This window comes from Gossypium raimondii, chromosome 11, assembly GCF_025698545.1.
Source record: "Gossypium raimondii isolate GPD5lz chromosome 11, ASM2569854v1, whole genome shotgun sequence".
Lineage (NCBI taxonomy): Eukaryota > Viridiplantae > Streptophyta > Magnoliopsida > Malvales > Malvaceae > Gossypium > Gossypium raimondii.
Window position 1 is genome coordinate 7123094 of NC_068575.1, and position 70238 is coordinate 7193331.

The 70238-nt window shown below is 32.5% G+C and overlaps 7 protein-coding genes across 11 annotated transcripts; 4 read left to right on the forward strand and 3 right to left on the reverse strand.

The window, feature by feature from the left end:
- Positions 1 to 7257: 7257 nt before the first annotated feature.
- Positions 7258 to 9228, reverse strand: LOC105761114 (pentatricopeptide repeat-containing protein At1g09820). The gene is made up of 2 exons (XM_012578816.2): positions 8996 to 9228; positions 7258 to 8897 (listed from the first exon to the last, which is right to left on the reverse strand). The coding sequence occupies exons 1-2, from the start codon at positions 9226 to 9228 to the stop codon at positions 7334 to 7336; spliced, it is 1797 nt and encodes a 598-aa protein (XP_012434270.1). The 3' UTR covers positions 7258 to 7333.
- Positions 9229 to 9380: 152 nt separating this feature from the next.
- On the forward strand, positions 9381 to 17648 carry LOC105761113 (lon protease homolog 1, mitochondrial). The gene is made up of 20 exons (XM_012578815.2): positions 9381 to 9845; positions 10262 to 10327; positions 10687 to 10872; positions 11024 to 11089; positions 11218 to 11259; positions 11387 to 11509; positions 11878 to 11976; positions 12195 to 12260; positions 12365 to 12451; positions 12647 to 12686; positions 13040 to 13211; positions 13525 to 13649; positions 14522 to 14652; positions 14746 to 14850; positions 15005 to 15118; positions 15242 to 15409; positions 15909 to 16010; positions 16202 to 16387; positions 16663 to 17181; positions 17314 to 17648. The coding sequence occupies exons 1-20, from the start codon at positions 9381 to 9383 to the stop codon at positions 17500 to 17502; spliced, it is 3051 nt and encodes a 1016-aa protein (XP_012434269.1). The 3' UTR covers positions 17503 to 17648.
- A 6253-nt stretch (positions 17649 to 23901) lies between these two features.
- On the forward strand, positions 23902 to 26453 carry LOC105761115 (uncharacterized). 2 transcript variants are annotated; one of them, XM_012578817.2, is made up of 7 exons: positions 23902 to 23953; positions 24099 to 24154; positions 24336 to 24608; positions 24702 to 24875; positions 24980 to 25086; positions 25353 to 25633; positions 25721 to 26453. In XM_012578817.2, the coding sequence occupies exons 3-7, from the start codon at positions 24465 to 24467 to the stop codon at positions 26257 to 26259; spliced, it is 1245 nt and encodes a 414-aa protein (XP_012434271.1). In that variant the 5' UTR covers positions 23902 to 23953; positions 24099 to 24154; positions 24336 to 24464; the 3' UTR covers positions 26260 to 26453. The 2 variants fall into 2 exon arrangements, with proteins under 2 accessions (XP_012434271.1, XP_052480483.1); XM_052624523.1 differs by lacking the exon at positions 23902 to 23953 and having other exon boundaries at positions 23978 to 24154; positions 25721 to 26452.
- Positions 26454 to 29254: 2801 nt separating this feature from the next.
- Positions 29255 to 31914, reverse strand: LOC105761117 (uncharacterized). The gene is made up of 4 exons (XM_012578820.2): positions 31778 to 31914; positions 31477 to 31640; positions 30801 to 30916; positions 29255 to 30311 (listed from the first exon to the last, which is right to left on the reverse strand). The coding sequence occupies exons 2-4, from the start codon at positions 31582 to 31584 to the stop codon at positions 29969 to 29971; spliced, it is 567 nt and encodes a 188-aa protein (XP_012434274.1). The 5' UTR covers positions 31585 to 31640; positions 31778 to 31914; the 3' UTR covers positions 29255 to 29968.
- Positions 31915 to 34380: 2466 nt separating this feature from the next.
- LOC105761118 (transcription initiation factor IIB-2-like) lies at positions 34381 to 38514 on the forward strand. 2 transcript variants are annotated; one of them, XR_008190944.1, is made up of 5 exons: positions 34381 to 36107; positions 37007 to 37136; positions 37228 to 37357; positions 37524 to 37612; positions 38128 to 38514. XR_008190944.1 is itself a non-coding variant. In XM_052623857.1 (5 exons), exons 3-5 carry the CDS (start codon positions 37328 to 37330, stop codon positions 38321 to 38323), a joined length of 315 nt encoding a protein of 104 aa, XP_052479817.1. In that variant the 5' UTR covers positions 34436 to 35515; positions 37007 to 37136; positions 37228 to 37327; the 3' UTR covers positions 38324 to 38514. The 2 variants fall into 2 exon arrangements, 1 of the variants encoding a protein (XP_052479817.1); XM_052623857.1 differs by having other exon boundaries at positions 34436 to 35515.
- Positions 38515 to 40368: 1854 nt separating this feature from the next.
- On the reverse strand, positions 40369 to 42899 carry LOC105761116 (uncharacterized). 3 transcript variants are annotated; one of them, XR_001123621.2, is made up of 5 exons: positions 42790 to 42899; positions 42500 to 42647; positions 41789 to 41904; positions 40917 to 41321; positions 40369 to 40702 (listed from the first exon to the last, which is right to left on the reverse strand). XR_001123621.2 is itself a non-coding variant. In XM_012578819.2 (4 exons), exons 2-4 carry the CDS (start codon positions 42605 to 42607, stop codon positions 40979 to 40981), a joined length of 567 nt encoding a protein of 188 aa, XP_012434273.1. In that variant the 5' UTR covers positions 42608 to 42647; positions 42790 to 42899; the 3' UTR covers positions 40369 to 40978. The 3 variants fall into 3 exon arrangements, 1 of the variants encoding a protein (XP_012434273.1); XR_001123620.2 differs by having other exon boundaries at positions 40847 to 41321; XM_012578819.2 differs by having other exon boundaries at positions 40369 to 41321.
- Positions 42900 to 48027: 5128 nt separating this feature from the next.
- On the forward strand, positions 48028 to 51390 carry LOC105761112 (calreticulin). The gene is made up of 14 exons (XM_012578814.2): positions 48028 to 48188; positions 48876 to 48983; positions 49065 to 49257; positions 49352 to 49610; positions 49718 to 49774; positions 49867 to 49914; positions 50007 to 50093; positions 50177 to 50234; positions 50332 to 50399; positions 50492 to 50587; positions 50688 to 50735; positions 50814 to 50843; positions 50932 to 51021; positions 51139 to 51390. Exons 1-14 carry the CDS (start codon positions 48089 to 48091, stop codon positions 51148 to 51150), a joined length of 1254 nt encoding a protein of 417 aa, XP_012434268.1. The 5' UTR covers positions 48028 to 48088; the 3' UTR covers positions 51151 to 51390.
- Positions 51391 to 70238: the final 18848 nt, after the last annotated feature.

Genomic DNA, 70238 nt, shown 5'->3' on the forward strand with positions numbered 1-70238 from the left:
ATTTTATTTTATAAAGTAAAAATATTATTTTAAGATAAATTTTCTCTTTATATAAAATTTAGAAAATATTTGCACATGGTAAGATTTGAACCCTAAATATTATAATGTTTAATATATCGATTTATCATTTCAACAAAATCATATTTGGTTATCTCTTTAAATTTATTATATAAATTTCTACTCACATCAGAATCGTACGGGATTACATAATTATGTGAGTGAAAAGAGAGATTGCTTTTTCTAGGGTGACCGATTTTTAAAAGAGAGGCTTTTTATCCAAAATATGATATACCTTAAAAAAATTCAAATTATATGATTTAATTTATATAATACGAAGATTTTTATTTAATTTATTAATTAAGTTGGTGTCACTTGACTTGTGTCATTAAATTCGACTAGTCACTTGATAATATATTTGATAGAGGGTTGCGCGCGAACCAAGATCGAGTTGTCAAGTCACGAGAAAAGTCCTATACGAAAACTATAGACACTTGGATCTGAAACGAAAACAGAAAATTAACATTAGCAGCAAAAGATCTATAAAGAAACACCCCAAAACAAGAAAGAATCAGCCAAGAGTCAAAACACTTATTAATAGGGTTTCTTGGAAGCAAAGAAACCGAAATTTAACTCAGAAAGACTCCCAAAAACTAAATGTTTATTGACGCCAAAGAATGTTGCCAAAACAGATTCTTGAAGCTTGGAACGGCTGAAAACGCAACCAGAACAATCACGCCAAGTTAATCAACAATTCGGCACAAATAAAAATAATTAAAGAAGAATCCAACAACAAGAAAGATAATTAAGTCCTAAGAAGCCTTGAAATCGAGAAAGATTTCACAACTCCCTTCAAACGGCTCGAATCTACCCTCCAATGTAAAAACACGGCAAGAAGAAGGCTGAAGATGGCTCCCACTAGGGGTGAGCATTCGATCGAATCGAATAAAAAATTTTCGAGTTAATCGAGTTTTCGAATCTCATTTTATCATCCTAACTTTATTTGAAGTTTTCTCGAATCGAGTCGAGTGAGATGGAATTCGAATCGAAACGAATCAAATATATTTGTTCGAGTTAAATTTAAAAAAATAATTTTGGGTCCTTGTAACCATTGTCACCTATCGTAATAAAATTTGTCCACATTAATCAAATTTTTTATTAACTTTCATCACTTCATAATTTATTTATTAATTTTTATATATTGGTTAGCTTATTTGCTTGCTTAGTTGTTTCAATTATCTTGATTCTTGTCACTATGTATTTTAGAATTAAAAATATATTAAATGTAAACATATGATTTTTTAATAAAAGTTATTTTAAAAATAAAATGTGAAATTAATACCAATATAAAATTTTAACACGAATATTTTATGGCATAATTAATAATTCAATTTTAATATAAATATTCAATATGACTAAACAATTCAATAATATAAATAATATAAAATGTAAAATTTAATTTAATAATATAAATAGTAGATATAAATAAAATTATTACTATTTATGTTTAGTGATTTTTTTGGGATAATTTTAATTTTTTATTTGAGAGTAAAGGGTGAGAAGTAAAAGTTTAGGGGAAAAATAAAAAGTTTTGGGGAATAAAAGTTTGAGGAAAAGTAAATAGGGGGGTAAAATTTTGGAGGGAAAATATTAAAAAAAAATTGGAGGGGGGAGGGTTTGAGATAAATGGGAGGTGGGATGGGAAGGGAATAAAAGTTTTAGGGGAAAAGTGGGAGGGAGTAAAAATTTTGGGGGAAAATAAAAGGTTTTGAGGGTTTTTGGGAGTAAAATTTTGAGAAAAAATAAATGGGAGAATAAAATTTTGGTGGGAAATGGATTTTGGGTAGATTGGGGGGTTGGGAGGGGAGGAGAGTAAAAGTTTTGGGGGGAAAGTAGGAAGGAGTAAAAGTTTTGAGGGAAAAGTAAAAAGGTTTGGGAGTTTGGGGTAAAAATGTAAAATATTATAGTTTGATATTCGAATTATTCGAATTATTCGAGTTATTCGAATTCGAAAACTCAACTCGATTCGAACTCGAAATTTGAAAAAAAAATTTGAGTTGATTCGATAATTCGATTAACTCGAATAACTCGATTCGTTTAACTCAAAATTCGAATTTTTTTCGATTTTTTTGAGTCGAATCGAATTTTGCTCACTCCTAGCTCCCACAATCAGAAAGATTGTTAAAACTACTTCTAAATAAAACTCAAGAGAATTCTAGGAGAAACTCAAAGAGAATTTTCACTCCAAAAAAAATCTGAATTCAAAGTAATGTTCTTAAGGGTGGCCGGCCAAGCCATATATATAGGCCTTCTAACTATTTTCCTAGCCCTATTAGGAAAACTAAAAAAAAACCCTAATTGTTGACTTTCAAAGGAAATTTCGTCCAAGGCCTTTAAATGGGCCTTTTGGACTGAATTTTTACATAGGAATTTATAAAGTCTAAAAATTAAAACTAAGTATTTAAAGAATTAAAATTTTATAAATTGGGCCACTTTGACAATTTGACCTGATTTTCAACTAAGTCTAATTTAAGCTTTTTGGTTGGGCTTGGAACATCTTATTGGGTTGTATCTTCAAGAACTTGGGCTTGTAATCCGTTCTCTCTCGAAATTGGTTCGTTGATGCTCGTAATTGAGATCCAATGCGCCTTAGCTGCAAGATTCAGTTTCTTGGACCAAGATTTCCAAGATTTGAAATCTTGATTTTCTTGATTCTTGAAATCGCTCAAAACAGTAAAATTGGACCAATATTCGGTTTCTTGATTTTCTTGAAAACAAGAAAGTGAATCTTGATTTTCTTTTTCCTTTGTATACGCATCTAAGGTCTTGCTAATGAAGTCTTGAACAGTTTCATTTAGTTTCATACGCATTTACCTGGCCTTTGACCTCGTTATTGGGCCTTGTGGTAATTTGAGCCCATCACGTTCTTGAGCTTGAGTTGAGTCTTTGTGACTCGTATCAACATTAGATCATGGCACATTTACAATGTAGATGAAAAAAATTATGTAAAAAATACATCTATAAAAACTTTATAATAAAATAAAATAAGATTTTAATTGAAATGATGTCCTAAATTTTTTATAAAAAAAAATCTTTATATTTCTATTTATTAATTTGTAAAAGAAAATACGAAATTTTTTAATCATTTCTTAATTAAATTTCTCGTTTGTTGATTTATAACATTAAATCAAAGAAATTATGTGATGAAAATGATAGAGAAGAGAAAGAAAATCCAAAAGGATGAATGAAGTGAGGTTGGTTTTGGTGATGAACAATGCGATGGGATTGTTTATTATTTATATGATGGCCCAAATTGGGCACCTAAAACCCCAATTATAGGTCTACGAAGCGACCGCGATTACTCGACGTCGAAGTTGCCATTTACTTTTTCTTCATGCCCCATGTTAGCCGCCTAACTTTTCTAAAGGCACCTGCTTGCTAGTGCCTCACCCTCTGGCTCTGCATGTCATTTTCATTATTTCTTCTTGCTTTAATTATTATATACGTTTGAAGCAAAACCAAAGTAAAACACTTTATCTTCAATCATATTCGAATTGAAATTAAATTATATATTTTTATAATAATAAAAATATAATTTTATTATTTTAATAATTTATATTATTATAATTTTAAAGGATTAAATTATTTTTATTATTTTAGAGAGATCAAAGTATAATTTTATTATTACTAATTATTAATATTTTAAAAGAGTTGAATTACTATCTTTTAAAGGAAATATTGGTTAAAATGTTTAAATTTTAAACAAAGCATCTCACATGATAAACCATATGTAATTATCTCAATTGAATTTTTATAATTTTTTTATATATTTTATAATTTTAGTCGACTTACTATATAAAACATGTTGTTACGCTAATATCATTATGACTTGTCATGCGAGTTGTCACGCTAACATTATTGTTAAAATAATATTTTAATAATCATTTACATTAAAAATTGATTTACCACTTTTGAAAGGTCAATAGTCAAATTTCACTCGAAAATGAATAAATGCCAAATTGATAAAAAATATAAATGTTGAAGGCTAAATTTATTATTAAACTTTTCTAAAGCTTGAATTTTTATTCTTATTTTCTGAAAATAAGGAAGAAAACATTTGAATCATATATAGCTAGTATGCTTTCTACCCACCCACGCTTCGCGTTGAGTTAATTATTTATTTCTTGACTAAATTATCGTGTAAAAATTTAAAGGTTACAATTTACTTAAAGTTTTCATTTCAATTTATTCATACTTTTACTTTAAGAAATTTAGTTTATCTACTTTTTAGATTTAAAATTTACGTCTATTTGTTAACATTGTTAGAATTCTTTTATATTGGTGTGACATTTTGAAAAATAAACTTGGTATCCACGTAACAAAAAAAATCGTAACAAACCTGAATTTAATAAAGAATTTTAACGGTGCTAAAAATTCTTAAAATCTGCAATTATTTTAATTAGAATAAAGTATTTAGACTAAGTAATAGCATATAAAAGTTGAGGTATCAAATTATGTCAATTAAATCTCAAATCTAAGCGAAATATAGAGATTAAATTGAAATTTAACCAATTTTTATAATCTAAAAAACAGATAAATTTAGACTTTTTTTGAACAAGCTCATTATATGTTCTTATCATATCTGCTCCTTTTGACATAATGTCTACTCATAGGGGCAAAGCCATAACTTTTTTAGAGGGCTGAAATTAAATTTTAATAGCTTATATCTTTATAATTTTTAAAGAATTAAATCAAATTTTTATCATTTTTAGAGGGGCTAAAGTATAATTTTATTTTTACTAATTTAAATTTTTAAAATTTCTTAAGGGCATAAATAGATAATTTTCTATTTTAAAGGAGCCGAGACCCTTGCTGGCCCCTCTGAATACGCTATTGTCTACTCATAATCTCTTCTCAATATATAATTAAAAGAATAATACATTTTAAGTTACTCGAATTTACTTTCTTACATTTGTAATAAAATCTATACTAATAAAATTAAGACTCCGTCCTCAAAGTAAGATTGAAATTTACCCAAGAAAAAAGGGAAAGTGCCCACGTTCCTTCTGTATATATTTGTATAGATAATAGTAAAATTATTGGGGCAAGTGCTGCATTGCAAAAACTAGAATCTAAAAGGGAACAGAGAAATATAAGTGGAGCCAACCTTTGTAGGGTGTAGCTGTAGGATGGCCATCAAAGAAGTCAAATAAACTGTGACTTATGCTGTGTGTGATGTCATTTAAAATTGACATTTTCTTTTTGGTGATTAGACCTCCATTCCACTCTGCTCCAACCAAACATTACCCTTATTTCCACATAACTGCCATTTGGGTTGTTGCTGTGCCTTCAATATCTCTGTAATTTGGTCACCCTTCAGCCCCACCCCACATCAGATACGTCACTTTTTCTTAAGATTTTGCTTTATTTTATTGGCTTAATGCTTAATGCACTATTTCAAACCTAGTTTCATTTCATATTAAGGTCTAAATCTTGTTTCATCGTCAATCGGAGAATAATTATCAAATTTAAACCTTAAATAGTGCAATAACTCTTATTTTTTCAGCTTCATCTCCCTTACTCTTTTAATCATTTTGTGTAGTATACTATACTAAGAAACTTTCCACTCTTTGGCCCAAAATTTCCTCATCCCAATCCAATCAACCTTAGGCATTATTCCATGCAATGCTAACTGCTAAGCGGTTTATTTTTCTCATGTCCATATATCTATGACTAAACTTGATTATAAGTCGGGTCTGAAATAAAAAATTTTACTCGAAGTTTGGTCTGTTTTCTAAACAAGTCTTTTTTTATTTTATTTTATCTAAACTTATTTTTTTAACTTATGCTTTTGTCCAAACTGTCTCACTTTTTAGACGGATGGCTCAATCTATGATCAAGTCTATTTCTCGGTCAAATAAGATGATTTTGTAATGATATATATGCGTGCGTGAAGTTGCTAACTTTTGACTCATGTTGAATGTAATGTTAGGAATTTTTTAATTTAGTGGATTCGCATATTAATATAATTACACATAGGTTGCTACCAATTATAAGAGAGTCTAGTTATTTGATCTAATAAGGCACAAAATTGAAATGTATTTATAAAAATATTATTTGATTTGGTATGAATTTATATGCTTAAAACCCAAAAATACTATAGTTATGATTGATGAGCCCATAACTAAGTATTACTTAATTTAATAAAAGGTCATGATCCTTGAATGAAGTTTCTCTTCTCTTCCTAAGTGTATAAACTAAAGAGAAACATTGTAATTTGACTTAAAAGATCTTAATCACTCCAAGAGTTTCTTTAACAGATCAACATATATATATATATATATATATATATATTATCATTGTCTATTGATTTACAATGACTCTGGGTTGGGTTGATTTGTTTGTATGACTTATGTTGTTTGAATTTTGCTAATCAAGTTTTTACTTTTATCTCATTAAATAGTATCATGAGCGAATGCTTAATTAAATCTTTAGACGGGATTTGGGTTTATATAAATTTGAATGTTCCTTTCTTGATCAAATGAAATGCATTTGCCAATAATTCAAAGGACCAAGTTAAAGGGTCTTCATTGGCACCTCAAGGTTTAGAGTTCAAGCCTTAGCGGCATCAAGGATACAAGAGTTCGTGTTGACTCATCCTAAAACACCACCCCAACGCTCAGATCTTATGTTAAATTCGTTAAAGGATTCGCACATTTGTTACATTCTCAAAATATATGTCGAACTTCAACTCCAAGCAATTGAGAGCAAAACATGACTTATTTTGAAGGTATCCTTTAAAATATAGGCTCTTGGATCGGGTATTACGAGAAAAGTAGCAAAAAATTTCTCAATAAAGTGTACATAACAAACACGAAAGGGAAACAATCTAGCAATGCCAATTCCACACTGCAAACAATCTCAAATGGCGCTTTTTGATGATATATTATATCTGAGACAAAAAGTAGAGGCGGGCAGGGTGGCTAGACATGTTGGAATGTTGTAGAAGATTTTGAACGACAAGGACTTCTTGCTTTAGTGTAGCACTTCATGATTGGATTTTTCTAAATAAATTCAACGATTTTTACCAGCGCTGCCACGTTCATTACTACGGATCAATGGCTGTACTTTGTCGTTATGGCTTTAAAAACCAGAAGTTTGAAAGGTCCTACATCAGAAATAAATAGCATGGTTCAAGGACTTGAGGAGCATATTGCAGTATCTCTTGCTAGAAAAACATATAAATGGATGCTGTAGGGATGGAAACAAGATAAACAGGAACTATCTTTTTATAAACATGATAAAACACTGCAACAAAACAATTACTGAAAGGCTATTAGCTGCCTGAGATGTTATACATATGGCCTTCTATATCAGGAATAAAGCCTTTGTCCACCATTTCCACTTTAACTATCTCATAAGTTGTTCGATTTGGGATCAAACCTTTCTCTAACATCTCATTAAGAAGTCCATTTGCATCTTCTAGTTTTCCCTTCTTACATAAACCTTTTATTAGCACATTGTATGTTACAACATTAGCCAGCATCCCTTCTTTCTCCATTCGCGTTCTAACGTTCAATGCTGCCCTGAGGTTTCCTTCCCTACAATAGCCATCCATCAAAGTATTATACGTTATTTGATTCGGTCGCAAACCCATCTTAACCATTTCATCTAAGAGTCTTGCAGCTTTTCTTGACTCTCCATCATTGCACAACGCATCTACCAGTATATTATAAGTTACAACATTAACTTTCAAGCCTTTATTTAGCATTTCATTAATGAGCTTTCTAACAGCTGTAATGTTTCCTTCTCCACATAAACCAGAAATCAAGCAGTTATATGTTGTAACATCAGGGAAAGTACCTTTATCTACCATAGATTCACGCAGGGAAAACGCATCTTCCATTCTTCCATCCTTACAATAGGCATATATCAGGGTATTATATGTTACAACAGTAGGAGCGATTCCTTGTTTTACAACATCATCAAACAAGTCAGTAGCTTCCTTCATCCTACCCTTCTTACAGTACCCATTTATAAGTACATTGTAAGTAACAACATTCGGCTTCAAACCGGATCCTACCATTTCATCCAGCATGCCGGAAGCCTCATCAAGCTTCCCTTCCAACCCAAGTTTATTGATCAAAGAATTATATGTAACCACAGTAGGTTTCAAACCCTGGGTTTCCATTTCCCTAAACACCTTCATAGCAGCCATTAAATTCTCGTCCTTACAGAACCCATCAATCAATATATTGTAAGTAATCTCATCAGGTCTAACTTCATTTGCAATCATTTCCTTCAAAATAGCATCAGCTTTATACATTTTCCCAATCCTACCTTTCTTACAATAACCAGAGATAAGAGTATTATAGGTAATTACATCTGGCAAGACCCCCCATGCTTTCATGTCCTGAATAACATCACTAGCCTTATTCAATTTCCCAACTTTACAGAGTCCATTAATCACAGTATTAAAACTTATTGCATTAACTTCAATTCTCCTTCTAATCATCTCTTTATACATATACTCCACATCTTCAATCTTATCCTCCTTCACCAAAGCACTCAACAGAGGATTACAAGATACAGCTGTTAACTTAAAGCCATAGTCACCAGCTCTCTTAAAAGCTTCAAATGCTAAATGACTTTTCACATTGTTAACATAAGCCAATACCAACATATCAGCAATTATTGAACTAGCACAAAAACTATCACCAGATACTGAAATAGCATGAAAAATAGATGAAACTGAAATCGACTTCTCATTCTTCACAAAGCTATACAAGAAAGATCTCATTTTCGGATACCTTTTAGCATTTGCAAGTGAATGTATCAGCATACAACTGTGTTCTAATGAATGGGAAAGATTGAACTCTTTCTCTGACCAATTAAAGTACCTAAAAGGCATCAACAAACAATCAAATAAGCACCCAAAAGGAAAAGAAAGAAACAAAAAGGTTTTGGGGTACCCTTCAAGCTGGGTTCTTTATAGTACCTTAGTGTGAGGCACGGGTCAACCCTGGAATCAAGCAGTTGTTGCAGAAGTGTGATGGGGCTTGCTTTTTGGAGATGGGTTTTGAGGCTCTTCCAGTGTTGTTTCGATATCAGTTCGGTAACGATTGGTAATGAAGTGTTGTCTGAAGAGAATGGTCTAAGGGGATGTTTGTTTCCCGGGAAAATGTTCACAAGTATAAACTTCCCATGGAAAAGTTTGGGCTTTGGATGCATCTGATAGAGAAGAAATTAAATTGATTTGTACCTAAATTGAATTAAGGAAGGAATTGCAGAAAAATTGAGAATTTATACGGAAAGAAGATGGGCAGAGAGGGAGAAAATGTTGTAAGGGCAAAACGGTAACTCACTTCAAAATCCAAGGGTTTATGACAGGTTTTTACTTTTTAGTAAGTTCAACTTCGACCTCCGCTAAAACCCCAATTTCCCCCTTCAAACCTCTCAGCCAATGGTGCATTTCCTATTGCCATTTTAACCACTTGTGTCACATAGGATTCCTTTTCTACCCTTCAATGCTGAAACTCGTCTTTTCCTCCTCTTGTCGTGGACACTGCCTCAACACAGTAGCTCCTAGACTCCGAGTCAAATCCGACTCAAATTCGCTCTTCGATGTAGTGGGTCGACTTACCGGATTGACTCGGAGGAGCCCTACGAATTCTCTATCCAGGGCTTTCTTCTGTTCTGATTCCAATGATGGGTCCGGATCGGGTTCAGGGTCCCAACCTGTTGTTGAGGTCGAGGTGAAGGGAGTTGAGTCCGACTCCGATGGGTCTGACTCGAAAGCATCGTCGGCTATCGTGCCGACTTATCCCAGGCCGGAGGATTACTTGACGGTTAGTTTCGGAAATTATGAATCTTTTTGTGGTGGGGAGTTCGCTTAGTTGCTGAAAAATAAGCCGGGCCTGTTGGGAAATTTTCCTTTATGGACATAAACAAAACATGTATAATGAGATAAAAGTAAATTATTTAATTTGCAAATTGTTATTTTTTTACTAATCTATTTTCCCTTGTGAAGAATTTTACATTTTTGGGCATAAACAAAGCATGTATAATGAGGTGGCGTTGGTTGAAGTTTTATGAAATGAGAGTAAATTTGTGAATTGTCAAGTTTTTACTACTTTATTTTCCCTTAGACATTGCGTAACAAGTTGAATTTGTGGAAATTATGAACGGCATTTTAAAAAATAAGCTCTGTAATTTGTTCTCTGCTAGATTTGTTTAACAAATTCTTTATCTTATATGTTTGCAGGTTTTGGCATTACCTTTGCCACATAGACCTCTTTTCCCAGGATTCTACATGCCTATTTATGTCAAGGTATATCATGCCGTTCACTTACATGGAGTACTAAATTGGGGTAGTGACTAGTAATAGTTTATAAATTGTGGTATGGACTACATTGTTGAATTCCAGGGTGCCTTTACAAAGCTGATATTAATGAAATGTAAATTTAGAGCAATTTTTATCAATATGTTTGTAAATCTCATCTTGACCAACATGTGGCCTTCCCGAGTTAATATGACTTGAGCCTTGAAGTGGCACCATTTTATAGATTAGATTTTTAGAGCAAAATCTGTGGTTTTGTAACTCTAGAAAGTCCATACTCTGCTGGCTTTCACTATTATGTAGGCATGAGGTCAATGGATTCTCTTACCTGGAGATGCTATATCGTGCAGGATCCTAAGTTGTTAGCAGCTTTGCAAGAAAGCCGGAAAAGGCAAGCTCCTTATGCTGGTGCTTTCCTTCTTAAAGATGAACCGGGGACTGAGTCCAGCCCTAGTTCTGAAACAGAGAAAAGTGTATATGATATTAAAGGAAAGGAGTTATTTAATCGTCTTCATGAAGTTGGCACCCTTGCTCAGGTATCTATTTTTGTTGCTATTCTTTTAGCAGAAGGGTCCCCTCTATATCTTGATTAGTGTTAAATGCAATAATTTTCAGTGGCAGTTAGATACATATGCAACAATATAGCATTATTGCGTTCACTTTGTATTGTTAATATGATATTTTCAGATCTCAAGCATCCAAGGGGATCAGGTTGTCCTTATTGGTCACAGGCGGCTCCGAATAACAGAGATGGTGTGTGGAAATGATCCTGAAATCTATCCTTTCAGCCTATGAGAATTTGGTGTTTGTGTAAAATTATCTGTCATACATGAATGTTAATGCAAAACCTTCTGAACTTAAACAGCATGGTTTCTATACAGGTCAGTGAAGATCCCCTTACAGTCAAAGTTGATCATCTCAAGGTATGTTGTCTATATGTTGTCATTTCCAGAATTCTATGTTTAAATTTCAAACATAGAATTGATTTTTCAAGTATGCAGTGAATAGTTTATTAATCTATTGATTCACTAAGTTGTCTTTATCATGTAGGAAAAACCTTATGACAAGGATGATGATGTCATAAAGGCAACGTCCTTTGAGGTTATATCCACCCTAAGAGATGTTCTGAAAACTAGTTCCCTTTGGAGGGATCATGTTCAAACATATAGTCAGGTGTGCTCTTTCTTCCAAAATTTTATTTCTTTTTTTGTTTATGTTGATTTATATCTTCTCTTTATGTTTTCTATAGCTCCTAACTCCTCCATGTATTTCGACTTTGCCCTAAATATTCCCTCAAAGTAGTCTCCAATGAGTTTCACATTAGATAATCATCATAAATTTGTCAAAATGCTTCTGCAAATATTCAAATATTAAAATAATATTAGAATGGTTACTATCTTTTTTCATGTCAATTGCCTGCACTAGAGATTGTTATATGTACATCATATCACTATCAAAATCTATTTGTTGGGTTGTTCAATTAAATTTAGCGACTTAATTGTGAAATCTTTCTTCTTTTTTGCCTTCTCAATGTTTTGCAGCATATAGGTGATTTCAATTTTCCAAGGTTAGCAGATTTTGGAGCTGCAATATCTGGTGCAAACAAATTGCAATGCCAGCAAGTTCTTGAAGAGTTGGATGTAAGTGCACTGGATACAATGTACTATTGATTACTGATCTTTTTTGAGATCTATTTCTGGTTTAGTTGGTTTTATATTTGAGGATGTCACAAGTCTCAAACATCTATTATGTGAATTATCCTGGAATAGGCATTGACCTGTTTGTTTGATTTTATATATTTGGAGATTGGAGTAATTATCTTTTTTCTCGTTAAACTGTTCTGTACTGTTTTCATTAGGTGCATAAGCGATTGCAACTTACACTGGAATTAGTAAAAAAGGAAATGGAAATCAGCAAGATTCAGGTACTTGATACCATTGAATCTCCTTGCACCTCTACGTTATTTAAACCTTTTTTTTGTTGTTGTTTGATTTGAGTAGGTCTAAATCATTTGAAGCATATTTTTAGGAATCAATTGCGAAAGCAATCGAGGAAAAGATAAGTGGTGAACAACGCCGATACTTGTTGAATGAGCAGCTTAAGGCAATAAAGAAGGTATTTTTATTCCAATATATTTTTATTATTTATGTTCTTCTTAGGTGGTGCTAATGCTTTTACCAATTTATCTTTAAATATAGTCAAATATGCCCCCATGTAATCATTTTATTTTCTTTGAACTCTTGTCTCTATTCTTTATTCCAACCTTTCCTCTGTAGAAATTGGAATGAATTTCATTTTTTTCTGGTGCAGGAACTTGGGTTAGAAACAGACGACAAAACTGCACTTTCAGGTTAGTTTCTGTTTCTTGTCATATTTGGCAGAATCACAAGATAGTATTTACCCATTTGCATTTCCTCTATCTCTCTCTCACACACAAAAATGGTCATTTGCGTGCATGGATGCTCCTCTTGAACATTGTTGTTGAAGTAATTTTTCGTACGGATGGAGAACTAGACTAATTGTTTATTTTCAGACTTTTTTTTCCAATAAAAAGAAACTTTCTGAATTTCAGTTATATTATAATAATATAACAGCAATTTCTAGTCTATGTAAACCCCCAAGCATAAGTTGCTACACAATTGTAGTTATCTTTTTAAATAATTATTATGACCTTTAGTATACTTTTCTGTTACTTTCTTGCAGCAAAGTTTAGGGAAAGACTTGAACCAAATCGAGAGAAATGCCCACCTCATGTGTTGCAAGTTATAGAAGAGGAGCTAACTAAACTACAGCTGTTAGAGGCCAGTTCAAGTGAATTTAATGTAACTCGTAACTATCTGGATTGGTTAACAGTACTTCCTTGGGGAAATTACAGGTTCAGTTACTCCTGCAATACATGTTAAGACTTAAATTATGTTAAGTACATGTTAAGACTTAAATTATGTTAAGTTTGATTATGATTCGGCATTGATATCATATAAGTATTATTTCTTAAATGATTCCCGATTTCACGTACAAGTGATCGTGATGTTATGATCTGATATCAGGTCTTGTTCTCTGTGGCACAAGTAGTTTTCTGATGTATAACCTGTCATGCTTGATTGTAGGGCAGAATAACTAAGGAACAACTCAGAAATTTTTAATAGTTTGATCTGTATATACGTCTCTAATGTTCTTCGTTTTTGCAGTGATGAGAACTTTGATGTCATCCAGGCACAAACAATTCTTGATGAAGATCATTATGGATTAGCTGATGTTAAGGAAAGAATATTGGAATTTATAGCTGTTGGAAAACTCAGAGGAACTTCACAAGGTTGGTCAAGCTTATTTTCTTTTATAGATTTGTATTGAAAACATAGGTGGATTGATGCTTTATGTTTTTTCTGTCAAACTGGTTTTCTCTGGTGGACATCTGTGATACAATATTATCTGAACTGTTAATTTATTCACCTTTGATTAGATCATGATAGCTTAAAGGATGCTTCATGAATTGCAATCTTGTCATATGAAGTATAAAACTCAGATAGCTTGAATCCAAAAGTCGGTAAATAAAGAAAATTACTGGGTCTTTAGGATGAGCTACATTCATGAAAAAAGTTTGTGTTAGAAGAGAATTCGCAAAAGTTCACTTTTTCCACTTGTATTCCATGTTGGTGAAGTGGCATTGATCAACTCCACTTTGTACCTAAATATTCTGAACAACAGATTGCAGTCAGAGTAAATCTCAAACTAACTGCTGCAGTAAATATTTAGCTCTGATATATAAATTATTGCATGAGATAGTTAACCTATTCTTTGTGTATGGTTGCTAATGTTTCGAAACTTTCTTTAAATTCTATCTACTCTTTTCCCAGTAAGAACCCACATAGTTTTAGGCTTCTGTTCAATGAATAAAAATCTCTAGAAACCAATCCGTTTTATCTTCTGTTCTTGAGTTTAATAGCCTTGGCTATGTTCTTCTGAGGAATAGAGTTGATATAGTGGGCTCCTACTAGTTTGAGTTTGGTGACTTTTTACTCAGATATGTGGTTTCCTTGCATAGTTTTGTTAATTAATCTTGTTGAGTCCAACATCATTAGGCTTCAACATTAATGCATGCAGTTAAGCTGTATAAACTGACCATCTGTTTTTCAGGTCAAAATAACAGAAACGGCTCATTCATGATCATTTTGTGATGTGTTGCAGGTAAAATTATCTGTCTCTCAGGCCCACCTGGAGTGGGCAAAACTAGTATTGGCCGTTCCATTGCCCGTGCTTTGAACCGCAAATTCTTTCGGTTCTCTGTTGGAGGACTGTCTGATGTTGCCGAAATCAAGGTAGTTGCACACCTTTCTCTCTGATTATGGTCAGTAAACATCTTTTATGATAATTGCCTTGATCCCTTGTGTTATATCCTAATTTACATCCAGGGCCATCGACGGACCTATATCGGTGCTATGCCAGGAAAGATGGTGCAGTGCCTGAAAAATGTGGGGACAGAAAATCCTCTTGTTCTAATTGATGAGATAGACAAGGTATTTTAAATTTAATGTTTAAAAACTTTGCATGGATAGTGAGCTTCAGGTTACTAAGATGATTTACTCTTCACGTCCTTGAATATGGGCTCTCTATCATTTAGTCTTGTTGAATTTGATAATGGTTGACCAGTTGATTCTCACATAATGGCAGCTGGGGAGGGGACATGCTGGTGATCCAGCTAGTGCTTTGCTAGAGCTCCTTGATCCTGAGCAAAATGCCAACTTTTTGGACCACTATCTCGATGTACCTATTGACTTATCGAAGGTATATTGGTTTATGATTTAGAGTATCCATGTTAGCTGACTTGCCTTCAATCATTTTCTAGCATTTGTATAATATTTAACAGGAAAACTTCATGCCTTACATATCTTAAGCATTTGGTTGCAGGTTCTATTTGTTTGCACAGCAAATGTTGTGGACAACATACCAAATCCTCTCTTGGACAGAATGGAGGTCATTGCTATTGCTGGTTACATTACTGATGAGAAAATGCACATTGCTAGAGATTATCTGGAGAAAACTGCACGAGAAGCATGTGGCGTCAAACCTGAACAGGTTTTTCTTTCACTGGTCTTATCCTTTTTTTCTCTCTTTCCCCCAACATCCATGTCTGCACGTTACAGTCCTGTAACATGCAAGCATAAGGATTCAAAATAGAGAATAACTATTTGGAAGTTGTGGTTCCAGTCCCTAAGGTGGAACAAACTTGGAATCCAACTTGAGCTGTATGTTAAAGTCTCTCTTCTCTCATCCATGTACTAAAAGTATGATTGGTAGTTTTGAATTCCCTGTATGTTCTAGTAATGCTGATATCAGCTAAAATGGCAAAGCCAATTACCTCTACACTTGTTATAAGGTGGTTTTCCCCTATTCCATATCTTTCCAGACCTTGTCAGTAACAAAGTACATTGATTCATTAATTACAAAATCTGTTGACTGAGTGAAATCTTATTTTCAATTTTATTATGGTGGTACCTTTTTTTTTTTTTTTTGATGGAGAAATTTTAAAAATGTAAGGGGAGTATTTGACTTCTCATCAAGCTGTTTTTTCCAGGTTGAGGTAACTGATGCAGCTCTTCTTGGCCTAATAGAAAACTACTGTCGAGAAGCAGGAGTTCGAAACCTTCAAAAGCACATAGAAAAGATCTATCGTAAGGTTTGCACAACCGCCCATCTTAAGATAATGAAGGAAAAACTTAAAGTTTGCAACGGTTACTAGGTTTCAATCATGAAGCATTACAGTAAACAGTCACATGGATTCACATGCACATACACTCTCTCCAGTCATATAATCTCTCAAAATTGTGTGAAATCTGGATAGATTAAGACTATGTTGGTGGATTGCAGATTGCTCTTCGACTTGTGAGAGAAGGATCATCAAATGAGTCTGTCATGGTCCAACCTGCTGATGCCAAAGCAGAGGTTGTTGATGAATCTGATCATCATGCTGCTGCAAACAAGGCTGATGTTGAAGTTGAAACCTCGGTTCAGGTTGACACAGTTCAGACAAACGACCAGCCTAAGGATCCAAAGGTATTTTAATAGTTATTCATTTCTAAAATGGTTTGGGTTTGAGAATTGGGGAAAACTTGTTTTTCAGAATGAAGCTTATGAAGTTAAACATACAAAATGCCGATCTTTGATCTTTGCAAATTTGTCTACTAAACTATAATCCAAGAACGTCAGCCTTTTAACATTTGTAGCAAGAAACAACTATTCAACAGGTTGTGTGGGTTGTTATGCCTTTTTTTTGTTTTAGTTTCGAGACGATATAATCAAGTTGCTTATTCAAAATTCTTTCCCTGCAGGATGCAGCAGACAGCAAGGAACTTCAGGAAACTGAAGCAACTAAGGCAGTTGAGAAGGTGGTGGTGGACACCTCAAACCTAGCCGATTTTGTTGGGAAACCAGTTTTCCATGCAGAGCGCATCTACGATCAGACTCCAGTTGGTGTTGTGATGGGTCTAGCATGGACTGCCATGGGTGGTTCCACCTTGTACATCGAAACAACTCAGGTTGAACAAGGAGAGGGGAAAGGAGCCCTTCATCTCACTGGTCAACTTGGAGATGTCATGAAAGAAAGTGCACAAATTGCTCACACACTTGCTAGGGCCATTTTGCTGGAGAAAGAACCAGCTAACCCATACTTTGTCAATTCCAAGCTTCATCTCCATGTCCCTGCTGGGGCCACCCCTAAGGATGGACCCAGTGCTGGTTGCACCATGATCACTTCCATGCTATCCCTTGCCATGAAGAAGCCTGTTAGGAAGGATCTAGCAATGACTGGGGAAGTGACTCTGACAGGGAAAATTCTTCCTATTGGAGGGGTAAGCTAAACTGACCCCCCCCCCTTCTTTTTTCCCTTTTCAAGTAATATGTGATAACATCATAATTAGTTAATTACTATGCTAAATTCTTCTTTCTGTGAGCTTATTAAAGCAACATTTTTAAATCTTTAGGTGAAGGAGAAAACAATAGCAGCAAAGAGGAGTGAAGTGAGGACCATAATATTCCCAGCTGCTAACAGACGTGATTACGACGAGCTTGCCCCAAATGTAACAGAAGGTCTCAATGTTCACTTTGTAGATGACTACAGTCAGATTTTCAGTTTGGCCTTAGAATATGATGTTAACACTATGGTAAATTAGGTTCTTATTACCAGCCAATGGTTTAGATTGGTTTTTGGCTGAATATTCTTTGTAACTGATCTTGGAATCCAAAACCCAGTTTTATATTGTGAATTACATCAAAATTTTCAATCAAGAAATAACAAGGTTAGAGTATAAATTTCTGATATTGTTTCACAACAACAAACCAACAAATATGGAACAGAAGTGAAATGCCATGCATTCCAATTTCCAGCAGATGCAACTCAGTTATTGTCTTTATTATCCTGTCCAAAACTCTAAAGTTCAGCTCATATTTCATTTTCCAGATATGCTTATGATAGCAAACGTCATTTGATTATGTTTTTAATTATTTCTTCATTTTTAGATTATGCTTATGATGGAAAATCTAAGATTGTATCTTCATAAGAAGTAGGGAAAATGACCAAGAGCACGTGTAAGAATCCAAAACAATCATGACCGGTGCTATATATACATATATATATATATATATATACATGGCATGTCATATGAAGCTAATAAATATCATTTTGGCATCTAATGTGTAGATATAAAATAGAGAGTGGGTTGGTGGCATTTCAGTTAGGCTTCAGTTTTTTCTTTTCTTCTGAACTTTGACTCTTGGACGAGTCACCTTCAATTTCACTCTTGTAATCATTCCTTCACGAAATAATTAAATATTTGTGTTAAAACTCAACAGTAAGATTATGTTTTAAAGTTGTCCCACAAATAAACTAATAAACTAAACTGCTTGTGTAGATTAAACTTCAATTAAGTAAATGATCTCTAAAGATTCAATGCATGCACCTTCAAAGAAACCCAAAAATTGATATGTCCCGTTGCTAGACTTAAGGTAAAATCGCACCAACAACTTCAACATTTTTATGCTCTTTTTCAAATAGAAAATTATAAGACGGGTTATTTCAGTTGGTTAAGTATTCATTAGTATTTTGGTAAATATTAGAGATTGAGTTTCACTAAAAATTCCATTTAATGAGAGATCTGTAAATATCACTTTCGGTCTACTATGAAGCTAATGACATATTTTGGCCCTAAACTAAAGATTTTCTCCCTAAAAAACTACCATCTTTTGCAAAAGAGATTATAATCTAAAAATATATATAAAGAAATATATTAGTACTTGAATCTTAATTTTTATGATTTATTTCTTTTAAGTAAATAATGATCATCAAGTGGCGTCATCGTCATCATTGCCATCATCATCTTGGAGGTGAGAAAAAAAGAGATTTGGGGGACCATATTTTGGTCATACTTCCACCAAAGATATGGAAATGTAGGAAGAGCTTTCAAGCCATCAATGACTCTTGGGGATGACCACTACTTCACTATCAAACTCATGCTTCTTATTCCTCTTAGACACGTGAATTTTTATAGTCACCAACTAACAAAAAGACACCCCCTTTTTTAATTTTAATTTTAATTTTATTCTTTCATTATTCTACCCATTAAAATCATAGCAATGTGTGAAGTGAGCACAGCAATGTGTAGACTCCTTTTTCAGCTTATCAGGCTACCTAACTAACATTATCCACTTCTAAGTTCAATCAGCCGACTCAAATCCCCATGCACTTGAATTTAGAGTATGTGAATTTTCACAAAAAAGTAGTGTCTTTTAGCTTTTGAAGCTTGGGCATGGATTTTATTGGGGGCACGTTCCATTCTGAGAGAATACATGCATCACTATATCATTAATAATGACATAAAGTAAGACAATGATTCTACATATCTAAGCACTCAGCACACACCTAGATTCAATCCAACAAATATTGCACCTTGCACACGCTTCATGGATTTTTTTTTATTAAATTTAAAGTTGATTCAAATTAAAATTTTAAATGAATTGTTTATAAAATTTAAATTCAATATTTTATTAAAAAAGCGAAAAAGAAAAATTACAATTCCATTCAAAAGATTCAAGTGCTTTGTACAAACTATAAACTTAATAAATTTGCTCCTTGTCACTCGCTTTCTTGTTATTATAATTACACTTGTTCATGGGCTGACCAGGTTGTCCGTCTAAAAAATGAGATTGGACAAAAATATAGATCTCGAATAATGTTTTTTGATCCAGACCCAGCTAGGCTTGAATTTATAAAAAAAAATCATTGTTTTGCTGTTATTTTCTTACTGTTTTGCTACTGTTTTTGCTATAATTTCACTATTAGTGTTTTTGATGTGTTATATTTTTCAAACATTTTTATATAAAAATAAAATAAAAAATTTAATACGGACCGAGCCCGAATTTAGCATCTATAATCCAAGCTGGACTTAGACAAAAATTTAGGCCCATTTTTCGAGCCGAACCCAGACCTAAAATTCTGTTAAGGCTCGACTCAACCCGACCCATGGACATATATAATTATATATTCATATAATTATCATATAAACAATTAAAAATAAATTTAAAGAACATGGATAATATAATATATATATATATATATATATATAAATAGAAATTAGTAGCTGAGAGAAGATTTGAGGTTTCAGAAACTTGCTTGAAATCATGACCTCGTCCACCAATCACTATATTCTTGATTAGACAGATGAGATTTTCCATTTCTAACATCTATCAAAGAGTCAATCTCCATCAATCGATGAAGACCTACCCAATACTCTTTAATTTCGACATCCCACTTCCCAAAGAAGTTATATCAGTTTGATATGACCTTCCTTCCACATTTCTCCTTTTTCTATATCACTTACAGCTGCAGATGTCACTAAGTAGAGATTCATATGCTTGATGGATGCTGGCATACAACTTTACTAGTAGCATTAAAGTAATGACCCCAATTTCTCTATCATTAGGTGCTAATGACTTAGCTATTACAATATGATTGGTTAGATATCTTATCCCTAATGCAAATAATTCTTTGTTGATTATTGTTGTAACAATATTATATATATATGGTATCACTTGAAGTCTACGGGAGAAATTATTTTATAAATTCTTCCCATTACGTTATTGATAATTTTTCATCTTGGATTTAAAATCTTGAATCTTAAACCTTAAATTTCAGATCATGAATCTTGAACTCTAAATCAAGTTTAGGGTTAGAGAATTATTAAAATAATATGTCAATAACATGTAAAAAATTATTGAAATGTCGTCATTAAATAATTACAAAGGGATAATGGATGATATATTGAGAAATGTCTATAAAATAATTTCTTTTACGAGGGATCAAACCATCAATCAAAGTTTGCAAAAGTCACGTGTTTGATTCATGTTTACCCTACCATTCCTGTACTTAATCTCGATTAGGGTCTCTTTGAAATACGAGAGACAAAAACCCTTTGAATGGGACTGTGCTTTCCATTGAGAATCCTACGCCCAACTCTTCTCAATAATACTTTTTTTTTAATTTTTAAATCAAAAACATTTTAAAGAGAATTTTGAAAGCTTCTTTAATAATATAAGGCATAGATAAACAGTGGATATTGATGATTAGAATTGACGTAATTATCTAATAATTAGTTTTAATTTTAATTAACTTAATAAAGAAATGGTGAAGAAAATCACGTGTAGAAATTTATGTGTGACGTGTGCAAGTGACTGCTGTGGATGTAATGATGATAGCTTCCCTTTTAATTATTTCAAGTGTGTGTTTTAAATTATTATTTTAAGGAGAGTGCACCCGTTAATAGTGGAAGGCTTAATAATATATTTGACCGAGTAGTTAAGGATGGACAGTCCCTCATGTGAGGTGGGTGGGAATATGATGCACACCGGTAGTCGCCATTGAATGGCCATCTAAATAAGGGTGGAGTCAACAAATTTTATTAGGTCGGAATTAAAATGTATATTTTTTATGATAGTAAAAATGTAATTTCACGATTTTAATTGTCTATATATCTATAATTTTTAAAGAATTAAATCAAATTTTTATAATTTTTGGGTGTCACGATGTAATTTTATTATTACTAATTTAAAATTTTATAAATTATAAAAATGTCTAAATGAAATTTTTTTCTATTTTAGGGGCAAGTGGGGCCCTTTCCAACCCCTTGACTGAGTCCCTACATCTAGATTCAATTGGCTCTGGTGTTGCCACATGCTCTAATCGAGATAATGGTATAACAATAATCCCCCAGTTGAGAGGTACGTTATAAAGTGGTCTACCTCTGGACAATCTAAGACTTGCTTCCAAGAGTGGTAGTTACTGCAAAAAAGGTAATGGGTACGGAAAAATGTCTTTGCTGATTGAAATGTGAAAAAAAAAAGGAAGAAATCCCCAAGACTTTGCTTTGTAGCTTGGCGAAAGGTACAAATATTGACTCGATGATTCGAGAATATACGATGCCCTACAAAAAGTATTGAAATTCGTTCCTACCCCTTTTTAATAATTGACTAATGATATTTTTATTTATGGTTAACCCGTATAAGGGTGAGTTTGGATGGGCGGTGCGTTTACTTGTGTTTAGTGTAAAAACAGCGATGGCGGTGAGATTAGATACTGTAGTGATACTGTAGCGTGAGACAAAAAGTAAGCTAAACGCACCGCACCGCACCCAATCGCCCATCCAAACCCACCCTAAATTTAACAATTCCATCCGCAACCAATTACTAAAAAAGTCTACCTCTGGACAATCTAAGACTTGCTTCCAAGAGTGGTAGTTACTGCAAAAAAGGTAATGGGTACGGAAAAATGTCTTTGCTGATTGAAATGTGAAAAAAAAAAGGAAGAAATCCCCAAGAATTTGCTTTGTAGCTTGGCGAAAGGTACAAATATTGACTCGATGATTCGAGAATATACGATGCCCTACAAAAAGTATTGAAATTCGTTCCTACCCCTTTTTAATAATTGACTAATGATATTTTTATTTATGGTTAACCCGTATAAGGGTGAGTTTGGATGGTGATGCGTTTACTTGTGTTTAGTGTAAAAACAGCGATGGCGGTGAGATTAGATACTGTAGTGATACTGTAGCGTGAGACAAAAAGTAAGCTAAACGCACCGCACCGCACCCAATCGCCCATCCAAACCCACCCTAAATTTAACAATTCCATCCGCAACCAATTACTAAAAAAAGTAGAACTTCAATATTACCAACCATTAAAATAACTTAATTTAATTATATGTGAAATTTTTTTAAAAAAAATTAGCAATTCAATGTTAATAAAAAACCAAAAAAAAAACAGTGTTTAAATTTTGTAAAGTAACATAATTAAACTTAGAATCCAAATAAAAAGTAGCAAATCTCATGGTTAACTTTGTATGGCTATATAATTAATGTCTCTTTCTTTTCTTCATCTTATAACTATGGTACAGATCTACTGTCGGATTGCATCTCCACTTTTCTTTAATTTCATCAAAATAATTATTAAGAAAAATCCAAGTTGACTGTATAATTTTCATACGACACTAGGCTGAATTTTTTTGTTATTGAAAATGAAAATTACAATTTATTCTCTACTTTCTAGAATTTGGATTTATTGCTAAACATTAATCCTTCTTTCTCTTTATCTGGTGAATAAAACTCGATTTAATTCGAAAAAATCTAAAAAAAAGATTTAAATTTCGAGTTAATGGAATTGAATTATCCCAGTAAACTCGAATAAGTAATTCGAGTCGAGTTGAATTTTATAATTCGAATAACAGATTGGTGTGAATACTCTTTTGGTCCATGTCAATTTCAGAAATGAACACATTGATCTCTCTCACAACAAAAGTTTTTAAAAATTCAAAATATTTATAAAAAATTGAAATATATATATAAAGAAAGTTAAAATTTTAAATTTTTTCTACAATAATAATTTTTGTACCTAAATAAGTTAATTTAATGTATTGAGTTCATCATACTAAAGTATCTTATTTTTTCTATTCTTCTTCTTAAATTTATGTACTTTAACATGAAATTAGTTGTAGTGTAACGAAATTTTAATTTGACATGTTTAATTTTTTCAATTTCGCTCGATCCGGAAAATTTTCGAATTGAGTTAAAATGATAAAATAGGACTCGTCAACTTTGAAACTTTTTCACCCGATTCGATCCAATTTCACCCCTAATTCATCCAATAAAAAAGATAAATTTTTTTATTAATCATTTAAAAGATTCGTATTAAGATTTTGTTTAATTGATGTCCTTTTTTCCTTAAAAAAAATAAAATATTACAGGTATTATTTTTAAAATAAAAAGAAATTAAGACTGTTTAAGACTTTAACTAATTAACAAACTACAAAGAAGTTGATGTACATCCAAATACCTATTGAACAGTTTGACTTTTAAGTTAAATAAACAACAAAGTTTCTATTATACCAAAATACCTTTTTAAAATAAATAAATAAAATGTAATAAACAATAAACTAATATACTAGTTTTCACGTAGGAGCAGGAATCCTTGTGTGTATATATATACACATATAACTCACTTTAGTTTCTCAAACTAATCGTCTCTCTTCAAACACCTATTTTCCCTCTCTCTTTTCTCTGCGTCAGTTTTCAGTTTCAGGTTCTTTTAATTTTCTTTTTTATTTGCTTTTAATCTCACATTCCATGTTTTTCAAATAGGATTTTCTTTTTTTATTGATAAAGAAATCTGGGTTTTTTTTTTGTTTTTTTGATTATGGAGCATTATGGTATGAACGATTCTGCAGATTTTAGGAGTAGTGCTGCTGAATATCTTGAAGCGATTTGGAGACGACGTATAGAGGTTCTTTCTTTGATATTCTTTATGGATTCTTTTCTTTTCTTTTGATTCATGCATGCTGTTCTTTATATTCAAACACCATCTTTCATAGCAAGAATAGATCAAACACCACCTTTATATTCATGCATGCTGTTCTTTATAGGCTGTTCTAAATTTTTTTTTTGTTTTGTTTGAAAAATTACAGTTTAACGTGAACGAAGCTTTGTGGCGATTACCACCTCTCGGTTTAAAGCTTACTCAAACACCATCATTCTTAGCAAGACTAGAGCAAGTGAGAATAAATCAATTAAATCGCCTTAACAACCTTCACAACATGACCGACAACATGACCGATAATGCTTATACTGCCATGGCTGCTACACCAATGCCAAACGACTATATTTTACGACATACAAATATGAGTAAGCTTAAAGCTGAAAATTTCTTGATGTCCTCGATTACAATCGGCTCATGGGAGGTGAATAATCATTTATATATATTGTATGTATCGATTATGTATGTTATATATATATATATATATACATATTGAATGAAAATCAATTTTTTGTAGAGGCAATCGAAGAATGAAAGTGATTTGATAGCCAAATGTTATTTTGCTAAAAAGAAATTGGTGTGGGAGATCTTAGAAAGTGGGCTGAAAAGCAAGATTGAAGTACAATGGTCTGATATTTCGGCTTTCAAGGCTACTGTGCAAGAAGGTGAACCTGGGACTCTTCAAATTGAGGTAAATAACATTTTCTATTTTCTATTACATATATATATATATGTATAGTTTTGAATTGAATTATATCGAATCGGATTGATTTTTTGTGTCGTGTCGTGGTGCAGTTAAATCAACCTCCTTTGTTCTATCATGAGGTTGATCCACAACCAAGGAAGCACACTCAATGGAGAATGGTTTCTGACTTCACTGGAGGGCAAGCTACTACTAATAGGTTTGGGTTTATATTTGATACATTCCCCATTATTTGACATTCATCGAAATATACGTAACTTTGCTTAAATTTCTATTTTGATTTGACATAATCTTTAATAATAATAATAACAAGCAGAATGGTGAGACGCTATGGCTAGATATGATGATAATAAGAAGATTAAGACTAAATCATAAGTTGAGCATATTACAGGGTTTAAAACTGGAATTTGACCTTTCTACAATTATTTGCCATCAATGTATTCAACCTCAATTTATATCTTTCAGGAGGCACATTCTTAAATTTCCACCAGGATCCCTTGACAGGCCCCTTGAGAAGCTCTTAAGAAGCGACAAACGGTTGCATCAGTTTAATCGACAGGATTTTCCAGAAAGCAATCCTCCATACTTTCCACCACCCTCTGTTGCAGATTTTGTTTTGAATTTCGGTGGACAACTTCAAATCAGTCCTCCTCGAATCGACCAACAACAACAGCAACCTCTTCTTTCATTTGCAAGAACACCTGATGAAATGTATCGCCCTCCATCACTTGATTCATCCATACCAGGTATTATCATTATTATCAAATAATGGCTTCGGTCCCTCTACATACTCAAATTGTGTTGTATTATAATGTAGTTTATGAATTTTTCAGAATACGGAAGCAGTCAAATGTCATTTTTGGATCAAATAGCAAGGACCAACAATTTTGGAGATAATCATTTCATTGCAAATCAAATTGGGGGAACTAGAATGCCATTCAATGCTACTGCTTCATCTGTCCCGGGGGTGCCTTTTCGAAGCAATTACATACCATTTCCACAGAATCAATTTCGTCGATTTGCCTTTATGCAGCAACAGGAGCAGGAGCAGGAGCAGCAGCAGCAGGAACAGCAGCAGCAGGAGCAACCACCGATGCTCCAAACAGTCAATGATGAATACCAGCAAAACATGCTCTCCAACAACAATTCACAAACTGTGGTTCCAAGTAGCATGATGACCCCAGGAGGCAATTTTTTAGAAAATCCAAATATGGGTGACAATGGTGCGTTGAGGAATAATAATAATTTGCCTACCGATATTTTTGATCCGCAGCTGTATGTTCAACTTATGAACATGGCGACTGACAATGGTTCGTTTAGTTCGTCGGGGAATAATTCCGACGGTAATCAGGAGGGCAATTATTGGTTATGATTTTAATAGGTTTTTCTTTTAGTTCGAAATTTGAGAACAATATATAAATTTAGTTTTCTAGGAAGAAGGGTTTTTTTTTTTTTTAGGATTTATGATTACCTGATGCAACTTATGGAAGTTCTTTGCTTTTGTTTTTAGATCATATGAATAGAGGAAGAGATTTTGGTATTCATTTTGCTTCTTTATATTAATTAATTCAGTAATTTTGATGGGAAATTAAATTATATAGTTTTATATTTTGAGAGGATTATAATAAAATTTTATAATTTAATTGATGTGGTTAATGTGGTTAATATGAGAAAATAATTAAAGCAAGATAAATATTTATTTATCTTTTATGTTATGATAAATCAATTAAATTGAGATGATTATTTATTTATCTATTTGTTATTTTATTGATAAATCTTATTTAAATTAAATTTTAGTGATAAAATTTTTAAAATAAATGTTTTAAACTTATTGTTAAGGATAGAAGTCTTTAGTGGTTGAAGATAAATACTAAAAAGACAAATAAATTTTAGGTTTAGGTTTAATAGTTATAAATTATTGATTAGAACTTTTATAATTTGAAATAAATAGACAAATACTAATTTTAGAGTAAAGTGTTATATTTATAAGAAATTCTTAAACCTTTTATAATTAGAAATCAAATAGAAAGGTAAATACTAAAATAATATTAATTTTGAACTCAAGTTGTGATCTCTTGATCGGTGTTTCACTTCTTCAAAATTAGAATTTTAAAGTTTTATCAATGATGGAGGTAAACTTAGAGGTAACTTCATATTTGTTTAGTAAATACTATAACTTCATAAATAGTATATATATTTATATACTATTAAGATGAAATAAGATATAAAATTGTAATTGTATCTTTGAAGTAAAACAAGATGTATTACAATTAGCGCCTTAAAAATATATTGTATAATGCTCCGCACTTCTTTAATCTATAACGAGCTTCTTATGTTGACACTATCTATGTACTTCTAAGTAGTGTTGTCTATGGATCAAGTGGCTTGCCCTTAAGTAAAGAGTTTTAATTAGCCTTTCAAAAACATATTTCATAATGCTCTTGCACTTCTTTAATCCATAATGAGCTTCTTATGTTAACACTATCTATGTATTTCTAAGTAGAGCTATCTATAGATCAAGTGGTTTTTGAATTAGGTTTATCGTTAGATTATTGACCCTAAAAAAGAAACGGTAGGTCAACCATTGCAATGTAAAAATTGGACAGGTTCAGTCTATGGTCATTGGGTCATCCTAAAAAGTTCTATTAAATTCATCGAGTTGTTCCTAGAATCAAAACGGCCAATTATTAATGAAATTCCTTGTCGGCTCTCTATAAAATACTCGTTTGGACGAGGGCTTTCAAACATCGTAAGCTAAACATGTACTGACGAAAAGGTATAATGATACTATGAATGACCCAATATCGAATAGCGGTAGTAATATTAACAAAAGAACTTCTCCTATGCTTCCAAACCCAATTGTAAAATGAAATGTTTTATTGTTTTATAATGTTTAAATATTAATATGGGCTTTTTGAGATAGTTAAATTGGACTTGAGCTTCTAACTTAAAATGTTTCTAAAATTAGACATTGGTTACACTTTTACTCCTAAGAAGGCATACTATCAACCCAAACCCCTTCAACTTTGAGCTTACAAATTGCTTGCCAGCAGACCCTGCCTCCACATTCATTTATGGCGTTCAACAAAAATATTTAAAAATGAGAATTCAAGAAAGTCACATGAAAAGGGAGCAAAGCATTTGAGTAACATTCTCAATGCATCAGCTCAAACTATAAGAGGTTCAATTTAGTATTGTTTTGAAGAAATATTTTTAAGAAACAACATTATTAAATAAAATGTTTTTCAAACCTTCAAAATTGGCTCAGAAGTGCTTTTGAGATGAGCAAAACTCCAAAAATATTTTTTCGTCTCAAAAATACTTCTTAAAAAAATTCTAAACTGACCCAAAATATATCTTAAAAATTTTTATTACGGAAATTCGCACGTATTCAAGAAAAGAAAAAGAAAAAGAAAAAGAGGAGGCAGAATATATTGATGAGACATAGCAGATTGTGAGGATGATGAATTAGAGAAAATTTATGAATTATGAGAAACATTAGATGTTGAAAACAATGAGGGATCAACACCACGCACTCATGTTTCCCGCCCATAACCATCTCTGCGCCAGAGGAGTTCAGGTCAGTATCTTACTCTGCTTTGCCCGTCTTTTTCTTTTCTGGCCTACTTATATATATATATATATTATCTATACAAAATATAAGATTATAAAATATACTCTATCTTAAGCGATTATTTAATTTAAAAAATTCAAAAATAAATCTATCTATGTTATTAAATTTTAAATGAAGAAAATATAATATATTTTCTTTTGTATTATATCTTCATAATCAATTTTTAGGAAAAAGAATGAAACGGTAAATATTTTTAGATTTTCTCAAGGGTTTTTAAAATTAAATAAAATTTAAAAATTTTACTCAAGATTAATTGATTAAGGTCAATCACTATCGAATCCTTTTTAAGATAATATCTGTTGACTTCTATGGAAAATTTGAAAATAATATTTATGTTTTTTAAAATTAAAAACTAATATTTTAATGATTTAAATTTTTATACATGATAATAAAATTTTAGTAAAATCAATAAAAATTTTCTATAGATTAGGACTATTTATTAGTTAATGAAAAATATTTCAATTTTATTTTATTTATTTTAATATTATATTATTCTATAAAAATTTTAAGTTTAAAATTTGACTTTTGTTTAGAATACAATGGACAATATAATTTTATTATTATTTAAAACCTGTATATATCAAACAATTCAATTATATTCCGTAATTAATTTTGAATAATATATCACATAAATTTCATGACTTAAATTTTAATACTTAATTTTTAAACCCTTATTTTTTTTTTAGTTTATCAAACACTTTTTATTTAAAAATAATAATTTTAAGTTTCGGAATTTTAACAATGAGAAATATAGAAAACCATTTCACGAGAATATTTGAAATCCAAACATGATAATCACATTTCAAATTCTTACATTACCACCAAAAATATAAGATTCGACCAATCTAACTCTCCTATTTTGAATCTAAAAATCTTCACAACTGTGCTAAAAGATTCATGCCAAGTCCTTTGCTCCAGTTTCTCAAATGCCAAACCTGGTATATACTGCCCAATTTAGTTCATCCTGCCAAGATCCCATACTTCTTTCACTATCACAAGCATATCTGCCTTGAAATTTCACGGCTACGAGCTCCACTGCTTCTAAGTGCACATGGTCTCTTTTGAGGACAATCTATCAAAGTACAGCAAGGCAAGAAATAAATGAGTGCCTAGGAATAAGTAGATAACACCACACCAATCTATGCCACATTCATTTATGGTGTTCAACAAATTATTTCTATGGTGCAAGGGCCAGAAACTGGATGATAATAAAAAAACGAGCAACTTTTTGATCTACTTTGTAAATAAGCAAAGCCAAATGAAACAGGCCTGGGGATATACAAGGAAATGAACTAAACCTAGCACTGTTGTGTTGTTCTATCACTGGAAATTTGAAGGGAAAGTTTTTTCTTGTCTTTTTCTTCCCAGTCAAAAGACCACCACATTAGGTTTTGCAACAATGGTTTCTGTTGACAAATGAACATATCTTCATGCTAGGCATGGGAGATTAATTAGCATCATGGGGAGCGGCTGGAGTATCGCTAGACTTTCCAGTGATGTCAGTGGCACTTCCCTCGGCATTCATGTCGTTGAAACTTCGTTTCTTTGATTTGGATTTCGAGTTCTCCTTTTCGTTTTCACAGTCTTTTTCCTTCCCTTTTCTTTTCTCATCTCCGACTGCTTTTCCAGGCAGAAGAACAACATCGTTTGAATGAGGAAACAGTGGAGGTTCCCTGCCACTTAATTTACAAAAGACTCTTTCAACCGTTTCACTTATTTCCTTCCCTAGCCCATTGCTGTCAAGAATCAACTCCCAAACTGATTTTGAGGCCATCTCAAGCACTGGGGTTCTGCCCAATGATAAGAACAAAAATTAGTTCCACCTTACACTTAATTCCCCGTTAGCTTTCAAATCAGGAGCAAATAGCATATTGAGAGTGATGACTGTAGAATGTTTCATATATTATGATAAACTACAGGCCGGGACGTAAAAACATGAAAGAAGCACATGAAATATCTAAAGCATTATTGAACTTTAGCTGTTAAAAACAACAAAGATCAGCAACAGTCACTCAAGTTCCTGCTTAAGTGCATCAAACAATTTTCTTTAGGCTGGGAAGGTAAGAACATGAAAGAAGGACACGAAACCATCTAAGCATTTTTGAGCTTCAGCTGTTGAAATCAATGAAGGATCAACAAGACTCACTCAAGTTCCCGCCTAAGTGCATCAAAAAATTTTCCTCAGGCTGGGAGGATAAAAAATGAAAGAAATACATGAAACAGTCTAAGAAACATCAAGCTTTAGCTGTTAAGAACAATGAAGGATCCACAAGACTCACTCAAGTTCCTGCCTAAGTGCATCAAACAATTCCCTTTTGGTCTGTTTCTCCGCACCAGACGTGTTTAGGACCTTACTCTGCTCTGCCATTTTGATCGTTGTGTTCTTCAGCTCCTCCTATAGCAAAGAGAAATTGCAGATATCATATACATTGGAGGAAGTGTTATAAGTCATTACTCTTCAAATTCAATGAATGTAGGTTTTGTAGACAATATTAATTAATTATGTAATGTCAGCAAAGCACACAATCAATATCAGCAACTTTAATGGAGACCCAAGAACTTAAGTTAATCATCATCTTTAACCAAGTCAGAACAATAAATATAATAAACACATCATTGAAGCTTTATGGAGTCAAACATTTATAGAGATTATACGATAAGCATATAACATTATAACCAGTACCCACAAAAAGAACAAAATTTTCTCTTTTATAACATCATAAAGAAAGAAAGACCAAAAGGACTTAATTGCATTCAAACAAGGAATAAAGATTCATATTCAAGCTATTATCAAACGAGCTCAAATAAATAACATCAGTAAAATTGCAAAATTTCATGATAATACACAAAATCAAGGGGCACTGTCCCAGAAAATCGTTCAAGGAACTATTTTTACATAAAAAAACACACAGATAAAACCAGGTTGAATATAAAAGAGATTATTGAGTGACTAACATTGGCTTTTAGCTGATTTATAATCTTCAACCTGAGAGCATCAATGGTTCCATCATTCATCAATGACTCCAACACATCTTCTGGGGTTATTACTGATGATGACCCCATATTTTAATTTTCACCAAAAACTAAAATTGACAGATTGAATCCCTTCAATTCAATGCCTGAAAAAAAAAAGCCAAAAACAAAAAAACTCTTAGGGCTTCGTTAAGCAAAAATAAAAGTTGGGTACTTGAAAAAAGAAACAGAAGTTGAATAGCAGAAGATGGAGATTAGAAAGTTAGAAAGGGTTTCATCGTACCTTGTCGTTCTCTTTGTTGTCAATCTGCAAAATAAACGATGATTTATCTGTTTCTCCCATGGGGATAAAGTACTAATATTGAACATTGGGAGACTCCAGCTAGGGAAACGCATCGTTTTGCAATATACTCTTCAAGGCAGTTCTTTGTTTTGGATTTTTTTTAATGGTTAAATCACATTTGGGGTCAAAATTTGGTAACTATTATTACATTGGGGTCTAAACTTATTTTTGGAGTTAAGCCCAAAACTTGATAGTTGTTCTCAAGTTGGGGCTTGAACTTTGTTTTGTCCAAGTTAAGCCCAGAATTAGGCAATTGTTCCTATATTAGAGTTTGAACTTTTTTTTCTAAGTTAGTCCCTAATATTTTCTTGAAAGCCCTAAAATTCATGTCCCAATATGGGAATAATTGCCAAGTCCAGGTCTTAATATGAGAATAATTGCCAAGTTCATTGACTAACTTGGACAAAAAAGTTCAAGCCCCAATATGGTAACAATGGTCTAGTTCAAACCCTAAAGTGGAAATAATTACCAAGTTTAAGGTCTAAATTGGGTAAAAAAAAGTTCAAGTCTCAATATGAAACTAATTACCAAATTCAGTCCCTAAATAATGATTTAACTCTTTTTATCAAATAAGTTGAAAGAAAATGTTACCAATATGAGAACAATGTTATAGTTAAATTGTAAGATAAGTCACACTATAAAAAATTTTCAAGACTATAAGGATTTAGTATCGTTAGACTTTTCTTTAAATCGATGTGGCTATGGGTTTAAGGAATTTCAAGAGTGTTTAGTTTAATTCGTAAAATGAGAAGAATGAGCTAAGAGACCTTGAAGTTGACACTTTGATTCCCCTCTAATTCTTAATTAATCTTATTTTATCTTAATAAAAAAATTAATAATTTTACACTCTTTTTTAAGGATTTTGGTTCATTTTAATTAAATGGAAATAAAAAAATAGCTAATTAATCGAAATTTTGTTTGATGTATTTTTTTTTAGAGAAAAGTAACTATCATTAAGGAAAAGTAGAAAGAAAAAAAATAAAGTCAAATTATAAAAATAAAAAAGTAAGACTAAACTCGAATCAATAGGCTCATCCCATACACTCGAACTTAAAGCCTCTCATTACGGGTATGAATTACTAGGCTCACCCCATACACCCAAACTTAAAGTCCCTCATTACGGGTATTATCGTTCAACATTAAAAAATTTAACAAACAAAAAGGAATATCATCATAAACATGAATATTTGCTTGAAATAAGGCTATCTGAATGAGTCAGCGAGTAACTTTATAGCATTCTAATGAATCCAATGAAAGGATAGATGTTGAAATTGCAATTGCAGCTATGGTCAGCCCTCAATCAAAAGTCCGAACTCAGAGGTGTAGTGGTTGCGTGAGTTCAAAACAAAGACCACCTCTAACAATCAGATTCGAAGATAATGTTATCCATACTTGCCGACTTGGTCCATGAGAGAGCTTCTTGTACTTGCCTCAGCTACGTAAGGCCTAATCGCTGCTAAGAGCTGGTCGAACACCACCTATATGAAAGCTCCGTTCTCATCACGAACCACTACTCAACCCGTACGCTGATGATCCATAAGTAGTATTGCATCAACGTTGCACTTTAGGAAGCTCGGGGGAGGCCGAACCCATGCAACAGCTGCAGTAGAGCCTAGCGGCAAAGTCTCGAGCAAAACCCGACGGTGAGCAGCATTAGAAGCATCCCAGTCCTGGATAAAACGAGAAGCGAACGCCACAACACAACATGCCGAGGCATCACCCGCACGCCAAAGAAATAGGTTTCAATAATACCATAAGCTTCATAAAGTGAACAGTTCTTTCCAAGAGGGTGTCGTCGACATTAAGCAATAGGGACGATAACCACAGAGAAAAAGATAGCGAAGAAGGACCAATACCAGTTAAAGCCCACACCTGAACTGCAAACGGGCACTGCAAAAAAATATGATCGATGTCCTCATACACCCCGCACCACGGACATTGGAGCGGTACAGTGCAACCCCATTTGGCAAGCCGACAATGAAATGGAAGAAAATTATGCAGGCATCACCACAAAAACTCCACCACCTTCGGTGGAAAGCAGAATTTCAAAGCTTCAGCCAGTGTCCCTCGACTCTGTTACTATAAGAATTGGCCAGCGAATCGAAGGTGAGCCGATACCCAAGCTTCACCGTGTAAATGTCACCCTTGTCAAAATGCCAAATGAGCTTATCAGGGGGCTGAGCCAAGCTAATCGGCAGCTACAAGATTCGACGAGCATCATGGGGAACCAACAAACCTTCTATCAAACTTCGATCCCAAGCTTTATGATCCACTTTGGAGCAAATCGCGCACAGTCAAATTTTCCATGCTGTCGAAGGGACTAGAAACAACAAAGAAGTTCGAGTCATCATCAAGCCAAGGGTCATTAAAAACCGTGATGGTACGCCCATCCCCATACCACCAACGAGAGCCTCTCAAAAGCAATGACTTGGCCAGGCAAATGCTTCTATAAACAAATGAGGGGTCACCTCCAGAAGAAGTTAAAAACTCATCCCCCAAAAAGTATCTAGCTTTGAAGAGTCAACTAAGGAGAGAGTCCGGGTTAGAGAGAATCCTCCACCCTTGCTTCCAAGCATCACTAAGTCAAAGCAATGAAGCTTCCCAAAGCCAATGCCACCAAACTTTTTCGCAACATAAAGCCGCTCCGCGAAGCCTAGTGAAGTCACGTAGAGTTACTCGATTTCGAGCTCCACCAATACGAGTTCATCATCCTCTGAAGATCGCCACACGTACTAAGAGGAAGGAGGGAGACACTTAGACAGTAAACCAGGAGTGCCTGCGCTATCGATTTAAGCATAACCTCCTTGCTTGCCCGGGAAAGAAGCCTATTCTTATAGAGCCTGTCTCAGATAAAACAGAACACTTGCTTCCTGTTATGGCCAATAAGTGATAGGAGACCCAAATATCGACCATGCTTGATTAGAGCCTCAACCCCCAACAACGAATGCATCATTTGTCTATCAACCAAAGAGGTATTCGAGCTGAACAAGACACCAGAGTTTTGGAATTTAACTGCCTGACCCGAGGCGGCTTCATAGCTGGCAAGAATAAGTTTCACGACACTCAGACTCTTGAGCCTGAAAAAAAGGAGAAATTATTGCGACAGATCGGAATACCATGCAGATCACCTCGAAGCTCAGCTTGTCTGAACAGACAACTGAAGCCTTTAGCCCATAGAATAAACAAGTAGTGAGATAGCGGCACTCATCCCTAACAGTGTGCTTAACAGTAGTGGCACACATCATTAGCCAATTAACCCAGTGCAAACCAAACCTGAATTTCATCAGAATAATCTTCAGAAAATCCTAATCAACGTGATCATAGGCCTTGCTAATGTCAATTTTCAAGGCAACCTCCCTTAGCCTGCCGTGCCCCTTATTCATATGATGCTATATCTCAAATGCCACTATAACGTTGTCCGTAACTAAGGGCCCGTTCTTCTCTGCTTTTTAAACGGACTTTTGCAACAAAAAGTCCTTTTCTCTTAAACGCAAGGAAGAACGGCCATCGTTTCAGAATATTTTTCACCATCAAAGAAGTGCTTCTTGGCTGATGGAGAAGTTAAAATTTTCAACTTTTCTTCAGCCAAAAGTCCGTTTGGCTGATAATTTCCCATTTTAACCTGTCTTCTCCCCCAACAAAGTTTCTCTTCTCTGGTTCTTTGGAGCTTCCTAGAAGGTACGCTTCCTAGAAGTAATTCGTAATCTTTTTCTCTGTTTCTGAAATTTCACTTCCCCAATTCACAACCCTAACATGTTTCTCTAATCAGACTTCAATCCAGACTTCAATCTTTTTCTCTGTTTTTGAAATTTTCTCTCTTCTGTTTGGCTGTGGAGGAAAAAAAAAGGGGCATATGACGGACTTTTTAGAAATCTTTTGTTCTCTGGTTTTCTTTCCTTATTTAAAAAAAAAATAGTTGTTGATTTTGATTGGTTGCTATTGTTTATTCCCCTCCGAAAATTTTATTCTCTTTGACAATGTTCTCTTCATCCTGTTCCATTTCCAACTTATAACTTCACATATTTATATTGCATTTCTTTGGTATTGACGATGAGGGTGTTCTTAATTTCTCGGGGCATTGAAGGAGACATTTAGAATGAAAAATGAGTTATTTAGAATTGGAATTGAGAATGTTCATTAGATTTGAGGAAAATGGTGGAAGGGAAGAAAGAGGTTAAAGGAGATGGTTCTATGCCGTTTGTTACTTTTGTGTCCCTGGATAATGTGATTTCTTGTGAGAGAGAAAGTTAAGAAACTTCAGTTTTCTGCAGTTAAGTTTCTTCTAAGTAGGAGAAAAGAAGGAAACAAAAATCTCATTTTTGTGTTCATCCTGTTCAAAGTCCAACTTATAGCTTTACTTATTTTATTGCTTTGCTTTGGTATTGACAATTAGGAAGTTCTTAATTTTTGAAGCAAACATTTAGAATGAAAATGAGTTATTTAGAACTGAAATTGAGAAGTTTTGTAGATTTTTGAAAATTGGTGGAAGGGAAGAAAAGATTTAAATGAGATATGTTATTCTGTACTGTTGTTACTATCTTTTATATCCCCTGTTAATGTAGTATTTGGTGAGAAAGAATATGGAAAAAACTTCAATTTTCCGCTGTTAAGTTCCTTCTTAGTTCTAAGTAGGAGAAAAGTGTGTTAATAAGGTGACTGAACAATGAGCATTTAACAGTAACACTTAGAAAATGGATGAATGTTCAGTTATCATTTGAAAATTTCCATTTTTTAGCAATTAGTTGTATGTAAATCTTTTAGAAAAAGGAAAATGATATGTTATGAATAAACTCTGCCATCTTTAAAGGCTTCTTAATTTTGAAGTTAGCTTTTAATTTTTGAAAACTAGTTGCAGTTCAGTTATAATTTTTTTCCATCTGGCCACTGAAATTTTCTTGTAACCACCATCCCTAGTAATCTCCTTTTCAGATATTGTTTTCTAATGATCACCATAAAAACTTGAGCATTTTTATGCTTCTAAAGGAAAATGATTTTATATTTAAAGTGATTGCCAAAGTTAGATTGAGAGGTTTCCTATAAATAAAAAGAATCATTTTGCATGACATTTTAAATTTTAGTTTCATGACCTTTTTGTTCTATTCTTTCTTTCTTTTTTTTTTATCATTTTTGATGTGCATGTAATTTATGGGGGTTTTCCATTGACTGAAGGATCGAGCCAATGAGATATATAAGAAGGTGGAAGATCAGAAGTCTAGCAGAGGAAGAAACCAAGATGCATTGTTGGCTGCTTGCCTATACATTGCTTGTAGACAAGAGGACAAGCCTCGCACTGTCAAGGGTACAGCCTAAGATTCTTTTAAAATCTGGATTCTTTGTGATTTATCTTTCTTAATGTGTATTAGCTTCCCTGAACCTTGCATTTCAATTAGAAATTTGCTCTGTTGCCAATGGAGCCACAAAAAAAGAAATTGGCCGAGCAAAAGAATACATGTGAAACAACTGGGATTGGAGACTGGCCAGTCTGTGGAGATGGGAACCATACATGCTGGTGACTTCATGGTGAGTTCCCTTTATTGGTTAAGGAAAAAAAAAACTATAACAGTGCTTTTAGTAAACAATTGTGTTGTTTTCCTTATGCTTGGCAGGGTGCAGTTCCATTATTAAATACTGTACTATTCATTTACCGTTTATGGTTGCCACTGACATTAATTTCTTTAATTATCAGAGGCGTTTTTGTTCCAATCTCGGTATGAATAATCAAGCAGTTAAAGCTGCCCAGGAATCAGTTCAGAAGTCTGAGGAGTTTGATATAAGGTAGTTTTTATTCTGTCTTCATCATGACGATGTCAGCCTAAACTGAAACTTCTGTTTAAGCCTTCTCCTTACAAATAAAAATTTAATTCACTATCCTCTGTGACTTGGATAATTCTGTATGGATCTCTCCATTTAACAGAATGCATGATTAGGAAGTGGGTATTTTCAGTTGAGCAACTCACATGATTAGGAAAGTTAGAATGTTTGAATAATGATGCAAAGAAAAGGAAGCTTGTCGAGTATAGAAAGACCATTATAGTTGAAATTTTGCAATAGTTGCCCTTAGATCTTATTGACTATTAAGATGGAGGTGGATTATGAGATTCTGGTGAGTGAGAAGCGAAAACATTTAGGGATGCGGATGTTAATAAGGATGTTGAGAATCAGGAGTCAAGATTGTTGAATTGACTATTGACTATTGAAGCATTAGATCTGTTATGTGTATCTTCTTTAATTTTTTTTTCACTTATTTTAGTTTTTGTATGTATTTGCTAATAATTTAAATAACTTTGCAGGCGAAGCCCGATATCAATTGCAGCTGCTGTTATTTATATCATACACAACTGTCTGATGACAAGAAGCCTCTTGAGGTTTGATATTTCGATATCCCATTGGAAACCGAAGAGTGTGTTAAGAACTCCAACACTTTGGTTAAACATGGTGCTAAAAGAGGGCTCTTCGAGTTGCCCCCGGATCATCATAAGGAATTAGAAACCGAGTTAAAGAAGATGGCGCCTGTTTCTGCTGTTATTTAAGTAACATTTTCATTATTACTACTACTACTTTGGCCTTGTTTCTGCATCTTTCATGGTGTCTTCAACTAGGTTTTGGTTATGTTTGATTCTTTGATGTTGAAAACATGAATCCGATCTTTCCTTAAAAAGAAATATTAGATTTGAGAACTTGGAACACAACACAATTATATGCTAAAAATATATAATAAGATGATCACCATAAAAGAAAGGGGTAGCCAATGATTTATTTTATGTTCTTATGAACGAAGTTCGACTCTGATTTTTGATGTAGTTTTATGTTATTATCATGAAATTTAGGCAAAACCTAAGAACTATTTCTTTGTTTATGAGGCTACTTTGTTAGTGGCTTATTGGCAATGATCTTTTCTAGATGTGTATTATTCAACCATCTATTTATACACTTTCTGTACTTTATTTACAAAAATAGCAGTATGTTACTTCTCGGTAGACACTTTAGTTCCATTCTTGTTCATCTTAAAATAGTATGCAATGTTAATGATGTGGACTGTCCACTAATTTGGCATATTGCTTGGTTCTTGAGACCTGTTATTTAAATGATTGGAATTGAAGAATTCATTCTAACAATCTTCTTTCCATGAAATATTCTTTTTTGCGTTCTTCATCAGATAGTCTCGACTTTCATTTTCATATGCTTATCAAATATAAGTATTGTATTAACCAAATCATTTATTGAATATAACCAAATCATTTTCATATGCTTATCAAATATAGCATCTAGTTTAATGAATTCACTTTAAATTGTAAATGCTATTGACAAATTTTTAGTATTTATATTTGGTATATAAATATTGTCCCTTTTAAAATTTTAATCCAAATATATGTAATATTTTAATTAGTTAGGTTTATGTTTTCTATGTTATGTTAGTATATAATATGAGTTATATATTCAAATATATTTTAAAAAAAATAATACAAATGTGTTAAAAGTATTAATTAAAAATAAAAATAAATTTTATAATAATACAATCGTGTCAATATCTAATTACAAATTTTTAATTTTATATTTAAATATAGTTTATATATTCTAATTAAATTTTATAAATAATTAATATTAATTACTTAGAAATATTTAAAATTAATATTAAAATATTAATAATAAGTTATAATAAGTTATTTTTTTATATTTTTGCTAAAATATCATAATATTAACTAATTTGAACATTATTTAAATACATATTTGTTACTTTATAATCTCACGTCTAAAATGGACATTTTATTCTTCAAAAGTACTTTTTGACAGCAATGCCAAACACTCAAATTTTTCAGAAGCACTTCTGAAAAGCACTTTGAGATGATTAGCCAAAACTTTTTGAGATGATTAGCCCAAGTATAAAAGCAAACTGCGTAGACAAAATCAGATCGGACAAAAGCTTTTTGAGATGATTAGCCAAAACTTTAGCCACCAACTTATAACGCACGTTACATAAGGCTATGGGAGCAAATCCTTCATACAATTTGACCATTTCGTCTTCGGAATAAGCACTAAAATAGCATCATTAAGCAAGGTTGGGAACTCGACTGAATACAACCAATTACAGTACTGTTTAAACACATCTTTCTCAAATCAGGGCAGCATTTCTGATAAAAAGTAGGATTCTACTCATTCGAACTCGTAGCTTTGTGAAGGTGCATATGTGAAATCGCTACAAGAAAAGTTTAATATATTCTTGTAAGACATAATGACTTTTTTTGGCCCTTCAACTTTATAAAAAAGTCATTTTAATTTTTTATTTAATTTTTCGCTTCTTTTAACTCTTGATTTGTATTGTTTGTCAAATCATTCCTATAGATAAAAAAATTAACTTTTGTTAACTTAGATGACATGGCATATACATTAGCAATTAATTATATTTTAAATTTTAAAAATATTTTTTATATTTTTTAATTTTTAAAAATATTTTTTAATTTAAAAATTTAACAACTAACGGGATCCACATAATAATAATAATTCTTTTATCCTTATTTAAGAGTTGGGAGAAATTATGAATAATTTTAGATATTGTATCAAAAAATCACGAAGCAAACATCCCCTTATTCTTACTCATAAGAATCTTCGGGTCTTTTTATCTAAAAAAAAAAGAAGAATCTTCACAACTATGTTAAACGACGTCATGCTAAGTCGTTTGCACCATGGAGTCTCCTGTTTCTCAAATGCCAAATCTGGTATATACTGCCCAATTTAGTTCATCCTGCCAAGATTCCACACTTCTTTCACTATCACAAGCTGCCAATACCTTCCTCCATATCTGTTTTGAAAATTCGCAGCTATAAACTCGACTGCTTCTAAGTGCAAATGGTCTCTTTTGAGGGCAATCTATCAAAGTACAACAAAGACAAGAAATAATTGAGCGTCAAGGGGATTTCTATTGTGCAAGAGCCTAAAAGATGCTAAAAAACAAGAGTAAATAAGCAAAGCCAAAAGAAACAGGCCTGGGGATAACAAGGAAATGAACTAAACCTAGCACTATTGTATTGTTCTATCACTGGAAATTGAAGGGTGATTTTTTTTCCCAGTCAAAAGACCACACCAGGTTCTGAGACAATGGTCTCTGTTGACACACAAACATATCTTCATGCTAGTTGTGGGAGATTAATTAGCATCATGCAGTGCAGCTGGAGTATCACTAGAGTTTCCAGTGATGTCAGTGGCATTTCCCTCGGCATTCATGTCGTTGAAACTTCGTTTCTTTGATTTGGATTTAGAGTTCTCCCTTTCATTTTCATACTCTTTTTCTTTCCCTTTTCTTTTCTCGTTTCCGACTGCTTTTTCAGGCTGAAGAACAATATCGTTTGAATGAGGAAACAGTGGAGGTTCCCTGCCACTTAATTTACAAAATACTCTTTCAACTGTTTCACTTATTTCCTTCCCTAGCCCATTGCTGTCCAGAATCAACTCCCAAACTGCTTTTGAGGCCCTCTCGAGCACTGGGGTTCTGCCCAATGATAAGAACAAAAATTAGTTCCACTTTACATTTAATTCCCATTAGATTTCCGGTCAGGAGCAAATAGCATATTGAGAGTGACGATTTAAAAAGTTTTATAAATTATTAGAAACATATAGGCTGGGATGGTAAAGACATGGAAGTACACGAAACCATCTAGAGCATTATTGAACTTTAGCTGTTACAAACAACAGGTTCCTGCCTAAGGGCATCAAACAATTTTCTTTCGGCTGGGAGGGCAAGAACATGAAAGAAATACACGAAACCATCTAAAGCATTATTGAACTTTAGCTGTTAAAAACAATGAAGGATCAACAAGACTCACTCAAGTTCCTGCCTAAGTGCATCAAAAAATTCTCCTCAGGCTGGGAGGATAAAAAATGAAAGAAATACATGAAATGGTCTAAGAAACATCAAGCGTTAGCTGTTAAGAACAATGAAGGATCCACAAGACTCACTCAAGTTCCTGCCTAAGTGCATCAAACAATTCTCTTTTGGTCTGTTTCTCCGCACCAGACGTGTTTAGGACCTTACTCTGTTCTGCCATTTTGATCGTTGTGTTCTTCAGATCCTCCTATAGCAAAGAGAAATTGCAGATATCATATACATTGGAGGAAGTGTTATAAGTCATTAATCTTCAAATTCAATGAATGTAGGTTTTGTAGACAATATTAATTAATTATGTAATGTCAGCAAAGCACACAATCAATATTAGATCCAAGAACTTAAGTTAATTGATCATCTTTAACCAAGTTAGAACTTAGAACAATAAATATAATACAAAAAAACATTGTCAAACATTTATAGAGATTACACTAAGTATGTAACATTATAACCAGTACCCACAAAGAACAAAATTTCTCCTTTATAACATCATAAAGAAAGAAAAACTAAAAGGAGTTAACTGGATTCACAAGGGGACTCCAAAATCTATGTACGGCCAAAGAGTTCGCTCAATAATAGATCATTGCATTCCAACAAAGGAACGAAGATTCAAATCCAAGCTATCAAACAAGCTCAAATAGCACTAAATTTGCAAGTTTTCATGATAATGTACAAATTTAAGGGACAGTGTACCAGAAAAACGTTCAGGGAACTATTTTGACATCAAAACAAAAAAACCCAGATAAAACCAGGTTGAATATAAAAGAGATAAGAAAGGGACTAACATTGGCTTTTAGTTGATTTATAATCTTCAACCTGAGAGCATCAATGGTTCCATCATTCATCAATGACTCCAACACATCTTCTGGGGTTATTACGGATGATGACCCCATATTACTAAAATTAACAGATTCAATCCCTTCAATTCAATGCCTGAAAAAAAAAAAGCAAAAAGAATAAAAATTCAATTCTTGAGGCTTCGTTAAGCCAAAAAAAATTTGGGCACTTGGGGAAAAATACAGAAGATGAATAGCCGAAGATGGAGATTAGATAGTTAGAAAGGGTTTCATCGTACCTTGTCGTCCTCTTTGTTGTCAATCCGCAAAACAAAAACGATGATTTATTTGTTTCTTCCACGAGGAAAAACAAGTACTAGTATTGAACTTTGAGGCAGACTCCAGCTAGGTAAAACGGCGTCGTTTGCAAGATACTCTTCAAGGCAGATCCTTGTTTTTTCTTTTTAATTGAAATAATATAAAAAAAATTAATTTCCAAAATGATATATAGGTTATAAATTATTTAGGAAAATTTTTTGTGCATTGAAAAATATCTTAATTTCGGTTTAATGATATTTAGCTCTTTTATAGTAAAAAAAGTTGTCATGGGCAACATTATGTTAAAATAGGAACTAATCAATAGACCTGTTTATGGATTCGATTATCTATCCAGACCTAAAGATCTATCTGAAATTTGAGAGGGTTTAGATAAAAATATTACGTTTGAAAAATGGGTTTAGGTAAAAAAAATAGGTCCATTTAAAATATGGGTCGAACTCGGGTTTGAACATTCAAGGCCCTACTCCAACCCGTTTTAAGTTTATAATACTTTATATTATGTTATTTTTTATATATTATGTAATTTAGAATACATTAAAAAAATAAATCTATACTAAATATATAATACTACTCTAATATAAACATTAAAATAATGTTAATATGACTATATACAAAATTTCAATAAATTAAAATATATAAAAATATTACATATTAAAATAATATAATATAAATATTTTTTAAAAAAAGTAAAAATAATATGGGTGGATCTAAAATGAGTTTGAGTTAGTCTTTTGCAAATATTAGCGGGTTTGCGTAAAATTTTAAGCCCATATTTCGAGCGGGGTCGGGCTTAGACAAATATAAATTATGTTAATATCATGCTTAGGCTTGACCCAAGCCCAACACAACCTGACCTATGAGCAACTCTAAGTGTCGCCTATAACATGTGTTATACTTAAAATTATTCTAACTTTCATATTATTTTGATAAATAATGTGTAATATATAGTATTTTGAAAATTAATTTTACTTTTTATATCATTTTAATAAAAAATCTCAATTACTTGTTTTGACATTGGATTTTATTTTTTTTCTATAAAATATGTTTACACTAGAGGTGTTCATGGGTCGGGTTGGGCCTAATAAAAATTTTAGGCTCGTTTACCGGGTCCATCCTAGAAAATGGACCTAAAATTTTTCCCAAACTCAACTCGGTTAAAAATACTAAAACTCAAACTCAGCCCTCCCATATTAATTTTTAAAAAAAATATAATACATCAAAAATATGAAAATGTTTCCCAACAAATTGAAAATAAATTTAAAAAAAAAATCTATACTTAAATAACACTAAGATAAATGTAGATTAACAAGAAAATGTGAAAAATAATAACAAAATTAACAATAAAACAAGAGTTATACAATATTTAAATAATAACAACAAAATAGTAGTAACATGAAATGGTAGCAAAATAGTGAAAAAAAAAGAAAATAATAAAAAAAGCAGGTTTTTTTTGTTTCATATTTGCGCCGGGCCGGGCTCGGGGCCAAGAAAGCCTTACCCAAGGCCTGACTCGTTTTCTAAATGGGTCATATTTTTTTTCCCAATCTCATTTTTTGGGTCTATACTTTTACTCAAACCCTCCCACTTTTCGGACAGACCTTCGAACCTGATCGGGTGGCCCAGCCCATGGCCAGGTCTAGTTTGCATGCAATGTTACACAAGTCACATAATAAAGTAAGTTCAAGTTTATAAAACTTTAGCATTGTTAGTCTTTTTCGAACTGATACGGATTTAGATCTACCAAAGAGTTTTAATCAATTCAATTTGCAAAATTAGAAAGATGAGTTAAGAGATATCGGAATTGATAGCTTGATTATTTTCTAATGCTTGAGTTCAGCTCTAAGTCAAAGAAATTTTCAGAAAAAAAAGCTTAGGAAAGGAGATGATGGAATGTGAATATGAATACGACAAGATATTTCTCTGGTTCTTATCAAGCTCATCTCTCTCATAATTTTCATGTGATATTTGACTATTCTGCAGAATGGACTAAACTACATCAGTCCTTTATCTTTTTGCACTTAGCTTTGACATGTTCCACCAGATATTTATTGTTGGTGTATTTAAACTTTATTAATGGCTAGTTTAGCCTCGCTTTTCAGAAGTATTTTTGAAATAAAAATATTTTTAAAATAAAAGTATTACTACATAATATACTTTTGAACTCTTAAAAAAGTTTTCGAGAATAAAAATATTTTTTTGATGATCCAAAAGTATTCCTAAGAAACAATGCTAAATTAAGTGATAGTTTCAAGCACTCAACACAATCATGTGTCTATTAGAGATCAAATCAATTAGCACATCTAACACGGTTCTGGTTGGAAAAAACTTGAAACACCTAAAAATGTAGAGCCAACATGACTAGTGGAAGAACCAACAAGCATGCATGGAATAACCCTTCGGACAACCCAAAGCTTAGGTATAATATAAATACATTGTATACAACTCTCCTTGGATGTTTAGAAACACAAATCTTTCATGTCCATTTCGTAGTTTTCAAAGAGCAAACGACTGTGAAGCCCAATGCACTTGTTCCTATTCTTCTATTTGGTGCTTATGTAATCATCTTTTTTTTTTTTACTTTCAACATCGATAATTTCACAAAATTTACCATTACTTAGATTGGTTTTTCGTGGAAACAAATAACATTGTGTTGCAATTTGTCTCCTAAATATCATGTTTCCAATCTTCATTCACCTCAAGACAATATTATTTTATACGCAAATGGGAAAATTTGAATGCGATATTAAGTGTAATAGTTGTAAGACCGACGTTTGATTTAACGAAGAATATTTTATGCATTGTTGGTGCATAAGTTCCATGCACTATCAATGAATAATAATATGACCTCTCATCGTTAAATGAAATAAATTAGGATACTCCAATTACACCCAATTCGGTGAGACCCAACAATTACATTGATGAGAAATGATTGTATGAAACAGGGATATTATCTCTGTTCAATAGTTTAATGCCACATTAGCAATTTCATCCTGAATTTCAGGATTTTCATTTGGATCTGTTTTTTCTTTCAGGATGAAAATCTGAAATTTAGAATGAAAATGCTGATATGGCATTAAACTATTGGAAAAGTGGTACAGATGACTTGTCGTCCCTATTTCATACATACAATCCTTTCCTTTACATTGATTACCCAAACATATTATCATTATATAATTATAAGGAATTACACTCAAATTAAATTAGTAAATCTTATAAGAAATGTTTTTTAAAATATGTTTTTATGTAATTCTATTATTTTACACTTTAAAAAAAACCAATAAGCAAAGGAAAATCAAGCTTGGGTTTGTTATTTTTAATTACCCAAAGTTTTGTTGAATAATCTCATTATAGGTTCTGATTATATCTGTTCTTTTTTATATAATGTCTATAACTAAGCATAGCCCCCTTCCCAAACCATAATAAATAAGAAAATAATGCGTTTCAGCGCACTCGAATCCACATTCTCTTATATTGATAACAATACTTATACCAATTAAACTAAGACTCAATCGAATTTAATTACTCAATTCTAACCATAAATAAATTTAATACTTCAATTGGAATAATAAACTTTTATGTTTTTTTAATCAAATCTTGTGCAATCTTAGCTCACATAATAATAAATTTGATCACAAAGTCAAGTCATGTTATGCAATGAATTTTAAGTGCCTTCCAATCAAAGCATACAAACCAAATAATATAATTTAGAAAAAAAAACCCCCGAAAAAAGGGTGCCGGCTGCCCATTTTAGAGATTGTTGGATTTAGAGTCCATGGCCTACCAAAATGATCTTATTTGATGGATTTACCTCTCTGGTTTTATTACCTTTTTATCATATAATTGTCGCCACTGTTTCAATTTAATACACATTAAAAAAGGTTACCATAAAACAAAACTCCAATCTATAATTTTAATTTTTTTTAACATCTTAAATATAATTTTATTCATGATCATATTTGATACGTTGTTAACGAGTTTTTAAATTCTACAAACGAGTTCGAGATCGACAAATATCCTATAAAGATGTAATAAAATAATAATAAAAACATACCAAAATTTTAAAACTGCTTATGAAATAAAAATATATATTACTTGTATGCTACCCCATAATAAATCTAATTTTTATTTAAGAAAAAAACTATAATCAAATGGGCCTCACTAATGGATTCAATTGAAAGATTTGATCAGTTTTGTTGATAAATTATATATATATTTTAAATAATTTCATTATAGGTTTTGATTATATTTTCTTTTTTTGACACAAGCTCATATTCCCTCTCAATCCATAATAGAAAGAAAATGCGCTTTAGTGCACTCGAATCCTTATCCTCTTACATTGACAACAATATCTATACTAATCGAATGTAAATTGCGCCACATTTGATCTTACAACTTTTTCTTTTTGGTAGAGAAAAATAACACTCCTATTAACTAGGAATGAATAAAAACAATGTTTTTGTTGTGGAGTATAATTTAGTTTGGTCCTAACAATCATCATTAATAAATGGTCCTCCTCTAAATCTTAATATTGATAATCTTTTTACTTTTAAAATCATAATATTTTTTATGAACAAAAATAAATTAATCTTTTTATCTAAAATATAAAGGCACAATAATTTATTTTGCCCTCCAACTTAAATTTTTAAATTTTTATTTAATTTTTCGTCTCTTTTAACCCTTAAATTTGTATTGTTAGATATAATGTACACGTGAATTGACGTATGGATGTCATATTAGCAACTAATTAATTTTTAAAATTTATAAATTAAAAAATTATTTTAAAAACTAAAAGTGATTAAATTTTTTAAAAAGTATAAAACATATATTTAAAAAATTTGAATGGATATTTGCAAAGGATAATGTTTAAATATAACAGGTAATCAATACCATTTTTAAGAAAAATAAATAAAAAACGTAAATCCTACTCCTAAATTATGAAATTTAAGTTTGGCCAAAGGCACAAATTAACTTGTAGAGTGGACCCCTCTCTAACTGGACCACTGAATAATTGCCACGTTAACACAGTTCCAAATGACTGAAACGTAACCTCTTGAAAATCCTCTACGTGTCATGTCAAATCCTCCCCAATAGTTCTTCGCCACGTCAATCTAATGGATACGTGGCGTGTATCTATTGGTTGAGATAATTTACTACAGTCCATGTCATTTTTTCACTGTACCGTAAACCATCACTGAACTCAACGACCACTATATAAAGGGAAACTCGTCAATCTCCCTTTGCCACTCTGCAGCTTCACTAATGGCGATTCCTAAACGAAACCCTATTTTCCTATCTGTAATCTTTGTTTCGCTCCTCGCCATCGCCTCCGCTAAAGTATTCTTCGAAGAACGTTTTGATGGTAAACCTTTACGGGCTCCTCTTTTAGATTGGCTTGCTTTCGCCGTTTGAATCTGTTTTTGTAGAGATATATGCTTTCATTTCGATCTAACTTGAACGGATCAAGCTATTTTAACGTGTTAATTTGGCGATCCAGTTGTTTTTGATTTGTTTCTTTATCAAATGCTTAATTACGTTTGAAAATATAATTAATTCGATTAGATCTGCATTTTCTATTTGGCATTGTGATTCTGAAATTTTTTTGTAAGCGTAATATCAGAAATGTAGTTTAATTACCACAAGAAACGGCGGCGAAAGCTACAGTATCTAGCGTTTCAGTTGATTTAACAGTGTTCTAGCGTTTGTGTGTATTATTTTATTGTTCATTGATACTTGAGAGAGTGTTTGTTATTTTTAGAGAACAGAAGTGAATGAAGAATTAGTTTTTAGTAATGTGAGAAGGAAATAATTTATACTTACTATCTTCTTTAGAAGAATAGATATGGGAGTAATCAAGTAGAAACCGTAAACAGTAGTACTATGCCTGCTTACATTCTCATGATTCTGAATTCCTTTAAAAAAAATTAAAGAGAACTCATGTAAAGGAAGCCACTTTTGTTTTAATTGTACCTTTTTTACCTTTCACTGTTTTCAAATTGAACAGTTTCCTCTTTTTGGGGCTAATTTTTTTATTGTTATGAAACTGAAGAGGGATGGGAAAGTCGGTGGGTAAAATCTGACTGGAAAAAGGATGAGAACATGGCTGGGGAGTGGAATTACACTTCTGGAAAATGGAATGGAGATCCTAACGACAAGGGTAACATTCTGGATACTCGTAAAAGGTGTCTTTTAATTTCTTGTTTCTAGTTAGTTACTGATGGCTTTGTGTTTCGTATAGGTATTCAAACTAGTGAAGACTACAGGTTCTATGCTATTTCAGCTGAGTTCCCAGAAGTCAACAACAAAGATAAGACTCTAGTCTTCCAATTTTCTGTCAAGCATGAGCAAAAGCTTGATTGTGGTGGTGGCTACATGAAGTTGCTCAGCGGTGACATTGACCAGAAGAAATTTGGTGGTGAAACCCCATACAGGTTTTTTCTTCACCTGTGATCTAAGCTATATGTATCTCTAAAAGGTATAATTATTATGGATTTACCCATTTTTTGTTGTGTTGGTTGGTTGCAGCATCATGTTTGGGCCTGATATCTGCGGCTATAGCACTAAGAAAGTGCATGCTATTCTCACCTACAATGGGACAAACCACTTGATCAAAAAGGAAGTTCCTTGTGAGACTGACCAACTCACTCATGTTTATACGTTCATTCTCCGTCCGGATGCTACCTACAGTATCCTTGTTGACAATGTTGAGAAACAAACTGGTAGCTTGTACACTGATTGGGATCTTCTCCCACCTAAGAAAATAAAGGATCCTGAGGCCAAGAAGGTAGTTAACCGTAATTGGTCAAACCTAATCTAAATTAATGTCATTTTGGCTTATTTGGTTCTCATATGAATTTTGAATACAACTTAAGTATTTTGCATCATGGACAGCCTGAAGATTGGGATGACAAGGAATACATCCCTGATCCCGAAGACAAGAAGCCTGAGGTAGTAACCTTGCCCCTTCATTCTCTTATGCTACTTTATATATACTTCCTGAAAGTGCATGGGCAAAATAATCTCGTCTTTGATTACTATAGGGTTATGATGACATTCCAAAAGAAATTCCAGATCCTGATGCTAAGAAGGTAGTCATTTAATTCTTTCTGGAATGCTTTTTGTTGGGAAATGCCATGCCTTATCTAAAATAAAGATTAATGGTTGAAAAAATTTACACCAGCCTGAAGATTGGGATGATGAAGAAGATGGTGAATGGACACCTTCAACTATTCCCAATCCTGAATACAAGGGCCCATGGAATCCAAAGGTTTGTGAAATCCTTAACTAGATGCAGCATTTTAATATTATTTTTGAATTAGAAATGTGTAAAGAATTTTCCTCTATCTGCAGAAAATCAAGAACCCCAACTACAAGGGCAAGTGGAAGGCACCAATGATTGACAACCCTGGTTTATTTCTTTTCCTTTCCTCTCAAGCCTTTTTCTTTTTACTCTTTAACAGCAAAGTTTTAGGTTATTTATTACTGTGTTTTCATATGGCCCACAGATTTCAAGGATGATCCGGATCTCTATGTTTTCCCCAGCTTGAAGTATGTTGGTATTGAGTTGTGGCAGGTATTGTTTTGCCTCTTTATTCTCTACCCCTACAATACTTTTAATCCATGACATTTTAAAACCGTAATGGCTCATTGTTTCTGTTTTGTCAGGTGAAATCGGGAACAATGTTTGATAACATCTTAGTCGCTGATGATGTAGAGTATGCCAAGAAACTAGCTGAAGAAACATGGGGCAAGCAGAAGGATGTAAGTGTATCTCTGTATTTTGAATATATAATATATGTACATATATACATATTTCTTAGTTGTTTTATTCATATGCGAGTGATTTTATTGGCTTTTGCAGGCTGAGAAGGCAGCATTTGAGGAGGAAGAGAAGAAGAAAGAGGAAGAGGTACTGTTTTTAATTAAGGAGTGTCTTATATGTTACTTATTGTCTTTTACATTCTAACTGATGGAACATGATGTTCAGGAATCGAAGGATGAGCCAGTTGATTCCGATGTAAGCATACATGCCTTCTTATGAATATGATTTCACTCACTGTTTTGTTTTGTTATGGTTTTCATGGTGTTGCTTGATGATGTTCCAGGCTGAGGACGACGATGATGATACTGATGATGGTGAAGGAAGTGAGTCGGATTCAAGCAAAGATAGTGCTGAGGAAGATGCAGTACAACATGTAAGTTATTCTTCCGCTTTTCTGATCAACTGTTATTACTACAGTATGTATGTATGTATGTATGTATGTATGTATGTATGTATGTATGTTTATTGATGGATTATTGTGTTTTTGCAGGATGAGCTATAAGGCAAGAGGAATACAGTATTTCGCTGGCAATTTGGTTGAGAGCTTAAACACAAGTGCTTAAATTTTCCTGTAGTATCTTTTTAAGATGTAATCTTATTAGTTTTTATTTAGATAAAAAAGGAATTGAATGCTGGCAAGAGAAAAGTTTGAGTGACGCGTTTTAGTATGATTTCATTAACTCTGCCTAAACGAAGCGGGCGTTTTATGACGAAACCAAGATTTATCCAATGGTTTTGAACATTTCAAGACTCTTTTTTATTTTGTTTTATTTTCCTTTCTTTGAATTGAAGAGAGGGCACAGCCCTAAAAAGACAAACTACTTCTCAAATCAAGTCTCAAATTTCTACCAAGCATCACTCGATAAACATTGTACGATTGTTTAATTAACACCCAAGAGTATTTTTGAAAATAAGTGTTTTTTAAAGATGTGAAAAAGTGTATTTGTTAGTTTTTAGTGTTCTTTGTTGTTAAATATTATGGTTGAACGTTAAAATGTCATTTTTAGATATGAAAATAAATTTCGGTTAACCAATCGAATTAACTGAAATATTTCAATTCGGTTAATTTATTTGAAATTTTTTTATTCGATTAACTGTTAAAGAATTAAAAAATTCAGTTAATTCGATTAATAGAATTAAAAATTTTAGTTAATTCAATTAATAGTAATTCAGTTAAGTTAATTTCGGTTAACCATTTAAACATCCCTACCTTACAAGCCATAGAAAGTAGGCTAGCATTCCAACTACTCGAATCTCTTACGAACTTTATCTAGTACGAAATGGTATGTATCTTGAGACTCTTTTTGTGAAATAGTAGCATCCCTAGATACGTTTCCATATCATCAATCCTCTTGAACCCAAACCTTGTAACGATTGCATATTGAGCATTGCTCCCTGTGTTGGTCAAAAATATACCTGAGTCTTCTAAGCATTAATTTTGTGACTTGAAAAATAATAAATTGTTTCAAGAGAGAATCGATAATATTTGCTTGGCTTAAGTTTGATTTACAAAATAGGATCAGATCTTCCGCAAAGAAAACATGTGAAATTGGTTGACAATTTCTTGATAGCTTGGTTAATCTCCACTCCTTATCTTCCACATACTTTAAACTAATGTGGCTCAAATGCTCCATCCCCAAAATGAAATGATACGGTGATATCTGGTTTTCCTGTCTTAAACCCTAAACCCTAAATCATTATTTCATGAGAAGGACAAACTCTTTCGTTAGCGAGCCATTCCATAAAACTTACATTGAAGAAGAAACTACGCAATGCAAAATAATACTTATAAAGCTATGCAAAATATTAACATCCCTCAAAAGTGTTTTCAAGAAATTCCTAACGAATTTCGTCACAAACCTTTTTCAAATTTACTTTAATTGTCATCCAATCAATACGACTCTTCTTTATGAGCATAAAATGAATCACTTCTTAAACAAAAATTATATTATCCATTATAAAGTAAATCACTTCTTAAACACCCTTCACCAAAATTCAACTCAGGCTCTAAAACACCTCCTTCAAAAACTATTTAACCATCTCGCATACCTAAGGCACAACCATATCTCATTGACTTTGGAAAAAATTTGCACGTAAACCATCTCTACTTGGTGCCTTCAAAGGTACCATATCAAACAAGGTTGAATTGCTCTCCAGATCAATCACTCTCGAATTGAGAAACTCAATATCTTCCTTTCTAATATTTGGTAAACAATTAGAAATAAGAAACTTGCTATAATAGTATATAGCTTACTAAAGAAAGCAATCGTTGCATTTTTTAGCTTATCATCATTGTTAGGGGTGAGCGTCTAATCGAATTAAGTGAAAAAATTTTGAGTTAATCGAATTCATGAGTCATATTTTATAATCCTAAATCGATAAATTGAACCATTAATTAATATATTTAGATTCCAAAATTATTATTTTAAATTTTTAACTTTCTTTATATATATTTATAATTTTTAAAATATAAATTTTGAAATTTTATTAACATTTTGAAATTTAAAAATCATTTTGATTTTTTTAATTTTTGTTTAGAGAGACCAATTTATTCATTTTCAAAATTGGTAGGAACCAAAATGCTATTTACACCAATCTATTATTCGAATTATTTGAGTTATTTGAATTGTAAAATTTAACTCGACTCAAACTTGAAACTTGAATTACTTATTCAAGTTGACTCGAATAACTCGATTTGATTATAACTTGAACTTCAATTTTTTTCGATTTTTTCAATTTTTTTGAATCGAAACAAATTTTGCTCATCCCTTATAATACCATTCCCCTTCTAATCACAATGCCTTTATATAATTATGCCTTCTAGGAGACATAATTCTACTGTGAAGATAATTTGTATTCTAATCCCTAAATTCAAGCTAGCCCGTTCTGGTTTTCTGTTTCCAGATAAGTTCCTCATAGCCAAGAATTTCTTTGACTCTTGTTGAAGTTTAGCCCTCAAAGTAATCGAGTTTCTTGTTTGATGAGTTTCCATTGCCCGTTGGATCCCATTTAACCTTGCCATCACTTTTTTCTTCCTAGCCCTAATATACTCGCAAGTATTGTTGTTCCATTCCTTTACCATGTCATAAAAATTGCCATGGACTTAGATATAGATTGGTTTGACACTCAGCTTGTAATATCCTGAGGTTGGGCTTGGAAGTTTTGGCCTCGCAAAATGAGGGTTCGCCAGTGCTCTAGTGAACAAGGGGTTCGCTAAGGCTTTGGCGAGCTGGGAGTTCACCAAAAGAGTATCAGCAAGGAGTTCGGCAGTAGCAGTGTACGCCAAAAGATATGGTAAGGGGTTCACCACGTTCATTGCAAGGGGTTTTCCAATGTGATGGTGAGCTGGTGTTCACTAATCTGTTTGGTGAACTGGGGTTCAGCAGTCAAAGATAAAGTTAAACTCAAATTAGGAAATAAAGATATAGTGCATCTAGGAATACTTTACATGTAAGTAACGTCATTCCTAAGTTAAGTAGGGTATCCTTAGATTACCAGAACTCTTAGGTTTATAAATACAACCCTTAATTCTGTTAAAATCTTCCATCGATATTCTTCCATCAAAGTCTTTGTTCTTAGTTCAGTTCGTAGCACCCAGGTTAAGTCCCTGTCCTATTAGGTGTGATTTCCAGTAAGTTAGGTTCGCTTGCATGTGTGAATTCTGTAAGTTTTGTCTGTTTAAGTAATTTGTGTGTTTATGTATGTTGCGAACCAACTAGACCATTTACCAACAAAGATAAAGGTAAAGCCAAGCTTGTTTAAGTTTCTTAGTTTTCGATGAATGATCTTGATCGTCATAAGTATGTGCTAACCAATATGTTTTTCTGTATGAATGTTTAAGGTTCGTATCTTGTGTGAACTGTGATGGTTTCCAAGACCTTGTTTTCAAACTAAGTTTTAAAAGTAAGTTTTCGACAAAACCCTGTTTTCAAGCTCTAGGAATCTATTTTCAAAAATACGATTTTGAGATATGTCTTAAAAGCTAAGTTTTATGCAAGCTCCTATGTGAGCTTATGTTTTTAAGAAACGTTTTTAAGTACGGTTTTATAAATTGTTTTTTAAGAGCTTTTGTACAAGCTCTTTACAAGTGTTTTCAAGTGAGCTTCTTATACGAGTTCTATGCGATAAGATTCTGTGCAAGCTCCCTTTGTGAGCTCTCTGTGATATGTCTTTGTGTCTGCTCCTTTGCGAGCCATGTTGGATATTTTTGTATACCAAAGGATTGTGAGTAATCACCTCTCTGTTTCTGTGATTTTGGGCATTGAGGCCCTGTGACATGTGAAGTGATAAGGGAATGTCGAGCTGTGCTCCATTCACTGGGTTATGTTGGTGTACAAAAGAGTGTATTTCCTCGCGGTGCACTTATGGGACATGTTATAAGAACTCTTTGATTCATTTTGAGGCGTTATAAGAAGACTCACATATCCAACGAGACAAATTCTGATAAGTGTATTAAGTGTGAGAACATATTTTATACTTCTCAGCCATTCTGATAAGACAAGTATATAAGCATGTTTCATGCTGAATAATTTTTGTTTTCAAGAAAGCACAAGCTAAGTTTTTAAGTATGATTTTCAGTGAATACATGTGAAATGTTGTTGCAAACTTATGTTTTCTGATAGGATTTGAGAACTGGGTCTCGCATCCCCACTGCGAACCTAGCATGCGAAACGATTTTAAGACTAAGTCTTCTTTTTGTTTTAAGCTCTATTTTAAATCATACCTTTTTGATTCCTGATTATTCATTGAGTTTGCAATGAACTCACCCACTCCTCTCTTACTTCGTAGGTAAGTAGGTCGCGAATAGTAGTAGCGAGGTAGATGTCTTGGCAAGGTGCATCCCTGATTAGATATTAGTGAACTTTGGAAATTAGGCGATGAGGTTTTTAATTAAGTGGGTTTTAGACTCATTATATTTCTGACTCTGTTATTGAAACAATTCTCTTTAAGCTTAAGTTTATTTTGTTTGTTTAAGTTTTGTTTTATTGTTTTGCGAACCATGACTTAGAATATTTGTTTATCTTTTCTTTTATGAATAAATTTGATGCTTTTCATGCATAAGTGCTACGTTGATTTACTTTAATTTCTATCAAATTATGCAAGTTAGATTTATTGCTAAGTATTGTTTTCTATGATCCCTGTGCTTGGAATTCTAAAAATTACATGTGTACCCTTGAAAGTGTTACTCTTATTACTTGCGAACCCAGGTAAATTGTACAAACCCATATATGTATGCGAACCCTTGTTTGTGAAAGATTTATCTATTTGCAAAGCCTTTATTGCATGCGAACCAAGTTTTGCGTGTTTAGGTGCGAATCTAGGAAGTATACGAAATGTTGTTACCTTACAAACTCATGTTTTGTGTGAACTCACTTCGTATGTGTTATGCAAACTCATGTTGTATCTTACTAAGTGAACCTATGTTATTGTATGTATGTGAAACCCTATTAGAGTATGAAATTCTTGCATGAATAATTCTTTACTTGCGAAGCCCGTTTGTATAAGCGAACCTAAACTAAGTTGTTATGTGCGAACCTTAACTTGTTTATAGATGGCATGTGAACCTTTCTTTGGAGTTTTGTAAGCTCGCATATTTTCCTTTGTGTAAATTATTTCTGTTGATGTGTTATAACTTAGCACGATTTTTGTTGTAAGTACATGGTGTGTTGGAGGTTAGGTTGAGAGTTAACGGAGAGTCATTTCGGTGGTTAATGTAGCTTGCCAGATTCGGGTCAAACCTACTCGACCAGGTTTGGGGTGTTACACAACTTTCTTGAAAAAGGTCCTTAAAACTATCGTGCTCTAACCAGCCCCAAAAAATTTTAAATAACCTATTAGTGATGTTAGGATTTCTTTTTCCCCACATCAATCAGGAGAGGTTTATGATCTGACTTAAATTTGGTGAGATGAAGAACTGAGATAGTAGGGAAAAAGTCATCTAAAGTAGTAGCAAAATTAAAAATAAAATAAAATTTAGACAATATCTAAATAAAAATAAAATAGTAGTAATATAAAAGCGAATTGACAGCAAAAAAGAAAGTTTAGGCTGATTCGAGCCAAATTCGGATAAAAAATTCTTACTCGAGATCTAACTCGTTTAGAAAATGGGCCTTATTTTTTATTCAAGCCTATTTTACAAACCCATATTTGTGCCCAAACCCTCTCACTTTTTACGGGCCTTCGGACCTAAGCGGATGGTCTGGTCCATAATCAAGTCTAATACTAGCATTTTTTTTTGCTTAGGTTTGATTCTTCTTTTAAATTCTATAAGTTGTGATATTGACTACTAAAAAAATTAATGCTACAAAATGATATATATATCAAACATATGAACGGTTGGATATTTTCTAATGATTAAAATGTAGCTTAAATAAATAGAAGAAGACATATTCTCTATACTCAATTCTTGTTTTATTAGCGATTATTGGACAACAAGGTAAGTAGAGGCCTCTAGAAACCCCTAGACTCTTTCCACTATGTCCTCTTCTACCATGATTTAGGTTGTCTTTAAGCAAAGATATTTGTAGATAATATACCATACGCCTACACCTGTAATAATATATCTATCCCCTTAAAACTTGACACCTGTAACAAGATATCTATCCTCTCAACTTGACACCTGACACCAGTAACAATATATCTATCCTCTCAACTTGTCTCAATGTAAATAATTGACATTTGGATATCTTTCCTCCCCTACTTTATCATCTATATTGTTATATACAATTTTTTAACATTCAAAATACTAAATCATTAATTCAATTTATTAACACAGTTAACAGAAGTTTAACTAGAGAGATCAAGGAGTTTCACTTCAGTGACATGCATCTATTATTTACAAGTTATACGAAAGAAAGCCAAAAAACTTAAACAAATTGTTCAAATAAAGTTGGAATAATCTCGAGCAGTTTGTCAAGATTCAATGCCTTAATCAAATAAGAATTCATTCCATCAGTGGTAGTTGCTTCATCAGGTATAGGATCAGTGGTTAATGCAATCACTGGTATACTAACACCATATGGTTTCTCCTCCCTTCTTATTAGTTTTGTTGCTTCGTAACCATACATCACTAGCATTTATCAAATAAAAAAAAATAAAAACAAACAATTCTCAAATTTATCTATATGCATGCTAATTTTTATTTGAGGTCAATAGCACTACAATACCTGGCAATCCATGAGGATACAATCATAAGGTTGAGCTTTTTAGTTTCATTTGTTGCTTTCTTTTAACATCTTGCAAACTTTATCAAATTCCTCTTTCCCATTTGTGTACACTTCAACTTCTGCTTCAAGTTTCTTAAGCCTACCACTTGTTATCCTCTGCATCAACTGATAGTCTTCAACTAAAAAAATTGCCTTCTCATTCGAAGGCCTCGTCTCCGTATTTTCATTTATCACCACCTGCTTGAGAATTGTCTTCTTACCCAAAGGCTTTTTTATTCTTGTCTCTGTATTTTCATTTATCACCACTTGCTCGAGTGACGGAGGATGAGATAAAGAAGTCTTATGTTGATTGGTCCTTAAGCAATCTTGTTGGAATACTTCATGTTTCGAAAGTAGATGCATCACTTTAATTAAATGTAATCCATGAAATGGTTCATTTATACATTCATGAAAGTGATTAACCAACTTATCCTCTTCTCCTCCTCCTATCGGACATGTAACCGAATTATCTAATAAGACAAACTTACATAAGTTTTTCAGAATACATGCCTGAAAATTAGCTACAACAGGGCACAGTTCAGATAAATTGCCAAGACTGGATTCAATTACTACTAGTATGAAAGTTAAACAATTTCTAGAGTTGTTCTTTGTGTATTGTCCCGAACTACTATCACTTATGTTGGGAAATTTACCCATAATGTAATAAACATGTAACTGTTTTCAATGTATTTGAATGATGAATAAATAAATAAATTTAATTTCACATTTCACATTTCACTATTATGTCTTTTGTATTTCTATCTTGTATATTTTGCATGCATAGCGAAATTGTGACAAGTAAATATTAGCTCATTGATTGTCTAAGTTCAAACTAATGATAAGTGGCACTGTAAGAACACTTACATTGTGAGAAATAAAATTCAATTTAGTAGATAATATAAACGAGTCTGTAATACCGTAAAAGAATCAAAGTGAGCATTTGATTCAAATACTTAGAAGGATTATTATGTCATCTACAATTCCAATTAGGGAGATGCTAGTCTTGGCTATCGGAACAGTTGACGCATGGGTAGAGACATAGATATATTCATTAAAAGAATGATAAATTGGATTAGACCCAAGTTGAATTAATTATGAATCCTTTTGTGAATTAATTCACTTGCGACGTTCACGGTGTGATTTACCTAAATTCTGAATTAGTCAAAAGACTTGGTGTTTGGCATGGCTTTACTAGCAACAATGGAATTCATAGCTCGATTAAATAGTTAACAATATCCTCTCATTGGCATTGTTTGGATTAATAAATATGGAACGTGGTCATGGGTTGCTTGTTCACGAACAAGCAATTTATCACAGTTATTTTTTGACAGTGATCATATTAATCATTAAGAAGGCACAATGGTGACAATGAAATAAATAGGAATCAAGCATATCATATGAGGGTAGCACACACATGAAGAGGTCATTTCAAAAAGTAGTTGGATGAATTGCTTTTGTAAAAAATATACAATAAGGAGTTTCAATTATGGTACTTCTTGTTGATAACTCCATGATTAAGTAAATTGTGAAATATCGGAACGATATTTCTAGACATAATTGTAATTACTCGAGCCTAATTGTATATGTCTGATTGGTCCATTCGCTAGCTCAAGAAAAAATTGATCGGATTGCATTTGAATCGTAAAAAAAAAATTTCTACGACTTCGGAAATAATTTGATTTAGTCAATTTATTTGATGTGAAATTAAATTAGACAATCGTGAGAATTGTTCGACTAGAAAATTTGATTAAAGAATTTTCTTGAAAAATGAATTTGGAAAATCTTAGTGATTTTTGGGAAAACTAATTTTGATCAAGCAAAATTAAATTAATCAAGTTAATTAAAATAAATATGATATTTTTATAAATTAATTTTCAAGTCAAATAATTGACTGAATGGATAATTGAACTTGAAAATTGGACCTGAGATATAAAATTGGGCACGAGAACCCTAAAATTGGTCAAAGTGGGCTTGGTATGTGAAACTGAACTGACGGTCCAACTGATGGTTGAATCAGATTGGTTGGGCCGTCACTAGCTTGGACCAAATTGGTAACAGTTGGATCGGCTAGGGGTGTTGCACCTGTGATGGCATCATTGGACATGACGGTGCTAGCGGTGGTGACGACGACATTCCGGTGGTTGACGGGTGGTCTTTCGGCGGTTGAGTAGCGGAGGAATCACATTCCTATTGAGACTCTACCAGATAATTTGATTTTAGATTAATTATCCAAAAACAATATTATTTTAATAAGATTTCATATTTAAATTTAATTTAATATTTATCTTGTAGATAAATATTCTATTAATTTAATAAATTTAATATGAAATTTAATCTAATATTTATCTTGATAAGTATTATATTAATTTAATATTAAAGTGATTAAGTTTAATCATAGTTGAACTCACTAAACTCTCCCTATATAAAGAAAGTCATGGGTCATCATATTTCACACTTGAATTCAAGAGAAAGTTGTAGAGAGAAAAATCTCATAAGAAATTATTCCAGAAGATGTTTATAGATATTTTTTATTTGCAACTTGACCCAAAAGTTTAGAGAAATTATGAAATTACTCCAATGATAATTTTCTGGAAATTATGTTTATTCAAAGTGAGCCTACACTAGACAGATGTGAGCTTGAAGGTAGCGGAGAAGATACTCGATCGAAGCGTTCATCCTAGACGAATCAGAAAGGTAAAATTTTGATTAAGTGTTTATTACTTTAGATATCACAACCAAGTTTTAATTTTGGAAAATTTTTCATTAAATTTATTTTTCGCTGCTTTTTCCAAACTCATTTTTCCAACAATTGGTATCAGAGTCAGGTTGTGCTCTATCTATAAGTATAAACAAATAATCAAAATAGTTTTTTTTTCTTCTTCAATGATTCGATTACATAGAAAGTGACATTCTTTAGATCTTATGTATATTTTGAGTTATATATGGGAATGTATGTGATATTATATAAGTATTATTTTTTGCCAAGGTTGTGGTTTTTAGAAAATAAACTTGGACTATCATCTCCACGTAGGACTGATTTTTATTATTATAAATTCATAAAAATCTTATGAGTCGGAAACGAGCATAGGATTTAAATATAATTTTTTCCAAAACGAGTCCATGACGAGGAGAAGATGGAGCAATGACGATTGAAGACCCAAGGAATGCCTTGTGAAAAATTGTGTAATTTTTATTTTTCATTTATTTTCTAGAAAGTGAACCATAGAAACCTTGGGTGACAATTTTATTTTAATTACCCATCTCCTTATACATTTTTTTATAATTGTTTATAATATTTATATTATGTTATATTACAAGTTTGATATATTTGTATGAGATGATCCACAATTAATCGATTAAAAGATAAGAAGTATGATAATGAGAAAATACATGTGTTGTATTGTTCCATTCACTTTTTTATGTTATTCGATTGTTGTGAGAATTATGGTAATGAGAAGGTGCATGTCTATGATTGGCTCTAGCTGTAACACCCCTAACCCCTCTTCGTTGCCGGATTAGGGTCACGGGCATTACTAATCAATTCACATCAATTAATTCCACAATCACATCTTATCTAATTCAATAAAAAATTATTCTATTTCTTTCAAAATCATAATAAAATTTACCCATTCAACCTTTAAATACGAGTTTTTGGACTCTAGAACTAGTCTATGAACAAACAGGGGCTAATTTGAAACAATTCAAAAAGTTTAGGGCCATACTTAAAAATACCTAAAAATAGGGGACACACGACCGTGTGGCCAGGCCATGTGGAATACCCCTAGGCCGTGTGACTTTCGAAATGAGGACACACGACCGTGTCCCAACCCGTGTCCTTACTCGTGTAATTCACTGACTTGAGACACACGGCCATGTCCCAGCCCATGTCTCTACCCATGTAACTCTCTGAATTGGGCCGCACGACCGTGTTGCAGGTGGTGTGTCAGCTTGTGTGTGACACTACACTTATGCAATTATTCCACACGTCCAGGGCACACGTCCGTGTGTGACGCACGGTCGTGTGCACCTAAATGTACCTTAAAACTTAAGTTTACCGTTTCCTACTTGCTTGGGAATTAAGAAACTAAAATACCAACCATTTAACCTATCCAAAACACAATGAAATATACTCAAAACATGTCAAAACAACCATCTTAGGTGCCTAATCAATGTACCCTCATTGGTACCACATTTCACATTTTCAACACATATCAACCAAGCATCAATCATTCAACTCAAATTCATACCAAATTATCAAGGTTAGGTTAATGTCTAACTATTTAACTAACAAACTAATCTAGCATATGTGAAAACATCAACTAGACTAATATACTAAATCATAATTTCACCCTCAACCATAAGTGCACACACATATATATACATCATTACACATGAGGCTCAAAATATCATTATATCAACAACTAGTTTCATTCCAAAAGACTTCTTAGGTACATGCCATTACAAAATTAAAACATCACCATACTTAAGCTTGGAATTTGTTGTTGGATGTTGAGCCGACGATAAGCTGATAGTACCTAACCTGCGTACAGAAAAAAAACTGCACGCTGAGTAAAACTCAGTGGTATTTTTATAATCCAAACATTTAAAGACAGAACATTATACATGAAATGCTCAGATTAAATTATAAAATCTTACTACTATCTAAATATGGAATTACAAGATATCACCATTTCTATATTATGCATATTACTACATTATTTCTTGTTATGCTAAACTTTTACAAGTATTCATACTCAGTTGGTTTTTAACATATATTTCAATTCACATCACTTGCTATATAAATAGCTTTTCATAGATCATTTAACAATTCACTTATATAATGGCACAATCCAACCCCATTTTCAATCCTTGAGTGCATTACTCGTATATTTCATTTATGTTCAGAACATAATTCACATTTCATTTTCCATTCCACTTTTTATTTCCATTTCACATACTTTGCCATTTCAACATCAACTACATAAATTTATTATTTAATTACCCCTATTAAATCGACTCGGACTTGGATGGATACATGGATCCAACCAACAACACCAGTTTGGCACCCAGTGCCTCATCAGATAAATCCGAAGTAATAATTGTGCCCAGTGCTATAAGTTGACACTCAATGTCTCATCGGTTAAATTGAAACAAATTGGCACCCAGTGCCTCATCGACTCGAGGTCAAAGAAATCCATAAATTCTTCCTATCCTATGGCATGCCATCTACATCCGACTTAGCTCGAAACAATTCATAGGGTTCCATTTCACTTTCAATTACATTTAATGTCCCATTCTCATATATACACATAAACATATATTCAATTCAATATTCATATAACCAGTGCATTCATAATATACTAAATATGAGTTCAATTCAATCTCAAAGTACCAAAGTACTCACCTCAAATGCTTACCATATACAATAATTCAAAATGTAATAATTTACAACTTAGTTCGAATTATAGAAACACAAACCGTGAATTCTGAACTATTTGACGTCGATTTTATCTTTCCCCGTTTTAGTCGAGGATTCTGATATGACATTAGCTACGGAATAAAACAATTAAAAATGCATTAATATTACACCATTCAATTTTACATTAAATTTTTAACTTTTACACTATATTTGCTTAAATTTCAATTTAGTCCCTAAATCGAGACTAATTTTTAACTTCCACAATTAACTCTATATTTTTATACTAATTTCACTTTAAGCTAAATTTAACTCTCTATTTTCAATTATACCCTTTTGAATTTTTCACAATTTAGTCCCTATTGCTCAAAATCAAGAATTAACTTCACTATTTAGTCCTTTTCACTTCTATTTTAGAAATATATCAATTTAACCCTAGTATTTAAACTATTCAACTATAGTAACATCTAAAATCTTAAGCAATACTCAAAATTACAATATGGGTCGGGTAGCTTTAAGTATTGGGATTCCAAAAACATAAAAATTACAAGAAAATGACTAAATTGCACTAACTAATTTTGGATTTGAAATTTTAAACCCAGGCTGAATGCTCCTCTTCTTTTCTTCAATTGTTTTCGGTTTATATGGAGAATAAAAATAAAGAAATGGGTTTTGGTTCATTATTCCACTAACTAATATTATTATAATTATTATTAATATATAATGCATTAAGTTCATGTTATTTATTATAACATATATATTAAGTTAACATATATATATTATACTTCATTAATGCCGTCCACTACCAATTAAGCAAAGGTATACTTGCTATTTTAGTCCCCTTTTATTTATCTTAATTTATAATTCAACTTTTGACCCCTTTCACGATTTAGTCTCTGTACCTTAATAACTCCAAATTTCATGCAAATTAATTATCCAAAATTTAATTCACTACCAAACTAACCTCGTAAATATTTAATGTTCATTTTACGAAAATGAAGTTGCGAACCTCGCTTTTCGATACTCCTGACTATCAGATCGTTACACTGGCAAGGAAAGACTTGGTTTTTAAGTGGTTAAATATGATTCACCTCCCTTTCCTAGGACCCTATCTAGTGTACAGTTAACATTCACTTTTTTCGATTTTCTCCTTTAAAAAAACCGCGGAGAATTAAAATTGTTTATTTTATGATTGATTGATTCTTGTGAATAAATGAATGAATCTGAATATTATAAAATTGTCATAGCATGTCATGCATATATTGGAAACATGCCATATAAATTAGGTAAGAATGCCACTAGGACTATTGTATGATCATTCTTAAAATATTGTATAATCATTTGCGGAAGCTTTTAAAACAGATTAAACAATCGTGCGTTTAGGAAAAACATTTGTTTCTTTTGAAAACCGAAGTTTCCTACTACTAGCAGTTGTAATCCATAAGGTAAAGATAATTAAAACCCAAAACCAAAGTCCAAAAGTCCAATTACAACCCAAAAACTTAGCCAGTAAAAATAGAATAGAAATAAAACCAATTATCGTAAATATGAGTTTTAAACCATGACAGTCTAAAACCGCGGTCACCGCCGGGTCCTCCGCTACACCGATCCGTCTAGATCTGGGGATTACCTGTACACATTTAAACAAAAGGGGTGAGTTTACGAAAAACTCAGTGTGTAATCCCATAGAAAATAAACAATAGAAAATCACAGTGCACAGTTTAATCAGTCATGGGCCAAGCCCTTTTTCAGTATCAGTAACAGTTTGGGCCTTAGCCCATCTCAGTACAGTATCAAATATGTAGTAGGGCCTTAGCCCATCACAGTATCAGTAGCAGTCATGCAATATTCAGTAACAAAGTCCTACCCAACCAGCCTCTACACATCATCTCCGTCCAACCTTACACTCCATGTAGAGATCAAATCAATCTACCCATCCCTACACTCCAGGTAGTACCGAATGCGGCACAAAACAGTAATTTGTAGCTGAGCTGCTAGTATGTTAGGCTTAAGAGCCTTTCAGTACACTTCCTCCAAATATAATTAACCCAACCCCATGCAATGAAACATACAGGTCATGACATGCTATCTCAGGATATCAGTACATATAACTAGTTTAGTATACAAGTATACTATCATCATGCTCAACACAAATATAAATCAAACAGTTAGTTCGTACAATTAGGGGTCTAAGTGATACTTACCGACCCTACAGTAGGTTCACAGTCAATTTAGTAAAAATGGGCTCACACACCCATGTAGTCTATCCATGTGGCCCACTCGGCCCAAATTGGCCTTGGTCGCGTGGTCCATTTTTAATGTAACCCATGCTAGCTAAATATTCATATATGTTTTCACTATTAACTTATATGTTCCTTCAGAGTTGTCTACTTGAGTCACTGTTACTAAATTATTTATATCTTGAGCTACAGAATTTCAAATTAAGATCCACTTGATGTCTTTGAAACTAGACTCGAATAACTTTCTACCATAAAATTTTCAAAATTTTTGGTTCAGCCAATAAGTACAGTAAAATCTTCAACTTACCATTGTTCTGATGTCTGACAGCTTCGACCTTTCTTCGCTAAAAATAAATTATCTCTTAGTACAAAATTTGGATGATGTTTCCATTTGTTTCCATTGAAAATAGACTCATTAATAATTTAAACATGTAAATTTTAACCCCTAATTATTTTTCTCCAATTTTTGATGATTTTCCAAAGTCAAAACAGGGGAACCTGAATTCATTCTGACATTGTCTCACAAAATTTATTATATCTTACGATTTACAATTCCATCTATGAGAAACTAGACTCAATAAGCTTTAATTCAATATTTTGTTCATCCTCTAATTCGATTTCCACAATTTATGGTGATTTTTTAAAGTTAGCCTACTGCTGCTGTCCAAACATCAAGCAATTTTGGCTTTCCATTGAATCCTATTTTCTGTGTTTCGGGTACACACCTGGTTTTGTTTGATGCTAAAACAGTCCCCGAGCACTCCAAAGCCTATAATTAAACAAATAACACTAATTTAATCTCACATAACGTGATCCCAAATCGAACTCGTTTCGAGCTTTTAACCCATAAGTGACTAAACCTTACCTTCAACCGATGAACAGTAATTCCCACATAAACTAAGACTCTGATTGGTGATTACGAGCCCTTGAATCTTCCCCTAATTGGCATAAAAAAAACACTTCAAAAGAAAGTTAACAAATAGAGACAAATCACTTATCTAAAACTTACTGAACGATCGCAGATAAACGTGAAGTGGCACAAGGCAGAGTGAGAAAAGAAAAATCAAGAAGATGAAGGGTGAAAGAGAGCAGAAATTCGACAGCAATGAAGAGAAAAACAACAAGAGGGTGGAGGGATTTTGGGGAAAGTAAAAAAGGAAAAAAAATGATGAACAGAATATTTGATAACCACCCCAATCCCTTATTTCTCTCCATCAAACTCTCCACTAAATCCACTACTCAGATTTTTAGTCTATTTCAAACTCTCCTGGACGCACGAGCAAAAATAATGCCCACGCCAAGATTCGAACACAGGACCTCCTACACACCAACACTCCACTTATCCACCAGACCAACAGGCCCATTCCGTCAATTATTTGCCAACTTTTACTTAAAAGCCTACTGACCAAAGATAGGGCTTATTCATAAAAATACCAAAATTTGCCCAAGTCCTGGCTTGAACTTGGGACCTTCCAAACACACCCAGAACACATAACCACTAAAGCAAACAGATATTTTGTGTCACACATTCACAATACCCAAAATTAAAATTTTAGGGCGTTACAAACTTTATCATGAGAGTTCACTGGATGAGATTTCCTTTTAAGGAAAATTAGTCATGCAAGACTCTCAATGAGAATGTCTCAAGATGACTCACAAATGAAAGCATGTTCAATATGAGTATTAGGCCAATGGTTACACACTCAAGATCGTCTTTTATTAAATAGTTTCCCCGGAAATGATATTTAAGCTAAAGATGATGGCCAAACATTAAATGGTTGTTGGTTCATGTGGAGTCTTGAAAATAAAGATTCACGAACTGATTCAATGTAATCTATGTAACCCCTGGCTCTGGTAGGTCTAAAGATTTGGTGTGTCTAAAGATTTGGCGTATCATACTAAACAGTCTATCTGACGAAGTGTTATTTGCCCAAGTGATTGTATTGGCATATGCGAGTGAACGTTCAGTATCTGCCACATAAGAAAGTAAGAATTTGAATTCATGGTATTTTGCCATGTTAAGGAGAAGTTCGTGTTATTTGACAAATGGTAATTATAGACTGAGTATTCACCAAAGGTATAGTACGCTTAGTATGTCTGGAATACTATGCTAGTTAGATTTATAAGTAATTTGGTTAGAAATCAATTGTATAGCCTAGCTTGCTAATTGTGATTGTAATAGGCCAATTGAGCCTGGGATCATAAAAAAATAATAAACCCAAAATAATAAAACAAAGTCCAAAATTATATCATTTGGCCCGATCGGGATGGCTTATTACTTGAAAAGGTTGAAGGTCTATCTACAAGCTTGATGCATATGGAAACATAATCTTCAAGGATATGCAATCTTAGAAGATATGATTTTGTAATCTTAGAGATTTAATTTGTAGATACCTTTTAATCTTAGCCGTTGATGTAATTAATCTGTACCATTGGATGTGGGGAGGCTCAACTATGAATTTAATCTTTTTCCCTTATTATTCATTTTCAAATTCATTATTTTCAAATTTGTTTACATTTTATTTGGCCTTATATTTTTATTTTATTTTATACTCTTTGTTTTAAATTCATTGATCTTTGATTATTGATGCTATTTAATCCTCTATTTGTTATTTTAGTTTTTTATTATTAAATTAAATATTTTAATATTATTAATACTATTATGTGGCATCATTAATCTTGTATTATTATTATTATTATTTTTATATTCATGCATGTATCGTTTTTATGTAATATATATTGTTTTATATATAGTATATGTATGCTTATATATATTTTATACATATGTTTTATTTTTATTTTACTTCCTAACTTTTATATACATATATATACTTTTATATTTAGTTTCAATTTTTTTTACTTTTGTATATATGTACATGTATGTATTTATATATTTTTCTAATGAATATTTTTATATATATATATATATACGCACATGTCTATGATTTTATTTGCTTAAATACAAACTTATATTTTCAACACATATGTTATAATATATATATATATATGTATGTATATTTATATATTTTCTTTATTTTCATAAATGCATTATATATATTTTGTTATAAATTTTATAGTCCAAAATTTTATATGTAAACCCATGTGTATGTCTTTTATTCTTTATAATTTCGTATATATTTTTTGTACCTTTTTTTCTCTTTATATTTTTTTGTTTATTTCCTTCATTTGCTTATTGATTTATGTTTTCATTTATATTTTGTTCATTTGATACTTCACATGTCGTTGTTTTTTATGTACATTAATTTCGTTTATTTCTATGCCATTGTTGTATTTATTATTGTATTTTACACTTAATGTAGCATTACATCATTTTTTACTCGATTTTAAAATTTTCAAAATTGAGATAATACTCGTATTTAGGATTTTCAAGGAAATTGAGCCCTAACGTATTGGGTTCCAATTTTCTTCGTTAAATCTAACAATCGAGAATTGCTCATTAATCAAAAAATATAATGAAAAGCTTGTTGTTGGGAATTTAATATGTTGTATCCTAACGTATTGGATGTGACGTATTGATTTCTCGAGACAAAGATTTAAAAAAATAATAATAACAAAGGAAATATTCCAAGTTTAGGATTTTGAGAAATTGTGCCCTAACGTATTGGGCCGCGATTTCTTTATAAATCTTAAACAAATGAATATTCTTTTAAATTTTATTACACGAGTATTTTGGACTAATTCATTTTTGAGGAATTAGAATGTCGTGCCCTAACGCATTGGGTGTGACATTTTCTTTCTCCGAAATGATAAGACTCTTAATAAGTAACGTTTTTTAAGTTTTTATTAAGGATCATATTTTTAAATTTTCGACATTAAGACACTAATTAATTAGCTAGGTACCAATTTTGGGCGTTACGAGGGTGCTAATCCTTCCTCGTACGTAACCGACTCCCGGATCCATTTTTCTAAAACTCGTAGACCAAAGCTATTTTTTAGGTGATCCAATCACACCTCAATAAAAGATTGGTGGTGACTCCCAATTTTTTTTTTTTTAAAGTCGACAACTAATTTTTGTTTTTTTCCAAAATAGAAATGGTTTCGACAGTGATGACACTACACCAAAACAGACTTTTAGCGGCATGTTTTGTGGCGTTTGGATGACAAACGCCACTAAAAGTCGAGCATTAGCGGCGCATGACATAAAACGCCGCTAAAGATCTAACATTAACGGCGCTACTTGTAATACGCCGCAAAAGAACATCATTAGTGGCGATTTCAAACAAAAACGCCGTAAAAAAACTGACTAAACGCATCGTTTGACCTTCACGAATAGTGGCAGTAGCGGCGTAATATAAAAACGCCATTATATAGCACAATTAGCGGCGTTTATTTGTAAGCGCCGCAAAAAATGTTAGCCAAAACGCATCGTTTGACCTTCACGAATAGTGGCAGTAGCGGCGCAATATAAAAAAGCCATTATATAGCACAATTAGCGGCGTTTATTTGTAAGCGTCGCAAAAAATGTTAGCCAAAACGCATCGTTTGTTCCCGAGGTATGTTAGCACAATTTTTGTTTTTTTCCAAAATAGAAATGGTTTTGACAGTGATGAAAGGTATTTAATTATGTTCTTCAAAAAAATGTAAACCATTATGGGGGGAAAATTCTGATATGTGTGACACTTGTTAAAATTTCCTTAGTAAGTTGAGTCATATTTATATGTGAGAGATGAGTTTTGAAAGGGGTTCTTCTTTATTCTTCTTCTTCTTC

What these genes read in the sequence shown, in the direction of transcription:
- LOC105761113 (XM_012578815.2), top strand. Translation starts at nt 9,381, where the DNA reads ATGACAGGTTTTTACTTTTTAGTAAGTTCAACTTCGACCTCCGCTAAA. An exon ending in CTTCCTTGGGGAAATTACAG is followed by an intron (nt 13,212 to 13,524) that starts GTTCAGTTACTC and finishes TCGTTTTTGCAG; the next exon opens with TGATGAGAACTTTGATGTCA. An exon ending in AAATTCTTCCTATTGGAGGG is followed by an intron (nt 17,182 to 17,313) that starts GTAAGCTAAACT and finishes TTAAATCTTTAG; the next exon opens with GTGAAGGAGAAAACAATAGC.
- LOC105761115 (XM_052624523.1), top strand. Translation starts at nt 24,068, where the DNA reads ATGGAGCATTATGGTATGAACGATTCTGCAGATTTTAGGAGTAGTGCT. An exon ending in TTACAATCGGCTCATGGGAG is followed by an intron (nt 24,609 to 24,701) that starts GTGAATAATCAT and finishes AATTTTTTGTAG; the next exon opens with AGGCAATCGAAGAATGAAAG. An exon ending in GGGCAAGCTACTACTAATAG is followed by an intron (nt 25,087 to 25,352) that starts GTTTGGGTTTAT and finishes TATATCTTTCAG; the next exon opens with GAGGCACATTCTTAAATTTC.
- LOC105761117 (XM_012578820.2), bottom strand. Translation starts at nt 31,584, where the DNA reads ATGGGGTCATCATCAGTAATAACCCCAGAAGATGTGTTGGAGTCATTG. An exon ending in TAAATCAGCTAAAAGCCAAT is followed by an intron (nt 30,917 to 31,476) that starts GTTAGTCACTCA and finishes TCTTTGCTATAG; the next exon opens with GAGGAGCTGAAGAACACAAC. An exon ending in GCACTTAGGCAGGAACTTGA is followed by an intron (nt 30,312 to 30,800) that starts GTGAGTCTTGTG and finishes ATCATTGGGCAG; the next exon opens with AACCCCAGTGCTTGAGATGG.
- LOC105761112 (XM_012578814.2), top strand. Translation starts at nt 48,089, where the DNA reads ATGGCGATTCCTAAACGAAACCCTATTTTCCTATCTGTAATCTTTGTT. An exon ending in AGGGCCCATGGAATCCAAAG is followed by an intron (nt 50,094 to 50,176) that starts GTTTGTGAAATC and finishes CTCTATCTGCAG; the next exon opens with AAAATCAAGAACCCCAACTA. An exon ending in AGAAGAAGAAAGAGGAAGAG is followed by an intron (nt 50,736 to 50,813) that starts GTACTGTTTTTA and finishes CATGATGTTCAG; the next exon opens with GAATCGAAGGATGAGCCAGT.
- LOC105761114 (XM_012578816.2), bottom strand. Translation starts at nt 9,228, where the DNA reads ATGCATCCAAAGCCCAAACTTTTCCATGGGAAGTTTATACTTGTGAAC. An exon ending in GACCCGTGCCTCACACTAAG is followed by an intron (nt 8,898 to 8,995) that starts GTACTATAAAGA and finishes GATGCCTTTTAG; the next exon opens with GTACTTTAATTGGTCAGAGA.
- LOC105761116 (XM_012578819.2), bottom strand. Translation starts at nt 42,607, where the DNA reads ATGGGGTCATCATCCGTAATAACCCCAGAAGATGTGTTGGAGTCATTG. An exon ending in TAAATCAACTAAAAGCCAAT is followed by an intron (nt 41,905 to 42,499) that starts GTTAGTCCCTTT and finishes TCTTTGCTATAG; the next exon opens with GAGGATCTGAAGAACACAAC. An exon ending in GCACTTAGGCAGGAACTTGA is followed by an intron (nt 41,322 to 41,788) that starts GTGAGTCTTGTG and finishes ATCATTGGGCAG; the next exon opens with AACCCCAGTGCTCGAGAGGG.
- LOC105761118 (XM_052623857.1), top strand. Translation starts at nt 37,328, where the DNA reads ATGGGAACCATACATGCTGGTGACTTCATG. An exon ending in TACATGCTGGTGACTTCATG is followed by an intron (nt 37,358 to 37,523) that starts GTGAGTTCCCTT and finishes TTTAATTATCAG; the next exon opens with AGGCGTTTTTGTTCCAATCT. An exon ending in TCTGAGGAGTTTGATATAAG is followed by an intron (nt 37,613 to 38,127) that starts GTAGTTTTTATT and finishes ATAACTTTGCAG; the next exon opens with GCGAAGCCCGATATCAATTG.